The sequence below is a fragment of the Anoplopoma fimbria genome, chromosome 7 (genome assembly GCF_027596085.1).
Source record: "Anoplopoma fimbria isolate UVic2021 breed Golden Eagle Sablefish chromosome 7, Afim_UVic_2022, whole genome shotgun sequence".
NCBI classification, from domain to species: Eukaryota; Metazoa; Chordata; class Actinopteri; order Perciformes; family Anoplopomatidae; genus Anoplopoma; species Anoplopoma fimbria.
The window spans coordinates 21,042,971-21,115,059 of record NC_072455.1 but is presented as its reverse complement, the minus strand read 5'-3'; the positions used below and the strand labels follow the sequence as shown (position 1 = coordinate 21,115,059).

Sequence of the window (72,089 nt, the reverse complement as noted above, 5' to 3'; positions counted from 1 at the left end):
CTTTATATGGTCAACCAGACGTTGTGTTTTTTTCAGAGATGGTTTGTGTGTCCGTACATAAACCAACAGAACACAGCACCGTCCCTGAAATACACTTTTAAGATGTACAATATGAACTCACTGATTACATTCAATTATGTTTAAGTTTAGCAGGACTTCCGATCAAATAGGCACATAATCATGCAATAAAACTAAATCTCTATTAATGCATCAAACTTCAAAGTAAGAATTTATACAACAATATTACATCGTAACACACAAAAACAAGAAATGTTTGCTACATGAAGGCTGCTATATTTAACAGTAGGAATCAGTGAAAAACAGGCGGGTAATGCCGGGAATTTGCTTTTTTTAAAGGAGAAGGGATACAGGTGTTCAAAGTCCCACTACATGATAAGGCCTCTGCAGTTCCCATAGCACACACACACACACACACACACACACACACACACACACACACACACACACACACACACACACACACACACAGCACAAACCCCCCCAAACCCCCCATCGGCACACACAAACACAGGGGGGTCAAGGACAAGAGCAGAACTGTTTGTGCACCGGAGGACTGTTTTGATGCTGCTGATTACAGTTACATTGCAGCGTGACAGACGACAAATAAAAGCCTGTTTGCGAATATATATATTGTATATTGTTACTATTTACTACAACTTTCAGGCTGTTTTTAAAATAGTTACGTTTTAGCCATGTGTTTGTGGAAGCAGTGAGCATACGACTGGATAAATGAAGCTTTGGTTATACTGCAAAAGTTTAGTTTTTTTGAGTTTGTAAAAAGGATGTTTTGATATAGTTTTGCTGTTGTTAAACCTTGACTCCGTTTGCATTTAACATTTATCAAGACTGTTCTCCGGTTTTTGATTTCTCAGTTCGCCGGGGAGGCGTTCGAGAAATTCAAAGCTTTATTCAAGAATTCAAGGTAACACAGGGTGAGTAATTGAAAGTATTCCTTTTAAGTAGCTAAACTTCCAATAACGCTGGCGTGGTTCGGTTCAATCTTGACCTTGGAAACAGCAGTTGTCGTTTTAGTAGCCGTGTAAGAGCTTTTGATCTGATCACATGATCTTCGACATTATATTGACCTTGCCTAGTTTTTTTTTCTTCTGACCTCTCATCAATGTTGGCTTAAAAGATAATTCTTGATTGTTGCACCATTTCCATGACAACTGCACTGAAACTCAATCTGCTGATGAAGACGAGGTACGACAGAGCAGTTACTAAAATACCCTCGAGGTGAGATTCATTTGTCAGCTGATGTAGTCACCAAGGGCGAGTTCTTTTTTGCAAATTGTCACTAACTTTTTTTAAAATTTATTTCCAGGTGAAGCAGACCTTGAGGTGAACTGTTTTCATAACAGGAAAGTAAGAATTAAAATACTTTTCTTTGTAATTTTTCCTCTCTGGCACTGATTCTGGTTTTGGATATTTCTCATTCTGGTGCACATAGTTCAAAACAATGAACTGTACGGAAAGACAATTTGGTCCCTGTGACACTAAAATGTATATAAAGAGGGCGGTAAACATCATGAAGTTGTAATCTGCTTCATAAAAGTACTCCCTTCCTAATGACAGACTTGAGGCCCCTTCAACGTAAGCTTTAGAAAAAAACATCTGGCTGTGACATCACGGAATGTGCACCTCTACTGCTCCACGTTAACAACAATTGTACCCACGTCGCGTCACACTTAAAGCTAAAGCGACGTAGCTGCTCATAAACTAGTCCTATAAGGGCCTTACGTTAAAAAGAAGAATCCCTTTAAGTGTTTGCACTCAGCCAGAGCTCTTACACCGAGGTATCAGTCCAGTTTAGGTCAGCTCGTTCCAGGCGGAGGCACAGATGCCGGTGTAGGTGAAGCGCGTGCTGCCTCCGCTTGGTGTGGTATTACCATTCTGCTCGTTGGCCTTTGGCCTCGCACTTAATCTGCCCGCTTCTCCTTTGGCTTCCCCGATTCCAGGTGACCTCCCCAAGCCGCCGCCACCGCCTCTGCCGCCGCTCCCTCCGCCTTTCCTCCCCAAGCAGCTGCAGCAGGTGAAGGTGGACAGCATGCCCTGGCGGAAGCGCTTGTTCATGAAGCAGTAAATGATGGGGTTGACGCAGGCCGAGGTGTAGGACAGCAGGTGGATGTAGGAGATGGGCGCCCCGGTCAGGCGGTAGGCCGAGCGCCGGTCGAAGGCCTGCCACGCGTTGACCACGAACACGGGGGTCCAGCAGAGGAAGAAGAGGAAGACGATGACCAGGAGCATGCGGATCACGCGCTTCTTGGCCATCAGGTTGGCTGTGGAGCTGCTGCCGCACACTCGGCTCGCCACGGGCTTGCTGCTGGGGTTACTCGTGGTCGCTGTGATGCTCTTCCTTTTAGACGGCTGCAGGTAGCAACCATCACTGTCACCGGGTTTGATGCTGCCAGTGCTGAGTTGTCTTTCTGCCGGGGGGGGAGGGGGAGTGAATATGAGAAGATAAGACGGGAGTGTTGGAGTGCAGTTTTATCAGCAGTACAAAACCACTCATGACTTGGAAAGTTGAGGTTGTATCTGTCACTTAAAACATATGAATGTAAGAGTGTTCTATAAGCCAGGGATGAGTTTCCAAAAGATTAGAGGGAAATCATCATCTTTTATGTTGAGTTAAAGCGTAAGTCTGGTGATATTCTATAAAGTTTCTCAAGAAAGGACCAAATTGAACAATTAATTGATCCTACTAAAAAGTATTGTCCGTGTAGCCAATCCCAATACCGCTTATTTTCTTTGCAATAAACCTCCTTTTTTATGCTTTTCCTTTGGACGTGGGCCCGGTGGTTTATTTTGTGACAGTCTTACAAACTTGCTGCAGTAAACTCTCACTTGAGCACAATGTGTATCAATCCGCAGCTGAAAATAGTCCCAAAGATGCACCTTTTACTCCAGTTTAAGATACGTTCGCTAAAATCCACAGTGCCCAGCTGTTTTAGGGAATTCTTAAGCCTTTTAAGAAGAAACCTAGCTATATGCTTCTGATGAGTTTTTAAAGATGTATGTACAGACAGATTATATCGGTCGTAAAGTATTGAAACATGGAGTAAGATATTGTTGGTTTTGGTCTTTTCATAGTGATTATTTATTATAGGAAAATGTATAGTAATGCTAACTTTTTCCTTAAAAAGAAACTGTTGCTTTTGATGACTTGCTTTGTTTTATTTTCATACCTCGGTTAGATTTCCTGCTTGACAGCTCAAATGTGATTCCCCGGTAGAGCTCCAGGCAAATGAGTCCGTAGGCGGTCATCATGACGATCCCGGGGATTAGGAAGAGCATCAACAACAGGGACACATACCTGCAAGAGACGAATTCAGGGGAGGAAGAGCATTAACTGATAATTAAATCAACACCAGAGCCAATATATGAATCCTCTGCCTTTGAGTCTAGACTAATATCATCATGACAACATAACATTTATATTGTATTTAATGGGTAATAAGCCACACATTGTTTTATCTTTTCTTTTTTCCATTATAGCAATTTAAATGTACCTTTTAATCCGGTCTCTAAAAGCACTTTGGACTACATGTCTTGTTTTTTTAAAATGTGCTGTTTAAATGAATCGACCTGACAAATTGACTTTGTTATTTCAAATTGTTTGCTTTTGTTTTAAAGAGTCAGATCCGTGAAGATTTCCCCCAAGTGGTCGTCTCTCACCATCAGCACCAGACTGAGAAAAAAATCAATGAACGGGCCATCTGAAATTAGCAACGAGCTACTTTAGCTGCCACACAATCTGAGTGCATCTGAGTGTGAAGGCGCTCTCCTGGGACAGCAAAGGTACGACGCTCCCTCATGCACTTGTTTTTTTTTAGCTCACCAGGACTGCTGGATGACGTCGTTGGGCCACACTAGGCGGCACATGAATCCGGTGCTGTTGTTGTGGCGGGTGAAGGGCTTGAGGCCACTAGAAATGGGGTACGGCAGCATCAGGATGAAGGACGCCACCCAGGTGGCAGTGATGACTTTGGCGGCGTGGGATTTGGTTTGCCACGTCCTGGAGGTCAGCGGGTTGCAAATGGCACTGTAGCGCTCCAGGGAGATGGCCACCAGGTTGAAGGTGGAAACACTCACTGAGACACCTGCACAGATCGGAGAAGACAAAAATAGATTACCGACTCAGTGTTGAGCTCTGATTTGTTAAAAACATAAGAACTATATATATCTAATATCTGATAAAGAATGACCTGACATATATGAACATAGAAATCACATAAACAGTCTGTTTTTTAAGGAATAATTCAACATTTTGGGAGGTACGACTTAGATGAGAAGACTGATATATGACCCTTAGCTTAGCTTAGCATAAAGACTTAAAACAGGGGCAAAAAGCTAGCTTGGCTCTGTCCAAGGGAGGAAAAAAAACCTTTATCTTGATGGAAACACATGAGACTGGTATCAAGCTCTTGGCAAGAAAGCAAATTAAGTGCATTTCCCAAAATAGAACGGTTCCTTTTATTAGGTAACATTTCCCTTCACCTTGGCTTTGTTCTTTCGCCATGAGCTACGGCACATTCATTTTTAGTCACAATCAATGTAACTGCTGAGCAGCTTCATCATGTCTGTCTGTTACCAATTAGCGTTAACACACTCAGGAACAATAACAATAAGAACTATAAATACATTAAAATCATCGCTGTGTACAATCCAAGATAAGTGACACATGAACAGATAAACACACGGACAAACGAGGTAATAATCCTGGATGACGGAGCGCTGATCTCACTAGATGGAGCAACTGGAAGTAAGGAAAGAATTGAAAATTTGATTTCCTAGCGGACCTGTAATTGGATGAGAATGAAATATCGGTAAAGGTGCTCCATCTGTAATGACGGTACGTCGTTACAAAGCTCCCAGTGAAGGCTCTTTGTGAGGGAAAAACTTCTGGAATTCATCAAAATCACGAGCAGATTAAAGCCAAGGGAGCGTTGTTTCAAATCCCTGATCTGATTTACCGTCTGCGGCCTCCGTTATTTATTGTTAGAGAAATAATGTGGAAGTCATTTAAATCGGTAATGGGCATAAAAATGACGTTGATTGAAAATGTAATTTTGTCTTTAAATGTTGGGCTTGTAAAAACAAAGGAACGTCTGACCTCTGCCACAAACAAACTCATATTAAATTATGATTTTTGCTGTTTAACTTTCAAACTAAACTAAAAGCAGGCATTTTGGTTTGAGTTATATCTAACAATATGTTCAACTATTTTCCCTGCAAAGAGCAAGAAGAGAACTAAACAGCTTCTATGGAGTCTATTACTGCTTGTAATGGGAGGACAGTTAATGCTGTTAATACATTTCTTTGTAAAAGGGTAGGCTTTTATATAAATAACTTTTACCCGCCTTATTAAAGTGTGGGGTAACTAATAATGCTTAATAAGTTCAGTGAATGGCCTTTGTCCTTCTCAACTCCTGCACTGATTTGATCTGCCTCTGTCTGACTGAAGTGGGTCAGGTTGTGCTGTTTACTTGTGCTGAGCTGTCTTTTGTTCCGCCACTGTATCTTACATCACTGCGTATCGGACCGTGTTGGATTGGCTGCTTGTACGTACACGCCTGAAGCTCGGATTCAAAGTGAGCGCGTTGGAACTTTGTTCACTTCAACAGATGTGACTGAGAAAACAGCCGTTAGTGTCAAACTCTGCACATACATCATCAAACACAGTTTTTAAGGGGGGGTTTTAAAGTTTTGTTGAAAATGGTCCCGAACTGATCGTATAGATTTAATTCATAATTTCCAGTTGGGAACTTGTATTACCCACCATGTATCATTTTGCTCAAGACTGATAATAATAGACCCTGTCTGTAGCTATTCATGAGGGTGAATGTTCTGTAGAAAAAACAGGAAACAACAGTCTATATTGCACGTAAAAAATGCAAATATTGAAGCAGGAAAAACTAAATTTGTGGCTTTAGATAAATCTGCACTTTTTGACGACATGTTTACTTCGACTAGAGCTGTTTTTAGCTTATTTTTCAACACACTAAATCACCACGAACATACCGGTAAATGAACCTTTGTGCAGGACATGGCCGAAGATGACTGTAATTATCCTCTCTCTCTGCCATACAATGTAATTACCATAAAAATATGAAACATAATATGAATGCACAATGTACCCAGAGTTCATTTTGCATCGGGGTTTGGCAGAAATGGGTTAGAATTAGAAGATAATAGAGCATCAGTGAAAAACCTTTACTCATTTCCATCAAACTTGGATGCAAAACTTAAACTGTTATGGCAAAATGTTCTTTTTTCTTATTTCTATTTGTCATTTTCTTTACTTCAGTATAAGAAAGTTTACTTTGGGGATAATAATACATTGAGGTATCAAAATGATATCATTTATCTAGATTTCAACAATATATGATTGATATGGTTAAATAAATCTAGTAAAATAAGTTGAAATCTGTATAATTTAACCGTAACGGAAGATTTAAGACCACAAAAAGACAACAAATAAGATATATCACGATTTAAAGATAAAATAATCTAATGTAATCATTTTAATCACCCATGAAGTACATGACCAGCTTGCACATGCCGGTGCCGAAGATGAAGTCCCTCATGAGGTTGGGGATGAGGGTGAAGGGGATGCAGACCAGAGAGACCATCAGGTCGCTGATGGCCAGAGACAGCAGGAAGAGGTTGGTGACGGTCCTCATGCGCCTGTTCCTCACCAGGACGGCGATGATGAGGCTGTTGCCCAGGACGCTGAGGAGGAAGATGAGGCCGTAGAGGACGATCCGGACTGTCTGGTTGATGTCTGAGAGGAGGAGGAGACACATTAATGCACAGACACATAAACTAGGGCATGTCATTCTTAAAATGTGTGCTGTTTTTACTCACACACCTCGGTTTATTTGTATTCTTAACTTTATTTACACCCTAAATCACTCTAATACATCCAGAATATCCCTGTCTATAATCGTATACACAGTGGATGGTTGGACAGTGCCTCTAACCATAATAAACTCACTAAAATGTAAATATGTTGCGTCTGTCCTCTTAGATATTTTGTCCACAGAAAGTATTGTGCCATTTAATCCAATATCTTATTTCCATAACGTGTTTAATGGCATTTCAGTTTACTTGGCATGTCAAAGCCAGTGTTCACTGACAACATATGTGTCACTTCTAACAGACTGCATTGGCTGTGTGGAGGTCCTGAGACATATGTGCTAATAAAATGCCCAAAACAGTCGCTCTTATGGCGCAAACTGGAGACAACCGGTTGCATTTGAAACAAAAACACAATATGTCATTTTCTGAACACAACTATCAACTATATATCATTTTATTGTTCCATAAAATAGATAAATGCACTGTACCTTTAGGTTCGGGTGAAGGATCCTGCTCGTTCTCGCACTCCGAAACATTCTTGATTCCAAAATTACATAAAATCTTGTTGAGGTCGGTTGAGTTAATGAGCATGTCGTGTAGTGTGAAGGTCTCCATGTCGGGTTCTCCTCAGGTACAAACAGTCATATGAGAAGAACAGCATGCGTCATGCTCTAACACAAAAAGAAAAGACTCCAAAATATGAGATTTGTTACAACAGATCTTCTCGGTCGATTTTAAAAAAGAAGAAATAAGAATAATAATAATAATGGTCTCTACAAGTTTCCCAGTCTGGTGCTGCGCTCCAGTCCTGCTCAGCATGTCCAGCTACTGAACATGTGCAGGGTTTGCATTGTGGAGTGCTCTGCCCGCCTTTAGGTCTGTGCAAGTCAGCATCAAGCCCCCTTTTTTTTTTTTTTTTTCTTTGTATAAAACAAGTCATAAATCATTGCAGTAATAGGGATGCTGCTCGGTGGTATAGGCAATATGTTGTCTGCATGGAGCATTATTCTTCATTCTTCATTAATACCTCCATTATCTTTATAGGAGAGCAATGATGGGCCATAATGTCAAGTCAAGGTGCAAAACTGAAATGAACTTAATTTCTAAATGTCAGATGTTTGGGGCCATGAGTGATTCCATATGTGTTCCTTCATAGTTTGGATGTCTTCAATATTAATCTACAATGTAGAAAAAAAATAAAATAAAGAAAAACCATTGAATGAGAAGGTGTGTCCAAACTTTTGACTGGTACTGTATTTCCACTAAATGTTTAAAAAAAGAAAGTAGGAAACATCTTCATGTCTGCATGGAGCATTATTCTTGATTCTTCATTAATACCTCCATTATGTCAAATTCCCCCTTATCGTGTATAGGAGAGCAATGATGGGCCATAATATCAAGTCGAGGTGCAAAACTGAAATGAACTTAATTTCTAAATGTCAGATGTTTGGGGCCATGAGTGATCTGTGCTGCGTTCAGGCTGTCTATGTCCACGCTTCCATGACACATTTCAAAGCATGACATTGCCTGCAGTGGCGTTTCATGTGAGCATGTCAGCAACAATATGGAAGTTCATTGTCTCGTGCTGTTATTGTTCTGATGGGTGGAGGGATGCTCTGTCATTAGTGCCCAAACAACGCCGACTCCAATATTGTGTGTTGAACAATACTGTCTTACTCCCTGCAAGAGCCAAGTAATTATTATTGATGTTATTATAAATCCCTTAAGAAAGCCTTGGGAGTGAAGCTATTCTCATGTGAGTGAAACAGCTGTTTTAAGGTTCATTATGGTTAATCAAACACAAGAGATGAGTTTAAATCAGTGTCACTTAAATAAAAAACCTTGACAAATTATTATCACAGCATATGCATGTTAATTGCCTTTGCCTTGGAAGTAAGGAAGAAAAACACTGGTGCTCTGATTCGCCTTTGACAAATGGGGGAAATTCGTGTTAGGGTCATTTACAGTAATGGCAAAAATGCACATGTGGAATTCATGGAGGCTAATGTCAGAAACCCACATGTGCCCGTATCATGTGACTCTTTAACAATGTGAAATGTGCAAAAAACATGTCACAAGTGAATCTTTACTCTTTACATAATGTAGAAATATTCCATCCTACAAGTAGGAGCCCTGCATTAAAAATCTAATTTATTAAAGTCCAGAATTATTTTCATCAAATGTACTTAAAATATCAAAAGTAAAAATACTATACTAATTATAGTAAAAGTTATTCGGCATAAAACACCCTCTGTAATTAAGTAATATGAATGTATATTATATCATTTGATTGTCAAAACGGATGCATTCAGGTGTAAGCAACATTTTATTGATGTAGTCGAGGTGGAGCTATATTTACTGCATTATAAGATGTTGGGTCATTCATTTATAACAATTACTAATGACATGTCGTTATCTGATCATATGAAAGTCACATTACTTAAGCTGTCAGATACATGTTGTGAAGTAAAAAGTGCAGTATTTCCATTTGGGATTAATAGAAGTATGAAGGAGCATAAATGGAAATATTCAAGTACACAAAGTACACAAAACTGAGATTAAGGCCTACAGTAGACCTACTTAGTGTACTTAGCCTACACACAACCACTGAAATGTATCACATATGAAGGGTTTATCAAATGTTATATTTTGTGCTGTGGTGGATTGTTATTTACTTATACTTTATTTGAGTATTTCCATTTTATGCTACTTTATACAGTACCAGTCAAAAGCTTGGACACACCTTCTCATTCAACTACTTTGAAGAATCTAAAATATAAAACATATTCTGGTTTGTTGAGCATTTGTTTGTTTACCACATAATTCCATATGTGTTCCTTCATAGTTTGGATGTCTTCAATATTAATCTACAATGTAGAAAAAATGTAAAGAAAAAACATTGAATGAGAAGGTGTGTCCAAACTTTTGACTGGTACTGTAATTACTATAATTATTTGATTAAAATTATAAAAAAAATAAAAGATCATGTAAATGTGTGACACATGAATGATGAAGGTGTTATATTCACATTATAATGTTTCCAAAAACTTTTTACTGGTACTATATATACACATATAACTATTTGATATAAAACATATATATTTGTTTGTTTACCACATATTCCATATGTGTTCCTTCATATTTGGATGTCTTCAATATTAATCTACAATGTTTGGCACTTGTGTCCAAACTTCAGTGGTTATTTCTATATTTTATATACAGTACCAGTCAAAAGTTTGGCCTTCTCATTCAGTGGTTTTTCTTTATTTTATTTTTATTTTTTTTCTACATTGTAGATTATTGAAGACATCCAAACTATGAAGGAACACATATGGAATTATGTGGCAAACAAACAAATGCTCAACAAACCAGAATATGTTTTATATTTTACATTCTTCAAAGTAGTTGAATGAGAAGGTGTGTCCAAACTTTTGACTGGTACTGTATTTCCACTAAATGTTTTAAAAAAAGAAAGTAGGAAACATCTTCATCTCGGAACCAAAGTATCTGGTTCTTGTTTCCCCCGGACGCGCACCGACCGACCGACCGACCTGAGTTGCTAAGTAACCTCTGCAGTGGGAGGCTGCTGCCTGGCTGGATGCTGCTGATGTCCCACACTTCAAACTGTCCCGTTTCGGACGCAACACTTCGTTGAGGAGGATGGACGACGGCTCCGACTTGTCCCTGACCATCGCTCAGATCGTCCAGCGGCTGAAGGGAAGCCACCTCCACTCCCAGATAGAGAGGCAAGCCAAAGTGAGTGAGGAGGCTAGTTAGCATGTGGCTAACGAGCAGTCAGGAGCGTCAGGAGTGGCAGCTGGATGTTGTGCTTCTAGTGATGTAAAAACACAACGCACAAGCTTCATAACTCATAGCACAAACAAATGTGTTTTTATCTTTCCCCAAATGTCATGTAGGAGTGTTTACATCAACCTGAGATCAAGCTGGAGTCCCTCAAAGAGGACGTACGCAGTTTTCTCAAAACATCAGGTGGGCACATTACCCTTCAGTCTTTCCCTGTACCACACACACTGTCACTGAGCTTTCTGCTTATTCTAATACAAATATATGTATATATCTGTCTGCATGGTGATAATAGTATTTAAATGTTTTACAGGCTGGGAAAGACAGCTCCAGAATGCAGTGTACAGAGAACTGCATGTGTAAGTTACATTAATTTTAAGGGTTATTTGTCGTTATTGTTACATATCTGACAGCCATGTACACACTCACACACACACTTGGCAGGAGTCAATTGATAAATGGGGTTTGCAAATGAGCTGTATCCCATTAGGGGCACAAAACAAGGGAAAGCTCATACTACTAAAGCCTGGAGAAGGTTTAATTTGTCTCTCATTGGAGTGGGTAGCCTGTTGGATATGGAGCAAATGGACCAAACGTTGATCAAGCCAATGAAAAAGCGCCCCTGCTTATGTTTTTCATAACGTTGCACTGATAGAAGAAGAGTGGCCTAAAGTTTCCCTCAGTTCTTCAGAGACTTAACTTCATTATTCCGTGGTCTAAAGCAACACACACATATGAAAGAGCTACCGGGGCCTCTGTGTGATAGACAGAAGTTTCTAAAGTTGAATGTGAAGAACTACATCTCCCGATACACCACCAAACTATGAACAGTTTTTACTTGTGAGGTGAGGTTTATTATGAGGTGGGAGTTCAAATGATCTGTGTGTATTTACATGTATTGTCACAAACATCACACTGGGGAGGTGAAGCATTGTCATTGTCATGTCCTATCTATTTGCATATTCTGTACGTTGTTCACACAGGTGGGCTCAGCCACAGAGAGGGGGATATATGCAAGAATTAGGATAAAGCTTATGAACGTTTTGCTCACTGCGTAAACATGGTTTGTGTACCATGTCTGAGTTTTGGGAATTATAAATAATTTGGATACAAAGTCGCCTTGCGCTGATGCTTGTACAAATATTTGTACCTCACATTGTTGGCAGCAGGTCAGCGTCTTCCAGATTTATGTCCTTTTCGCCCTCATTAGTAATCTTTATTAGAATCAAATAGCTAAATAGCTGGAAAACACTTTGAATCTTGAATAAACAACTTTGAAAGGTGTTCATCAACTGTGCTCTCTTACCTTTGAGGGTTACATACCCTTCTTGCTCTCTTGAGTCCCAGACTGAAACATAGGACTCTTAATGCCCTGCTTTTAAAAGGATGACATAAAACTTTGACTAATGCCTCCTTCTTTTGGCCATTAGTCAGCCCTATGTGCTCTTATAGGTGTTTAGATTGGTTTGAACGTTGTTTAACGCACTGCGTCCTTGAGTCATTCAATATGCCCTGAGCACGCTTAGTGGGGAAACGACATGAGTACGTCGCAGCATCTGTTTGAGATGCGTTGTGACTCATCTGGGCTCAACATGCTGGGCGCTAATGGTGACTGACTGCCTGTTTTTTAAAGAAGAATCTCAAAATGTTATTTCTTTTGTTTTGTTTGACAGCTTCCTTCTGTCGAGGTCTTTTAAGCAGTCCTTTATAAAAATTGATGTCGTTTGTGTTCATAGTGGCTTCAATCCCTCAAAAACACAGATCAACCCATCTTTTATTGTACTCTGACGCCACTTGCCCCCTTCTCTTGTGTTTGCTTATTCTAGCCAGCTGCCCCCGAGTCATCCCTCAGCTCCTCCAGAGCATCTCAAAGAGCCACTGGCCTACATGCGCAAGGCACAGGTCAGTCTGTCTCTTCTTATCAACGTCACTCCTCACCTCTCTTTCTTCCTCACTTTCTCTCTTCTCCTACCTCTGATGATGTCTTTTTTGCCTGCAGATTTCAGAGACATAGGCCCTGTTTTTTTGAATCGCCAAGATATTTGCAACATGATATCTGAAGCCAAATGTTTCTGAGTGTGTGTGTGTGTGTGTGTGTGTGTGCTCTCTTACGCAGGCCAGCTGGGAAAAGCGTGTCCTCAAAAGCCTGAACAGCATGAGTACTGAGCTCGGAGTGCCTCTGGCTCGCATGGTAACTAAAATTTAGTCGATCCCTGGCAAAGGCCTTCATAATTGCAAAAGTAATTTTAATCCTGTATCATTTTTACCCCAAGCTGACTGAGCTCTGAACTGTGGCTTAACTGAGCTTGACAATAGCCTGCTCCGAAAAAGGGTTAGCATTGCTTCTGTAGCTGTAGACTGATTATAAACAGGCAGTGCTTTTTGGAACCATCTGGTTTGGGAATCATTTTTATAATTTGTTGTTGTTCCGTGCAGTCATGATTATATTTATGACGACATTTCCAATGTGACATATTCAGGATCGGTTCTGTTTTGGCAGTATGGCATATGTTTGTTGAAATATTCCCTTTCCTCCCACTCCGCAGAGGCCCGCAGCGGAGCAGAAGGAGCTCACCAACAAATGGAACGAGATGGGCACAGATGAACCAGGTCTCAAGACATTACCCAGGGCTTTGGCCCTGAGCAATCTGCCTTTTATGAAAGATTAGTGTTGATGTGTCTGGTCGCTGGTGCATCAGTCAGACGCCGGTGAACTTTGCATCAGCTGAACACATCTCTGAATCAGATCTAACACTTCCATGTTTGCTTATAAACCAGTATTCATCCAGGGACGGATTTTCATAGGGACCGGGCTACACTCTGAAACATCTAAAGCCAGCGCTATATATTAGCCACAAGATGCTCCAGTGTAGTCGTTGATCGTTTTAGGCATAGCTCAAGTATTTAGTATTTATTATCAATAAGTCTGAGAAGACACGTCTCATACCTCCCTATGCAAACCTCTCAATGAACCAACCATTTGCACTCCAAGCCATTACATTCACAAAGAACACGTTAACCGTGTGTCCTAACAACGCTATCACAGCTCACTGCCATATAATAACATTTAGGATGTGCCGTCCTGCGGCTATAAACACTTTGGACTGTGAGTGTAGAAGCTGTCCAGACCCCTCGGACGGAGCTGAGATAACGAGCTGCACCCCTCCTTCCGTCCAAACCTTAATGTGCCCTCGTTCTGGGGATGACACGCAGCACTTAGATTTACTGACAGTGTATGGAAGTCCCACTTAAAGCTGGCTGAATGTACCTCAACTGCCCTGTACTGTTCTTTGTACTTTCTTTGGACTGAACCTGTTCTGGAATAGCATATGTAAACATTGTGTACATGTATCAGCTGGAAGTACCACTTACACAATGTCCTTTGTACTGTAAGTTGTACTCTCAAAATGTAGAGATTCTTCAATGTCTTTGTGTCTCTACAGATTTAACTCGCTTTAGGCCTGTATATGCCCCCAAAGACTTTCTGGAGGTAAGCAGATTTTTTTTGCAGGAAAACTGGAATTTTAAGAAAGAAAAATACATTTTCTATATGCTGCATTATTTGCTTTCTACACAGGTGTTAATCAGCCTGCGGAATCCAAATCATGATAGCAGCGAGGACGTCAGCGTCAGGAGCCACTGGGGTCTCATCCATGTTCCTCTCAACGTCAGGGACATCCCTCAGCTGGTAGGAACCCATTTGGATGTCTGGTTCATTGTGATTTCTCGTCCGTTTATCTAGCTGCAGGTGTTTTGTCCATTAGTGACCTGCTGAGTTCAACACATATTACAGTATATCCTATTAAGCTGCCCCAGGAAATGCACGATGCATATGAAATTTGTGGATGTGATTTGTTTTGTCTGTGTTAAAATGTCAGAGACGGGCCTACTCAGAGCTGAACCTGACCTCTGGACAGTTGGGGATTGATGACCATGCACACATCCATCCAGGTGAGTCTGGATTACTACACAAATTCATGCACCATCGTAGTTAAAGGACTATTTTTACATTTTGAGAAATATATATTTTTTCTTTAATCAGAAGATGGATACCACTCTAATGTCAGTACGCTAAATATGCAGCCGTAGCTAACAACTGGTTAGCTTAGGGTAGCATAAAGAATGTAAACAGGGCGAAACAGCCAGCCTTGCTCTGTCCAAAGGTAAACTCAGTAAATAACACATTATATATGTTTAGTTCGATCAATACACAAACCTAAGTTAAAAAAACAACACGTCTGTGCTAGGCTAGGCTAAGCAGCAGCTTGCAGCAGCTTCATATTAAGTTGACAGACACAAGAGGGTTAATGATTTTTATTATTTAAACTTTTCCTTTAATAGGTCAGCCAGTTCAATGGTTTCTGCATCCTGTCACTGTGACACTAGGCACGCAGGACATTGTGTTATAGCTGAATCATTTCCAGTTCTGATACTGGTTTGGACATTGGGCAGCCTAAATGGCTATTTACAGTATTTAACCTTTTAGAGGTATTTTTGTCCTATCAAGTATATAATAGTATAGGATTAGTAATAAAGAGAGGCAAGACGTCCATTCAGCAGCTTTTTTAATTTCATACCTAAACACATTTTCGTTCTCGCAGTAATTAATCAGAAATAACTAAAATAAATGTGTTTACCTCATGAACACTGGGCTTTAATGGTGTGTTTACCACACCGGCCTCTCCTGTGCCACATGGCTGTCTGGGTTTTCTCAAACAATATCTCTGTTAAGTCCAGATATTGACATTGTTACAGTCTGGTGTTTAGACTTTAAATAGAATCGTATCCACCGTCTCTGTGTTTGTAAATCAAAGCGATAACATTAGTTTGAAAAACGGAGTCCCCACCAGGAGATTATTAATCTGTTTTGTTCTCTCTCTCTCTTATTCATGTGCAGACTTGTTTGAAAACGACTATGTTCAAATCGGGAAAAAAGGTCAGTGTTTGGGTTTTGGATTTAAATAGTTTCTTAATGTATTGATGTAAATGGCTTTCTGTTATCCTAACTCTTTAGTTGAGGTATTTAAATGCATAAATGCGCAACATTTTCTACACAAATTGATCTGAACTAAGTACAAATACAAGACCTGCAAGCAGGTATACCGGGGTCCAAGAACCCGAATCTGAACCAAAACCACCAACCCGCACCAGGAGTAATAATACATTCTTGTTATTCATTAGTGTTTATTAGTACTCCAGTCAGCATTTACCCCCTTCAGAAAAATATTTAGTAGGGGAACCTTAAACTACAGTTCTAGCCTTGAGTCTGCCTCGTGTTCAGTCATTTTGTGTTTTATATTTGAACTTGCTTCTGACCGTTAATGTTTTTTGAATTAAAGAGTTTTCTAGATTAGTAACAAAAATTATATTTATATCAGCTCTGAATCACTTTCTTAACAGAATAAAACCTAAAAGCGCAGACTTAAGCACACTTGTAGACCGATAGAGTGTAAGAGAACGCCTATGATCCACAATAAAGAACAAGGCTCCAGCACACTGTCCTCTTCACTTGCATAAGCTCTCCTTTTGTTTAAAAAAATTGACCTGATGTTCTTTTGGCTGAAACATTGTTGATAGATCTCTAAATGCAAGTGCAAAGGACTAAAGAGAAGAATAAAAGCTGAAAGAGAGAGATGATTACTTTTTATAAGCACTGCTCTGAAGATGATGTGAAGTCCCATCATCTTCATAGCTTCATAGCATCATCCCCAACGTCAGCTCCTGCCATCAATGAATCTTCCTCTTTGCCGTCTCAGGTGCAGTAATCGGCACAATAGACACTATAAATTTGATCTCATTGCTATGCTATGGACCCAGTGTAAACACCGACCTTATTATGGACACTAATCAGACATCAATCGACGAGAGTCTGAAAAACAAAAGCTGTATTTTATATACACAGCCACAGGGCCCCGGTCCACTATTTCACCCTGGGTTGACTGTGTGTCGGGGCCCAAGCTTCGAGTCGTGTTCCAGACCAAGTGTTAAGTGCACTCAAATAGAAAATTTAGGAGCCGAGGAGTGTGTTCGTTTATGTTATGACTGGCCAGCACCTTAAGTCAAGGGCTGTGTGTTTTTAGCTACTGTCACAACAGAGATTTAGGGGTAGAATGGAGATGTGGGAGAGGTTGTTTCCAGCACGTGCCTGAGTGTTTTTTGGAAAGTAATGTAATTATCACCATTATGGGAATGTCTGTGTTATGATTCTTTATGTTTATACATTGTCGGAGGGATAGAATTTTGTATAGAAATTGTAACCACTGTGTACCTTTTGAAGAAGCCCATGGTACCAAACATGTGGATATGAAAGCTACAGCTTGCCCTCTCTTATATAAATCAGTGACACGGCATATTTGTAGTACTTTTCATAACTTATCTTATTGTTTTTTGGATGCATCAAAGTCCCTGTTGAAAGATGTTTTATTTCTGTGCTAATGGAAGTCATACTTTCCAAGTTTTCTTGTTGTTGTGGGGCCATTCAAGATGTGCAGGTGTTCATTTTCCCAGCTGCTGTTTGTACATATTATATAAATTTGCCAGCAAATCACGAGGCTTTCTATGAATTATGTTGGTCAGATGCAATCTTGGTTGGCAGGTCACCTTTATTTTATTAAATTAAAATGAATTTAATTAAGCTCAATATAATTATTTTGATGTAATTTAATTTAATTTAAGGGTTGATTCAATTAAAGTACATTTGATTTATTATTGTGGATTATTGATTGGAATAAATTATTGATTTAAATTAATAAAATATAATACAATACGTAATATATTTCATTTGAGTTGATTTAATTACTTTTAACTCATTTATTTAAAATCTATTAAATATAATTCATTTATAAATTCATTCATAATTAATACATTTATTTTAGGATAATTTGACTTAATTTGATTAGAATGTATTTTTTGACGCAATTTAATTTATTTATTTTAATTTGACTTAATTTGATTTGATTAAATTATAATTATTCATTTTTTTACTAAAATTTTCAGCCTTAAAACTGGCCATGGAGGAAATATAAACTGTCTGTCCATGCCTTTCACTCTCCTGTACTCTCTCTTTTCCAACTAGTGGTTATGGAGCAGGACAGTGCAGCAGCGCAGCAGTACAGCAGACAGGGCTGTTCTACTGGGCTCCGTGCAGACCTGTGGGCCCTCATCCTTAACTCTACTAACCAGCCACAGGTACTTTATGCATATACACACACAAACACACGGCTAAGTTGGACCCTAACAAACACTGACGGCTGTTAACCGTCAGTGTTTGTTATAAAGCCGACGAGCACACACAGCTGCAGAGATTCCCAAACTGCTTGTTTACTACAAGTTGAAGTTTTCACAGTTAATGGTCAGGTTCTTTTTTTGGACCTCTTTTGTATTTGTTTCAGTTTGTATCCTGGGATTTACAGTGTACCGAGAAAACCAAAATGGACACTGATCCTGCAACATAATCTGTCCTGTTTATCCTTACTGTATCTTAGCTGTGTCTTGTCCCGTCTGTACAAATTCAAAGATAATCAAATGCAAGCAATTTCGCACAGTTAGCCCAAACAGAGCAGCGGCCTGCCTGTGTGGCAAAGTGGAGTGTAAACGCTGGAGTCCATAGTCTCCTGTTGAGGCCAAGTTGATAAAACAATGCTTCTGATGGGGAGATTGATTTCTGAGAAAAAGTAACACAGACCCGACTGAGGTCTGGAGAGTGTCAACGGGGCTCTGGACGGCACGAGGGCAAACACATTAAACAGTCACAGTTGGACGGACAGTGCGATGTCTCATTGCGTAACCTGGATCCTTAAATTGCTTAAGTTCTACCGTCTACTGCTTTCCAAACACCAAAAGATCTTATGCAAGGTTCTTTCTGCATGATATATAATCAGTTTCAAGTATTTTGGCAGAACTTATTTGAGGTGTCTTCCATTGACGCTGTCCATATTACCACAATAGATTAAATGTTCTACCTCAGCTGTCAAAATGACCATCTCTGTTCTTGTTCTCCTCACATCCGCAGCGCTGATGTGACCTGTCTCAAACCGGAGACGCGTTTGAGTTTAACGATGTGGTTGGAAACAAGATAGCCATCCATTAAGCTCGGTTTAATCCTTCTGTCATCGCCGTCAGAATACATAAACTTGATTTACATACCATAGAGAACTGGAATTTGATTTTGTCCAGATTATCCCAGTATAAGATTAACACCAATTTTGTAAACAAACAAGTTCATTTATCAAAAAGACCGCACATATTGGGCTCTGGATGGGATTTTTTATGAAGGTTTATTGCACACATAAAGCATGTTGGATCTCTGCTGTTTCAGGATGTGATGCATTATGAACAGCTAACGGCTGGAGTCATACAGCATGACCTGCTGGTGGACAACCTCATCTATAAGGTAACCTCCTCTACACTGTCACTGTTCATGTTTATGAAGCAGCATAGTTACAGTAAATTAAAAACATACAATGAAATCTTTGGTTTTCGAGTGAAATGAACAAAACATTGGTGCTGCTTGACATGAACTTTGATAGCATGGTTATTTCCTGCAAATATTTTCTGATGCACACATTTATTATACTAAAATATTATTTCTAAACGCCCTGCCCTCCAGGATGTGAAGCTCACCGCCAGTAACGACGACTACTACTTTGTGTTTGAAGATTTCCTCTATCAGGTAGTGTCTACTCTCACAGTTCAGCTCTCCGTTTCTCATTATTTACCATATCAGTACTCTTGCCCCTGAAGACTTTGTTTCAATTATCAGGTGTTCTATAACATCAAATATCCATAATGAGATTAACAACATCATCTTTTGCTTTCTGAGCCTAAGTTAGTCAAACCAGTGAACAGAGCACGAACAAAAAGCAAATACAGGAATCTATCAAGTTAAAACACTAAACTGTTCTAAAATTGGTACATAACTGTTTGTTTATGCAGGGCTCTACAGTTTTATTCAGCAGGTTGCCATTGGCAACTATTTTGAGGAAACAACCACCAGTTCTTTACCCTTAGGTGCCATCAGTGGCAATCACTTTTTAACGCAAACAGCCAGAGGTGCCCACAAAATAAATATGTTTTTTCTATATGCTGCTTCATGATATTTAAAAAATTCTGTTACAGTCAGAACCTGAACCAGACATAGCACATGATAATGCTTCATGTATGTTTACTTGCGTGTGCAGCCCTGTGGAGTTGTTATGTTACTGTAAATAAACTTTTATTTTTCTTTGTCACATTTTTTATTTTTAAGCTGACGTATATCTGCATAGTATCTCTATTACTCAAAATGTAAGGTGACTAAATCTGTTTTCACTTTTTATACACAACTTTTCAAAGTTTATTTATGTAGGATATATATAAAACTTTTTTGTACTTTCCTCCTTTGGGGACAAATTTTCATTTGTATACGGGTAATAGCTTTTTATCACCTCTCTTTAAGAAGTCAGCATTTCAACATGGTTACACGGTCTCCCACAAATATTAAATATAATCACTAGCTATTAAAAATTCAACTTTTTCTTCCACTAGATGAATCATCACCCATGAATTATGTGACAGTTGAGTGTTTTACAGCGTTACTCTTTACCTACAGTTACGCATTCATCCCTGACAAGGATACAACCTGTTATTATTATCTGCTCCTGTTGTCACCGCTCTGTTTGCCTTTGATGCTGATAGACGAATATCAGCATATACTCGGCAACCAGTTTATTCAGCAGCTGTTAACATGTCATGCTCCTTGGTGGCCGACCAATGAGTACACAAACATAGCAAGAACAAAGCTCTGGTATCACTGTCAATGTTGACTGATGGTAAACTCACTAGGCAGTGAAAGAATCCACTCATTGTGGGGTGAGTGTGGATTCAAACAGGTCATACTAGAGGAAAGTGTAAGTGTACAAGAACACTAAAGAAGTGCAATTTTTAAAAAATATTTGAAGAGAAGTCACTTTTTTTGTTCATTTATGGTTATTAAAAACAAACATCTTTCAATGCAGCAAATAGATTTGGAATATGTCTCTTCATGATTTAGGTACCCTTTCAAAATAAAGTTTGCACTAAATAAAATGCTCCTCTGGGTTTTCAGAATAGATAAAGTCCATAAACTGAGCTATTTCCATACATATTTTCTATGGCATTTACTAACTTTCTTATGATATATCTTACATTTATTAAACTTTATCCTGCCTCTGAGTATACAATCTATCACAAACAGCCAAAAATGCTTCAAGTCTGGCAGTGGAACACCCTGTTTGTATCCAGCAAGTACACTTAACGACATGAGGCAGCCTAGACACATGCTATTGGCCTCTCCTATTAATAAACTCTTATAAATGGCTGCCGTCTCATTTTTGCCCCAAAGAGACTATTTCCCCCAAATGTAATTCATCTGAAGTGGCCGGTAGAAATTAAATCGTCTCTCAAAAAAGACAAGAAAATTGGACTGTAATGGAAAGAGCTCCCCTCCATACGGTCATTTTGTGAGGCAAGCATCCACTCGAGCCTCTGTTACTGTTTGCGTCAGTTCATCCTGAAATGCTGGCACCAGGTGCAGGGCTATGACACATTCTAATACCCTTATTCCATCATAAACACTGATGTAATTATTGCATATTTCAATGAGTTTGCTCACCAGATTCTACACATGTAAAAAATGGTTGTTAAGGAGAATTAGACTTCTTGTCGGTTTGTAAATGGATATTCATATTTTAAACCCCGCCTATTCCTGACTAATCAGAAGCAATTAAGAATCACAAGACCTTATTTTGACACATTAACCGAGCGTTTATCAAGACATGCCACACTTATGTTTAATGTAGCCTTTTGTTTTAATAAAAACATAATGAACTCTTATTTGACAACAATTTTTAATTTTAACAGGTACATGTTTTTAATCCCATGTCTAATCTAGCCTATGTATTGGTTTAATTTAAATTATTTTTTGAATACATTTATGCCAAAAATAACTCGTGTATATGGCATAAATGGAAAATGCATCACTCTCAGTGGACTTTTAAAGGCTTACTACGCAATCATCAAGTTGCTGCCACCGATGTTTTCCGCAGTAGCACGTCTAATAAGGATGCCCCCTGTCTTTGCAATCAATGCATAAATGATCAATTATCATTGTGATAAATTATTTAGATAAATTAGTCAAACACTCTTTGCTCTGCAGGACCTCTCAGCTGAGTTTGCGCTCATTCATATAGAGCCTGCAGGGGCGGGACTGATACAGACGGATATTTCTCTTTCATCACGCTCGCATTGTTTTGAGGTGCAGGCTATTAGTCATAAAATGTAGCTTAGCAAATAGCATGTTGTTAATCAAAACTATTCATACAATCCAACATGTATAGTAAAGTAGCCAGCTGGATTTAAATGATTAGTCGGATGTTTAACAGTCAGCCGGCGCTTATGGAAAGCTCTGCAGGTGCGCTGCTTTAATAGAATTAAAAGCAAGACTGCTCGAGGCCATCACAGGCTCCTCCCCCAAAAACAGTGTATTACCTTCTGACTCCTTTATTCCCCGTTGTTAGGCAAGGATGATATTACATATTGTACCTTTAATCCACGTGTGTGGGTGTGAATCCTGTTTAACACCACACCTGTGTGTTGCCAGGTGCTGCTGTGTTTCTCTCGAGACACCGCCGTCTTGGAGCACTTCAAATACAACAGTGCCACTCCTCCCAGATCCTTCATCCAGGGTGAGATGATGTGGCCTTCACCAAGGTTACACACACTAAGACACACTCACCAACTCATCACATGAACTCACAAGAATGCAGCTATACGCAGATGACCTTACCCAACACGTCTTTACCCAGATACCTGTGCATGACATTGGTAGTAATCAGGAGCCCCGTACTCTGTGCTGTAGGTCTTTGGTTATTGATTGATCTGTGTGTCTGTTTAACAGGGAAGGGAGAAGATGAGGATTGTGCTGTTGTTTATCCTCCCAACGGTGAGCCTGCACACATTTACATCATATCGTTTTATATAGAAAACAACAAAAATAATTTTTCCGACAATATGTTGATGGTGTTTTGCGCATCTGTGAATAGTTATGTATGAGGACTTAATTTATATGCTGTTTATCAACATTGATAATACATTTTTGAGACATTGCACATGTTTAAAGTGACATTAATGAACAACTGTTAAATGTCTACTTTGTGGAAGGACCCCATCTGAGGGGGCTTATCCAAAATACATGAATGAATAAATATGCATTAGCTGCAACTGTATTAGCTGCATTGACTGAAAAATCTCATTTTCACAGGTGTCATCCCTTTTCATGGGTTTTCAATGTATGGTGAGTATATTTTGCCCCTGTTAGTACTTGCACTAAACTTACAGGAGGAATACTGCAACAGCAATATATAACTGTGTGTATGTGTATTTGTTTATAATGCATGTCTGCGTTGTCCTGCAGTGGCACCTTTGTGTTTCCTGTACAACGAGCCATCCAAGCTGTACAGTGTATTCAGGGAAATGTACATCCGCTACTTCTTCAGATTACACTCCATCTCCTCCTCGCCCTCGGTAAACTCCCTGATTTTCTTTCGATATAGCCACTGCCAAATATCCAGATCAAAATATTCAGTTTGTCTGTAATGTCTGTACATACTTAACTTGCTCACATGTGCTCCTTCAGGGGATTGTGTCTCTGTGCCTGCAGTTTGAGCGACTACTTCAGACTCACCTGCCTCAGCTCTTCTACCACCTCCGACAAATTGGGGCACAGCCGTGAGTAGCCTGCACACTGCCTCATCCTCTTATCTCTGTGGTCCTGTGTCACTCAAAACGTTGAATGACAGTGATGATAATGAAGAAGAGTGATTCATCCACAGACATTAACTATTAATCCACTCAAAACAATGATACACGTGACTGAGAACCAAAAGAGCAATGGTACAGTATATGTTTTGCTATTCTGTATTCTTTCATTGTAATTTCTTAAAGCTCGGGAATTACTTTTGACTGAAATGTTGACCATGGAGTTAAATGCAAACCTGCTCAGTGCATCATCATCATCATCATCATCATCATCATCAAACAACAAAAGTTGTCCATTAAAATGTGTTTTATTGTTCACATTGTCGATACACTATATTTGTCTTTCTCCATCCAGATTCTTAAACTCATACTTATTTTATATTTTTGTATTTAGCTGCTGTTTATATAGCGTATGAGTCACCAACACCCTGCATACACACTCACACACACACACACACACACACACACACACACACACACACACACACACACACACACACACACACACACACACACACACACACACACACCTTATTTCTGTTATGTGCTGCTGCTGCCATCTTGTGGTGAATATCTGTCACCACAATTTCCTAATAAAGATATACTTATTCTATTCTTGGAGCCTTAAGATGTGATGGTTTTGCCCCCAGGTTGCGCATAGCCTTTAAGTGGATGGTGCGGGCCTTTTCTGGGTATCTGTCTACTGACCAACTGCTTCTTCTCTGGGACCGAATCCTGGGGTACGATTCTCTGGAGGTAGTTGCAGGTAAGAGATGTTGCACTCATCCTCGCACTACAAACTCTTCAGTCGGAGCCTTGATATTTGTATCGACAGATCCATTGTTTCTCTTATCTTTCTCTATTTTAACCATCTCCCTTTGTTTTCCCCGTTCCTCTATTCCCCATATGCCTCATCTCTTCTGTTACCTCTCCATAACATTTGCTCTCTCATAACCTCCCCCTTCTACACAAACCTCATCCAGTCCTAGCAGCCGCTGTGTTTGCCTTCCGCGCTGAGAACCTGATGGAAGTGACGTCCCTAGGCTCAGCTGAGGTATGTCCGTCTCACATTAGACTTGTGTGTGTGTGTGTGTGTGTGTGTGTTGACACTTAAGTCCTCTCCCTGTCCCTCCCACATACTCCTGGAAGCGCTGTAAATAGCCGTTAATCACCGGCCAGTACCAGTAACCCGGTCTTCTGCATGCACATGTCTGAAAAATGCTTGACTGGACACTTAAGAATCCTCCCCCTTTTACCCCTTCCACTTCCACTGAGAAGAAAACAAACTCGTTAGTTCACAAAGACTATTGGACCAGTCATTACAGATGTCATCTTTCTGGGCAGAACCACATTAATACGTTTAGATCCTGTCATGCAAATTTGGCACACACACGCACAATTGGTAGCTAAATGAGTACTTCCTCTATTAGCTTGTGCACGGTCACTTGTGTTGCATTATTATAGTAACCAGTAATGTTATTCTTGCGCATGCTTGCACTGTATACGGCGCCCGCTCCCATACTGTGGTCCCGATATCATATGACTGAAACCAAGAGTAAACCATACGATGACTCGCTCCACTCGCTCCCCCGTGTCGTGTGTCCCCCCCCGAGGGTGAGGGGGTTAAACTACAATATGACGCATTGGGCGACAGGCTGATGTGCTGCTCTAAGATGCTGGCTGGCACTATTTGCTTGCTCATTTACCACCTGCCCCAGCGGAGAGAAGATATCATAACATACTGCTCTTTATCTTATATTTAGAACAGGTCCAGCGTTGAAATATTAAACTCCCTCTCTAAACATGATAGGGTCCCTAAATTTAATCTCCCAGTGATCCCAAAAGGACAGGGGAGGTGGGGAGCGGTGTACTCTTAAGCAAGGATTGTCGCTTCCCAAGGATCCTGCACTATCAATATGCATGTTGTTCTTTTTTTTAAATGTAGAAACATGTCTCTTGAAAAGGGTGAGGGCTTTAGTTTAGCGGGATCAGGTGAAATTGCTCCGGTCAAGAGGGTTGTGAATGTACATGCTAAATCATATTTGTGCTTTTTGTTTGACATGCACACTGCAGGCTGTCCTCGCTGACCTTTCAACCCTGAAGGTCATGCCACTCATCCAGATCTTTTTATTTGCCACCGCCATCTGAGGAGCATGGAAACTACAGGATAGGAGTTGCGGTACGTACATGCCTCCCGGAGCATAAAGAGACACTCCCAGAATGCCACTTTGCAATGCTGTAACCACACCGACACAGTGTTGGCAATCATCCATCAAGACACACCAGGCTACAGTGTGGGGATGTCTCGCATCTCACATATCTTGCACTAGTTCAAACAAAAAGCCAAACCCCTCTTTAGCATGGATGTACCATAAATAGTGAATACCCGCTATCACGTTATTAGATATTATACAGTATGTAAGTATAGCCTGCTAACCAGTAAGGTTAAGCTAGCCTCCTTAAGCCATATGCTCTGCAGGAAAGACGATATGCTCAGCAGTGCTTGGATCAGCTGAGAAGCTCATTCGGAGACGGGTTGCATGAAGAAGTAATTGTATTGCGATAGCAGCGTGCGAAAGAGAACAACAGTGACATCTCTGAGCTTGGCTAATGAAGTGTTAATTAGCTCTTGCAATTTACTCTGCTCTGTAGCTCCTGCTTGTAATAACACTAGTAGATAATGCTGTTACTGATGAATGAGGAGATTGGAAGCATTAGCGTGCGCCAGTGTGTTGAGAGAAATAGTCAAATGACACAAACTGGATTAGCATGTCACTTATATATAATAGAAGCTGCTGTGTGTACACATAATGTATTGTATTCATGAAGAAATTGCATATTACTGCTTATGGGGCATTTAGCACCTGTAGTGCCAGTATTTATTTAATTTCATCATGAACATTTATTTAAAATTATGCAATTAATTACAGAATATATTCAGCTTTTTTTGTATAGTACAAACAGTGTATTTCACCTTTAATTTAAATGCAAGAAAATCATTTTTTAAAATAATATTAACAGTATTATTTTATTAAGCCATTGCCAATGTCTTTCATTCAACCCATTTATTGTCCTGAAATAACACTTTTTTTTAATAATGAAATAAAATTGTTTGAATCGCTTTCTCTTTGTTATTGAATAAAACCTTTTAAAAGCTTAGACCTTGAAATGTTTGGCAGCTTTTGAGTCAGCCTTCCTTAAGTATTTTAGTACCTTTTTTTCCCCCTGCTCCTTAATTATATATTTGTCTCGGTTTGTGTGACAGGGTAAATATTTGGACAGGGCATACTGAGTTTTGGAATTTCTAGAAAAAAGGTTGAAAAGGTAAGTGACAGGTAGAAGCATTGAGGAACTTGACCTGCCGCTCCTCCACCTCCCTCCTCCTCCTACATGTATCATCTGCTGTATTCCTCCCTCGTTGTTGGCCGCCTTCCTCCCTGCTCCCCCCCCCTGTGGACTCGTATCGAATTATGCTGTTCTTCTCTTTCAGCTCTCCCTCTCTCTCTCTCTCTCTCTCTCTCTTGCTCCTACATCTCCCACCTGTTTACTAGGACACCCATGGGTGACTCTTTTATCCTGCACCTCCTTTGGCCTCCAGAAGTCTGTCCCTCCTGAGATAACTACTACCTGCTGTGCGGTTCACTCATATAGAGGTCACTCCTGGTGGCCGATGTGTTGCTTTGCAGGGAGATGTGACTTCTGTCTAATATTCTCTGGGCTTGAAAGGGTTTCTTGTTGAAGGCTGTATCAAGTACAGCGAGCCTACTAAGTGTTTAAATGACTATGAGGGTAGCTTTCCAACCATATCAAATTGGACACAGCCCTGTGTAATATCCCTTTTTGGGCCGTGTTTAGACGGATTACAATTATATACAAATAAAGATTTATTTGATCAAAAGAAGAAAAAATAACGAGAGTATTCCAAGAATTCTATTTCAGCAGAAATATGTGGAATCGCTTCACCCCTCAGTGCGCAGTAAACATGCAGAGTTCAAGTTAATTTATTTTCGTTCTTTGGCATGTGTCAGTCAAAGTCAGGTAATTCAGTATGCAACAACATAACTCGGAGGCTAAACCAGAGACGAGAATGTTTCGAAGACGTATAGAAGGCTGACACCGCCGACCACCAACCCTCAGTAGGTGCAAAGCAAAAGTTAATTATGAAAACAGTAGGAAATGTTATTATTATGTCATTATAATGAGGGATCCCAGACCGGGAACAGTTGAATGTTTCTTGCAGAGAAGCACATGAGCCAAGAATGGCTTGCAGACCTGAATGTAAATAAGTGAGCTATACATTCATGGGAGGTTTTGGAATCCAGAACGTCTCTCCCCTGAAATTAACAATCCTTTGACAAAAACTTAACATTCTGGTTTCCTTTTTTTAAATATTTCTTGGGATGTATTTTTTTTTTTATCATACTGCTGTTTCTAATCCTTTTTCTTTTTCCAAAAACAAAGATGTTTACATATCTCTCCATCTCAGTCACTAACGTTGTAGTGCATGCCATGTGTTGGACCCAATTCGAATTAGACTTATTTAGTTTACTTTAGTTGGTTTATTTGATTTTTGATGTGGACATGACAGCAGCATCATAAATTTAAAATACGTACATGTACCCACAAGGACCAGAAGCACTGTGTTTAATATTTGTAGCAAAACACTTATTTACAACACCTGTCCACAGGAGGCTTTTCCTCTTATCTACACAGCTCATTTTTTAAATTATTCTTCAAAATACATCTTAAATATAGCTGCTTTCTCAGATAACAAAGCCACAAATGTAAAAGATAGATGGATGTGATTTACAGTACCAGTCACACCTTCTCATTCAACTTCTTTGAAGAATCTAAAATATAAAACATATTCTGGTTTGTTGAGCATTTGTTTGTTTACCACATAATTCCATATGTGTTCCTTCATAGTTTGGATGTCTTCAATATTCATCTACAATGTAGAAAAAAATTAAAATAAAGAAAAACCATTGAATGAGAAGGTGTGTCCAAACTTTTGACTGGTACTGTATGTCTCATTCTGACAACTTAATGATAGCTTGGTAGTGGAGTAAATAGTGTAGAAATGAATAATAATAAATATTATTATTATTATTTATATTGTTATGATGAATATTATAGATTATAGTGGTGCTGGTAATGGTTGTATGGGGTAGCTACATTTCCCAAAAAACCCAGCATTGCCCTTTCAAAATGACCAAAAAAAAGGGCTATCCGAACCAGCCAATCAGATTCTGCCATGTTGGGACACTCTAGCCAATCAGAGCGCAGAGCCGGGAAGAACAACTTGCGTGGCCCGGAGTAGGGAAGTGAAGAACAATGAAGCCGGTATCATCCTCCGCGTCATCATGACAGGATTCTTTTTTTTTTTTTTTTTTTTTTTTTTAAAAGAAAAAAAAAAGAAAACCAAGTTTGTGAAGAGGAGAGAATCTTGGAGAATCCCTCTAAAGCTCTGCAAAAAAAAAATAAAAATAAAATAAAAAAACAGCAGCAGTGAGATGCATGGAGCAAAATTAAGGTTGCAATCTCTAATAATAATAATAATAATAATAATAAAATAAAATGTCCTGCACGCAGCAGTAGTTGTGGCAGAACCTCCCTCCTCCTCCTCTATGCTTTTTTTTTTTTAATTAATTTTTTTAAAGAAAACCAAGTTTGTGAAGAGGAGAGAATCTTGGAGAAAAAGCTCTGCAAAAAAAAAAAAAAAAAAATAAAAAAATAAAAAAACAGCAGCAGTGAGATGCATGGAGCAAAATTAAGGTTGCAATCTCTAATAATAATAATAATAATAATAATAATAATAGTAGTTGTGGCAGAACCTCCCCCCTCCTCCCTCCTCCTCTATGCTTTTTTTTTTTTTATTAATTTTTTAAAGAAAACCAAGTTTGTGAAGAGGAGAGAATCTTGGAGAATCCCTGCAAAAATAAATAAATAAATAAATAAAAAACAGCAGCAGTGAGATGCATGGAGCAAAATTAAGGTTGCAATCTCTAATAATAATAATAATAATAATAATAATAATAGTAGTTGTGGCAGAACCTTCCCTCCTCCTCTATGCTTTTTTTTTTTTAAAAATTAATTTTAAAAGAGGAGAGAATCTTGGAGAATCCCTCTAAAGCTCTGCAAAAAATAATAATAATAAAATAAATAAAATAAAAAACAGCAGCAGTGCATGAAAATGAATCTCTAATAATAATAATAATAGTAGTTGTGGCAGAACCTCCCCTCCCTCCCTCCTCCTCTATGCTTTTTTTTTTTTTAATTAATTTTTTAAAGAAAACCAAGTTTGAGAATCCCTCTAAAGCTCTGCAAAAAAATAAATAAAAAATAAATAAAATAAAAAAACAGCAGCAGTGAGATGCATGGAGCAAAATTAAGGTTGCAATCTCTAATAATAATAATAATAATAATAATAGTTGTGGCAGAACCTCCCCTCCCACCTCCCTCCTCCTCTATGCTTTTTTTTTTTTTAAATTAATTTTAAAAGAGGAGAGAATCTTGGAGAATCCCTCTAAAGCTCTGCAAAAAAAAAAAAAAATAAAAAAAATAAAAAACAGCAGCAGTGCATGAAAATGAGGGTTGCAATCTCTAATAATAATAATAATAATAATAATAATAATAATAATAATAATAATAGAACCTCCCCTCCCTCCCTCCCTCCTCCTCTATGCTTTATTTTATTTTAAAGAAAACCAAGTTTGTGAAGAGGAGAGAATCTTGGAGAATCCTGCAAAAATAAATAAATAAATAAAAAAAAAACAGCAGCAGTGATGCATGAAAATGAGGGTTGCAATCTCTAAAATAATAATAATAATAATAATAATAATAGTAGTTGTGGCAGAACCTCCCCCCTCCCTCCTCCTCTATGCTTTTCTTTTTTTTTTTAAATTAATTTTTTAAAAGAAAACCAAGTTTGTGAAGAGGAGAATAAAATAATAAAATAAATAAAAAAAAAAAACAGCAGCAGTGCATGAAAATGAGGGTTGCAATCTCTAATAATAATAATAATAATAATAATAATAATAATAATAGTAGTTGTGGCTCCCCTCCCTCCCTCCCTCCTCCTCTATGCTTGATTTTATTTTAAAGAAAACCAAGTTTGTGAAGAGGAGAGAATCTTGGAGAATCCCTGCAAAAAAAATAAAAAATAAAAAAATAAAAAATAAATAATAAATAAATAAATAAATAAATAAATAAATAAATAAAATAAAAAACAGCAGCAGTGAGATGCATGGAGCAAAATGAGGTTGCAATCTCTAATAATAATAATAATAATAATAATACTAATAATAATAATAATAGTAGTAGTAGTCCCTCCCTCCTCCATGCTGATGTCAGACCAGTCTGCAGCCGACTTCCGCCCCTCTCTGCTCGGCCTCTGCTCTGCGTTACCGGCGAGCAGCTGATGTGACAGGAGGATACACTGTAGCACATGACTCAAAAACTTCCTCCCAAAAAAGTAGGCGGATGTCGTGTGCGGCCGATGTAGGTCGGAGAAGGATTAGGAGAAACACGGAGGAGGAAGAAGAAGAAGAAGAGGAAGAAGAGGAAGGAAAGACGCGTGTTTTCTGATGCGATGTGAAGAGGCGGACCTTCCAATATGCTGGTGTTTGTATACTGTACGTGGAAGTACAGAGACTCTTTCTATTCCATCTCACCGGCCTCGTAAGGATTTAATACAGATCTTCATATATATATATATATATGTGTATATATATATTTTTTTTTTTCTAGCTCTCTGATATCCAACGCTAGAATAAAACACCATTGTGTGTTTTGTTTTGGACAGGGATTCCTTCAGACAGGCTGGCATGTGTCTGTGTGCACTACGTCTTTTCTAATAGCTGATATCTATATATATTTATTATAGATATATATTTCTTTGATAGGGTTAGGTATGGGGGACTGGCTTGTGGCAGCTCGCAGCAGTCACCCATGTGGAACAGCCAGTCAACTCATTACAGGATATTAGTCTTAGTTTGGCTCATCGTTGACCCACGATGAACTGTTATTTTGTATATATTTTACACTCTTTTTTTTTTTAGTTATTAGGTTTCTCTACTGCGGGGATTTTTTTTCATTTAAGTTGGTGCATTTCCAGGTGTCTCCTTTTTTTTTTTTTTTTTTGTCTCCTGTTTAAAAAGACTTGTTTTATTTATTTATTTATGCATCGACAGGCTGTATTGCTGTGTTCTCCAGCCTGATACCTGACATTTTATTTTTTTTTAAATCAAGGATTGCCCCAGTCATCCCCACTACCCCAGTCCCCACGGATACAAGCTTTTTTTTTTTATCACCTCATTTATTGTTTTTGGTGTTTTTTTTTTTTTTTTTTTTTTTTTTTGTTCCATCATGAGTTTCATCCACAAGGTCTTGAATGTTTTGCTCCGTGGACTCGTCATCTCTGCGGTACTGGGCTCGGAGTGCACTTACTCCAATGATCTACCCGGACACGAGTCTGATGCTGCGAATGTAGCCACCACAGGTAAGAGCAGTCCATGTCATCATATAGACTGTCTCCATGTATGTGTGTTACCCCACAATCTCACCCAGTGCTCCCAGTGGCTTTCTCTGGGAAAGCCATGGAATGTCCTGCGCAGGGGCTTAATGGAAAGTGATGCATTTTCGTCACCTTTTCTGTTCCCTCCTCCTCCTCTTCTTCCTCCTCCCTCTCCTCCTCCTCCTCTGTACATTGCTTAAGGAATGCATGACATGACAGGAATGCAGGATGCATCCTCACTAATGGTGCCCTTCACTTGCTGTAACCAAGGATGCTGCAGAGGACAAACGCACATCCATGAATGATGCAAAAATGATACATATCCTCTGTGGACATTAGCAGGTGTTTTGGTGCTCATTGCCAGACGGCCACAGGTGATTCTCTCTCCCCCCCCTATTAAAATATTCTATTGGCATTATCTAATAAGACAAGGATTTCCATATATTTGCATCTGTTTGAATATTGATTCGTTTTATACATGCCAGTTGCCTTAAACTGTTATTTAACTATTAGATAATTAAATAAAGGCCCACACATGTTGAGAAAAAGGAGTTGAAAGCGCAATTTCTTTTATTTTATATGTTCGCTTATTTAACGGTGATTATACAGGTAAATATCAGTGGATGTTTTTCAACATATTTATTATATAAAAGGCGTCTAGTTGAAGCTTAATTGGAGGACATTAGGTCAACTGGGTTAAAATAATAATGAAGCCCTTCAGGATACAGACATTGGAACAGATAAAACAGACTGTCTCCATGTGTAAATGCACATATGCACACATTGACCTTGGTGACATATGCGTTTATGTGTGTGCGTACCTGTACAGTATGTGACCAGTGGATCCATTCAGAGCCTATTCACATTTCTTTCTTCTTGTTTAATCCATAGTTTTACTCGTATATTGATAACTTTAGAGTTCTGCTAGCATGTATTCACTGCGAGGTCACTTTAATCCTCCTGACTGAATCAGATAAAAGGCTTGTTGTAAATGTGGATAAGTTCCTTTCATTTTCCTTATAGTTCTGCTTTCAGTCCCCATGTAAACCACTCAGAGACGACCTCAGTCCTTCTCACATATACAGCGTTATTGCTGGTGACCATAGACTAAGGTCAAACAATACTCAAGGTATCTGCGATAACTGGTGGATATGCAACTGGAGTGGACAGTCATATAAATATTTTCTAAATGACATCCTTTCTAAACTATTTTGACAACCCGGCAGAGATTTGTTTATAGTCATTGAACTTGTTTATATCCACTAGACCGTTTGTTAGGAATCTTCTCTCTGTGTTGATGGAGCTCAAAACACAAAGGAGGATTCAAAGGAATAGCTCGACATTTGGGGATACTGGTGCTTATACACTTTGTTATTTTGTACGAATTTAACAATCTAGATATAATCTTACAAGTTATATGCTATGTGTTCATTAATGAGAATAAGACACGCTGGTAGGATCATTTTATTATGGACAAAGGCAGTCAGGTTAGCTGTTTCCAGTCTTTATGCTAAGCTATTAGCCAACTGGCTACAGGTTCGTAGGAGACTGGTTTTCGATCTTCTGATTTAATTCTCGACGAGAGAGCGAATATGTACATTTCCACGAAATATTGTTTCTTTTCTGGAAGATTTCCAGCCGTAAGTTGTCACGGAGATGAGACTGTTGTGTGATGATCTTCCCCTCCATACACGACAAACTGTCATCACATGATTGAAATTCCATGCTTAGGTCATGGGATGTCAAATAAACCATCTCCATGACAACTGATCAAACCGCACCCGCTGATGACAGCGAGCGAAAAGCGTGAAACATCTACCTGCAGATATCCTAAACTGTATCCGAAACAGCATTCGCTTTCTCATGACTTCCCATGTTAAAAATGTTAATTTCAAGCTTATTTTTTGACTCATTTGCACTCTGGGCTGTTTGCAGTAAATGCGAACAGATCTCTGTGTTGACACTGACAGAAGACGTAAAGGTGCGGCAACTTAAAACGCACACAAAGCCTTGTAATTGGAGGCTTATAGACTCATCTATTTGTGTTCATATAACACATCAACCCCTGCCCGACTGTTAACGCTGCAGGAGAAAGTAATAGACCTTGTTCCAGACAGCTGTTAAGCATTCATGACTGTCTGTTTTACACGTGTAAAGCAGCTCCTGGAAATAAACCAGGGATATACAATATATATTGATTATTAAGGGGGGGGAAGCACACTTGCCCTTTTAACACGACAGCAGCCTGACAGTGTAGAAATGGGCCATGGGACGATGTCTCCCCGTGAACAATGAAGTGCAGTGGATGCAGCGACAGTGGTGATTTAATACAGTGTCAGTTAACATGACTGCAGTGTTACCCATTTCCCAGCCGGCTGCGTGGAAAGGTCAGCTGCCCTTTCACTGGTCTTGGCGTCAGGCGAGAGAAAATCCATCTCTTTGTGTGTGTGTGTGTGTGTGTGTCTGTGTGTGTCTGTGTGTGTGTGTGTGTGTGTGTGTGTGTGTGTGTGTGTGTGTGTGTGTGTGTGTGTGTGTGTGTGTGTGTGTGTGTGTGTGTGTGTGTCTGTGTGTGTCTGTGTGTGTGTAGAGTGTGATAGAGTAATACCTGCCTAATGGATCTTGAATTGTGTTTGCGTTGCTACTCTAATGCTACTTAATCTTGGTTTTAAGGTGTGATATATTTCTAATAAATCTACTTTAAAACAGGTTCGTTTGAAAGTTTGAAAGCAGGACTGTAACCTTTGAGAGACACATTGTTCCTGTTACAAATTAAAAGTTTAATTCATTGTTTAATTCATAGGCATTGGGGATTTGTTGCAACAGCCTTAGTTGGTCTGGTATGACCAGTAGCTTATGGTAGCTAATGTGAGCTAACTTTAGCTAACTGTTGCTGCATAACAGACGTGACTGAGTCGGTTTGCATTATCTGTTCTCAACGTGTGCTGATGTTACTGTATCTTAGCATTTTAGCTAAGTGCAGCAAGAAGCATTTTCCCTTATATAGTGTGTTGATAGTTATATAATTCATAACATCTATGACTAATATCACTCACTCAAGGATGTTTGCACATTCAGAAAGTGGGTCACACTGCTGAGTGATGCTCCTGTTTGGAAGTTATTCATTTTTCCTGCAGGTAAATTGGCCCACGCTCAGTTGGTGCCTGTGATTGTCTCGCACATTAGTTAGTTATTGTGTCATTTATTTTGTGGCCCAGGTAATTGAGGTTATGAGGAGAGGCTGCTGTCATTGAAGCAGTTTAGGGTTCAAAGCTGCCATTTTGCATGCTGTGAGTGGTGAGGGGTGAGGTGAGACCGGGGGGGCAGCAGCAGCTCCCTTTTATGATTTAGGATCTTCAAAAGACCAGGCCAGAATTTTAGAGAAGCTGGGATTGTGTTTCAGATATAAAGCAGAGGATGGAGATGGAGGAGGATTACATAAGTGTGCAATTGGTCATATTTGAGCACATTTGTCAGAGTTCCCTACAAGGTCTGGAAAGTGTAGAAATGTGAATATGAAACGTTCAATATAAATATAGCCAATATGGCTTCATCCTTTTGAAGAGTGTCATGTTGCATTAGTTGTTTTTTTAACAGATAATTGTACCAGTAGATAGTTGCTGTCAACATATTTAGCCTGTGCCAACATCTTTGTCATTTAAAAACAGAAGAGTAACAGATCCACTGGATGATTTTAAAAGGTCAGGAATTTTGGAAGAAAGACAATCAGGTGCTGATGTGGTAATTGATGTTAGTGTTTCACATGATTTGAATGTCACAGGGGAAGAGTTGTTTTTGTTCTCATTTCGCACTCCGTTTGCGTTAATGTGGTCTTTGTCTTAACCAACATAAACCTGTTCCTCATTTTAAGCCTTTTCAACCGTGTAGGGTTTCTGCTTTATTGTATGTACTTGCATGCACTGCAGTTTCTCTTTTCTTTTTTTTTTACATGGGCCAAAATTCAGCGTAGATGTAAACAATAGGAATCATAAATCATCTCTGTACACCTCGAGAAAGAAAATGGTGTGGAGCAAAAACATTGGGGGAAAAAAAGCAAAAAGAGAAGGAGGCATTTGTAAAGGGGATGGCTGAGTGGCCGTGTGAACGTGGTCTTCCCCCGTTTTAATGGCGTATTTAGCTTGTTTGGCGTTTCAACAAACAAAGCCCTTCCCTCTGACTGCGAGGAACATCCAGTTCTCAAGTAATGTCCTCCGCTGGATGATAGTTGTCTCAGATACAGGGCCCACATTTAGCAAAAGCTTTACATAATTTACAGATGGAGAAAACTGGCTGCTGTAGGTTAAATTACACAGATTAAAAAGCAGTAAGGCAAACATGATTGGATCTCTCTCACACTCTTGGACAGATTGTCCAAGTTTGGGGACAATTTGCTGGATATTTTGCTTTGTTTATATAGAAGATGAGAGGTGACATTGGCTATCTCAGAGCAAAGTGACTGCATTAATTAAAGGGATTTGTTTGGAAAAAGAAAGTTCAACATTTGCCTATCTCGCCAGTGCTTGCTTAAGGACTGCGGGGAGCACATGAATTTGCATTTTTGCGATACTTCCGTTGCTGCTGGCCGGCCCATGTTCTATCAAAGTAACACACTCGCTCGAGGAAAGCCAGGCTTTCCTACTTTCTGCGCGGTGTCAGAGCTTCAGAGCGAGTTTTGGGTTCACTCTGGGGGCTAACTGTGACAGAGTGTCAGAGTGAACGTGGAGCGAGTTATAATGTCCTGGTTCTGTGCAGCTCTACAGCCATTTCCTTTCCCTGACTTGAACAGACTGTTCTGAGGAGCTCCTCATGAGCAAAAAAAAAAAAGAGGTCAGACTTTACCAGAAGTTTTGTTACTAGCCCTGAGCTAAATGCATTTTAGCTAAATTGGCCGTCGGCATGCAGACAAGACATAAGTGCAGAAGCTAAAAAGCCACATATTAGTAGACTGAGCTAAAAGCAGAGTGAGTATTGGAACTGCTGTCATTGATTGGCCACAAACACAAATCCAAATGAAAGAAATTGTTGCTCTGCTGCTCAGAAGTGGATAATATGTCTCTGTTGTGTTTACAGCTTGTCTTGCTGCACCCAAGCGACCATGAAATCCATCTTTCAGAAGAGAGCATGGGTCAAGTTAAAATTAACTAGAAAAGTGTACTCAGGAGAGTGCAGATCTCTGCCAGGTTTCTCTTTCTCTCTCCTCCCAAACAAAGAAGAGTGGCATCTCTCTCAATTCTCCCTCCTGGCTCCCTTACAGTCAAGATGGCGGCGAAGAGCACAAATAGGAGATTTATTCATCTTGTATCGTGTCTAACTTTAGTTGATCATAAGATATCTGGTGCGGAATTAATCTTCAGATGCTCTGGTTTAAGATAAGAACAAACTATAGTTGTTGTGAATCACCGCAACCACGAAAGGTCCCATGACTGAAAAAATATCAGGCTGATGTGTCCAGTGCAAGACGGGCAGATATACTCACACCCACACTCGCACACACACACAACCGAGCGCATGATCCCCTCCAATCTTGCGCCGGGCGGTGATAATTACCTCAAATGAAAGGCCGGCGTCGCATCGCCGCACCGACGCCACTCAGATGCCCCGTTGACTTCCCCCCCAGAAGTGGACAGCTGCCGCTCCGTCTCAATTGGGGGGCTTTAGGGTTGTGATCCAACCTAATGAGTCCCGTCACCAAACGGAACAGACCGCGGGTGTATTTATAAAGCCACCTGGGAAGTTTTCCATGTGCATTCTTTCCATCACGCTCCCTTTATGCGGCGGTGGCTGCTGCTGCTGACATTGACGCGCCAACGAGGTTCCTTGTCATTACCGAGATCTGTCACCCGACTTTCAGCTGGACTCCCTTAGGAGATAACGGGGCTTTGTTTAATGGTTTACCCGTCTCTGCCCGCGGTCACCAGCCAATGCAGAGAGCAGAGATCAGATTTAAACACTAACAAGCACTGAGCCGATCAATGAGCTGATTCACTGGCATGGAGGCTTTGTTAAGTCGCTAATCCCCATTGAGTTGCTATTGTTCTTTTTCAAATGTCTTTTTCCAAATATCTTCCACACCTAACTCTAAATGTCTGTCGATGATTATGAGGACAGTCGCACCTTTTTTTTTTTTTTCCTCTCACTGTCAAATCGCGTAAATATCTCCTTCTTTGACATTCTTATACTTCTAATGCACACACCGGTATGTTTCGATATAATTAATTTCAAAGGCAGACACCGCTAGCAGCCGGTAAGCTGATTCACTCATGCAGAAAAAAAGCGTCCTCAGTGCGAGATGTAGGTCACGGTGCTCAGCTGTACAGTGTTTCCCGCTGTGAACCACCTGCCCTCAACCAGTCCAGAGGAGACTATTGTTGTCCCGTTCGGACACACTTAAAGGTGTTGATCCCCCAGCTGGCAACACATGTGCTCTTGGCTGGTTGAGCCCTTTGTAATGAATGCACACAAGCTGGCAACACTACATGCCAGAAAACATAAATGGTATGTGTGGTATATGTTCCTTTTTTTTTCTCACTGACCTCTGTTCTGAGTTTAATGTTGTCAGGTACAAACAATGGTCGTGCTGAAGCGGTTAGTAGGCTGACAAAATACATTTTCAACTATTTTGATAATCGTTCAAGTGATTTTTGATGGAAAAATCACAGTTTTGCTGTGAGAAAAAAAAACGAGTCTTATAACTAAATACCTAAATGCATTTATCTGGTCTCATTTATACGATATTTAACATTTGTATACGTTTTTCAATAATAAACTTTTAAAAAGTGACTGCCCCAAATAGAATTTTGGGAAAAACACGGTTATAGACTTTGTGCCCACTGCCATCAGACTGTATAACAACAGCGGAGACCACGGTCTGTCAACATGCTGACCAGCCCCCCCCCATGTGGATATACTGTACATTTTTATTTTTATTCTTATTTCTTATTTTTATTTTTATTCTATTTTTATTTTATTGTATAATATGTGTATTTATTATCTGTTTCTATGTAGTTGAGCTGCTGCAACACCCGGATTTCCCCCATGGGGATCAATAAAGGAATATAATCATAATAATAATAATAAATGGATTTATTGCAACAATCACTGTTAGTTGCATCCTTAAAACATAAAAAGAAAGCCACTGTTTCAGAATAAAAGGCGGATAGGGGTCACAGCTAATCACATAATACTCGTCACCTTAACACAGGAAGAAGACCAATGCCGTGCCCTTCACAGACGCCTAAAATTGCCACTGTGGCTTTCTCGCTTTGCATGTTATCACTGAAGCATTATTTTTCTCAAGACTGAAAGTAAAATCTTACATTTTACTTCTTGTGAGCTTAGATAGATTTAACCTACAAAGGTTTAATCCAATCTCCTTGTTTTTCAGTGTGAGATTACCTGTAGAACAAGTTTCACTATTTAGCAATGAGAAAGGTGAACAGATTCTCTATTCTATTCTGGCAAATTGGATCTATATATGTTTGAGTGGGATTTAAAGTTAGATATTGGACGAGAGGAGCCGTCGCCCTCTGATTTCAGGGACTTTCCCTTGGCAGAGCGCACGTGATGAGGTGGCCTGGGCAAGAGGGGCAAAGAGCGGTGTGGATTTCTTAGGTATGCTGTCGCCTCTCAAGTCCGTGTCCACCTACTCTCGTGTTCTGACCTGTGCTCATAACAAGCTCAGAGACCAAACATAAAAAGGAGACACCTAAGCAAATGTGATTCAGTGAAGAAAACATAAGGAACCATACCTATGTGCTTTACTTCTTGTCTTCTACATGGTCCAAAAAATCAGTTATGCAGGTTTCAAGCTGTATTGTATAGTAACCTGGGTTGTTTTTTCATTGATCAAACAAACGGCAGTCGTATTGTTTTGCCCCCTTGTCTTGGTTGGGGGTGCGGTGGTGAGTTGAATGCTAATCCGTCTTAATGCTGCAAACAGTAGCATGTCCGGACCAACAGCTGGGTTCTCAGGAGCTGCTACTTGGCCTCCCTCTTGATCTGATCCAAAATGGGCCCAGTTTGTATTACACATCAAAGGACCTGATGGCAACAGAATTACTTTCATTTTCACAACTTTCTAATCCTGCTTCTCAAAGGTCAAAGGTCAGCAAATGGTTGAGGAACTTGTTGAACATGATTTGTTTCTGCAGGGTTTCACATCACAGACCGTAGCTTTCAGTAGCATGTTTTGATAGAAGTTGGTAACCTTTTAGAAGTACCTTACTGCCACTGTTAATCCTCTGCGTAGGTATTGCATCACTTGCGTGAACTCAGCTGCTTTTCTTTCTTCTCCAGATCCGGCTTTTTTTTTTTTTTTTTTTGGATCAACTCCATGAATCGACTTAGCTATTGTCTGAAGTGTGGCACTTATTCTTAGCTTCCGTGCTGGCGTCCATATTTAGGAGCACCGAGTTTAAAAAAAGACATCAGAATCCTGTCACGCAGGAAGGTATAAGACCGACACAGGAAGCTGGCAGAGAGCCAAAGCTGCTGTCTACTACAAATCGCCAGACCGAGACATTCCCATGCCAACGCAGTAACAGAAGTGTCCAAAACCAATTTGTCATTTAGTGCCCTGCCAAACCTGTTGGCTTCAAAGTTAGCAGTGAAAGTTTGAGCAGGCTGTTCTCAACGCTCCTTTCCTTCACATTAATGACATTTTAAATCTTTCTCTTTCAATGTCCGTGCAGAGGTTTTAACTGTGCATTTTTTAAATTTACAATTTGCACACATCTTGAACAATGTACTTTAATGTAAAGTCCAACAAGATGCAAATATTACACTAAGCAAGAGCAGTGTGCAGTATTTTGTTTCTTTTACTGCACCTCTCCTGCTCATTTTAAAGGTGCATTTGTTTTCCTTTCATAACTGTCATGCCACTAATGAGATCAGGTTTCATTTACGACAATGTACTTGTAATATGATCGTTCATACTGTAAGCTTGGAACTGCTACTTAGGTACCAAGTAGAGCTTTCATTCTCCTCCTGAACCAGGCCGAGCTGTAATTTCTCAAAATTCCCCCGGTCTTGAATTGGGTCGGGTTCACGGCAATTTCCAGAAATGTTATACAACCTCTAATTTAGGGCAGTACGTATTTAAAGCCTCATTAATTTGAGTGCTTCACTGCTTTTTTTCTGTTCGTTCTGTTAAAACCCATTAGGCTATATATTTCTGCACATTTGCGATAAAAATTATCAGTTTTTTTTATATATTCATTCTGCAGCGGCGCACTGCAATCATTAATATCCTCTTGTGTCGCATTTCACCAAGTGTGGGGCTCACAGGATAGCTTCATTTTACATATGTTGACTGTTTGCAGAGCAGCTCTCCACACAGATGAAGTGAAGATAGCGTTGTCAGTACTGGTTACAAACAGGCTTGGTAGTGAAAAGAAGCCTATAATACCATTTGTAGAATGAGTTTCCAGTTTTGGATGTGTAGGATTGTTTCAACGTTTTTAAGTGCACAGCACACGCCACCAGAGGTCAACATGGTCGTTGGTACCAAATGTATTCGGCGTAACGTTAGAGAGAGCGAGAATTTATATTAAATACCATCTTCGAAAATGTATGTGATTCAATTTCTGCACCCTGAAATTTCCAGTACAGTAGGTTAAACTTTTTATAGTTCAGTTCTAATTCAGATCTAAATTTAAAGTGTACAGTATTTAAAAAAAAATAGAATATTTAAATTGCAAACATTATAGCTAATCTGAAATTTCAAGGCAGAAAAGTTTGATAACATTCGGGTTACCAAGGACCAACATTTCAAGCGTCTACCCTGCCTTCAATGCAAGAAGGAGAGGTGTCTGAGAAGTTAAAGATAAAAAAATGTACTTTGAATTTTGTTGCAATCACTCCAATTTTAAAAAAAATAAAAAATCTGAATTTGTTTCACTTGACTTCTAGGTTCAATATTTTTTTCTCCAATTTTATTAATTTATAAATTCTAATTTAAGCCCTAAAATTTCAAAAGCCATGGAAATGTTGAAAGAGGGGGATTCAGACAACATACATTTAAATTGAGGCGCTTTTCAAATAAAATAGTTTTAATGGCACCAATTCAACGGCTGTAATTTGCTTTCATACACATCTGTGTTCCATTTGTGTTCCATTTTTCTTTCCCATCTTTAATTTGTTAAACCAATTTGTGATAAGGTCAGGAAACAGAGTGTACCGTACCAAACCAAACCAAACCAAACCAAACCCTTAAAGGGATGTTTCTCAGAAGTGCAGTGGGAAAGTCTTAACCCTCAGCTGTCTTGTCCCGAGGCAATGACACAGATGAGGAGCACTTAATCCTAGTCGAGGAGATCGAGGCTGCAGACAAAAATGATTCATTTTTCCTTCTAATCACTGATGTTTGTGAGTTGCGTAAGATCATTGGATCCCGTTACTACGCGGCCAATGCATGTTAAGTCATCATCACGCTTTCCATTGTTCATTGTTAACTTTTAAAAGATCCAGCATGTGATCTCAGCCTTTTTGCTCCCTGTCTCGCTTTCCATAGACATTTCATCTATTAACCTTGTATCCAGAGGAGCATGTCGGAGGCCGAGCGAGCTAATTAAACCAGCGCTCGGCCCCTCTTCTTGTCTTTCCATCCTCTCTGCTCCTGCTTTTCTTCCCCCGGCCGGCCGCATATATCACACATCTCGTGTTCGCTGCTGTTATTGAAACATTCCTTGGACGCCCGGGCCCAAAGAGCGTCTCCTTTTCTGGAAGTTTTTAGATCAGACTTGGTGGGCCTCCACACGTTTTGCTCTGGTTGTCCACCCCCTCTCCCCCCTTGTTTAAGCTGTGGCCTAAGCAGAGGATTACTGATGCCCGTTAAGGTGGTTTGGTGGGTAAGGGATAGCCTGTTTCAGTGAAAATGACTGGATTCAAGGATAGCAAGCTTCCTATCCCCGATTAAATACACGATAAGGGAGTAGAAGGCTTTTATTTGTTCAGGGCAGATGCAGTGCAAACGAAACAGGAACCCACTTGTAAAAAGGATTTCCCAAACTCTACACTGTACATTTACCGTACTAAATATTAGGCAAGACTTTGGAGGGCCTTGGAGGCCTAAATTAATGAGTCAGACATTTTGAGTCACACCCTGAAAATCCACACAAGATGCCTTCTTTACACCGCTGTTGCCAGAGCTGATCCAGCTGCACCTCCACCTGTGTTGTTTGCATAATCAATTGCTTCTAACACTCAAGGATAATACAGTCCAGGGTGGATCAGGTTTAGTTGAGACATGTTGAACGTCTCGAGCTTAGTCTGCATCTGGTTTTGCAAGACTTTGTTTTGTCTGGAATGGGGACTCTGTCTCTGTGTAGGTGGCTCTTAAGAAATATGAATGATGGGTGGATGTCTTTTTAAAAAAAGGTTTGACTCCCACTCTGGGACATGGGCTAATTATGCGTTCGTGTATCGCAACGCTTCTTGTGTTTGCCAGTTGATGATTTTGCTGTTACACATTCTTCTGACATGCCCTATGGCACCCTGGGGAGTTAGACAGCCAACCTGTCAGCATAGCAGTAGCTCAAATATAACAAAAAATATCAAGACTGAGAAAATAACTTCTGATTTCAGGATAGAGACGTTTGCTGTCAGATTCTTTCCCTCCCGCTGGCCAACTTCATTTAAGCAACCCTCCTAGCTATTTTATCTTGTGTCGCTCCATTGAATAACACACCGAAGTGACGGAGGGCAGTTTTTAAAAATATGCTCACGACGCGTCCATTTTAACAGCTTGTGAAAACCGAGAGTAACATTAGAAACACTTTCTGTATCTTGTTTCTCATCTTGAACTAACTTCTTCTCCTTCTCTTTCTCTTACCTAGCTCTCTGCACTAGCTGGTGGAATTTGTAGGCAGCTAATGATATTTGTGTCTTATTAATGGCTGCTGATGAGCTGAAATGGTAGACTCTCCAGAAGCTTTATTTACTTGCTTTAATACTGACCCGTCCGCTTGATTTATGACACTGCCATATGGGCGCTGGTTACAAGCCACAAGTCTGGTACACATTGACATACCACACCTCCAATTGGTGCATTGAATGCAATGCAGTTAGGATTTTCTTTTGCTTTATTTACAAGACACTCAGAAGTTTGACTTTTAAGTAATTCTAAAATGGGGTCAGACATGTCAGTTGCCCCTGGAGCAAAAGTTGTAACTAGCTTATGGCTGCTGTTAGCATCAATAAAAAGCAGGAATTCTTAAGAATGTACTTTAACATCTCACTTATCCAAATGGTAAGTGCATACATCATGAATGTGTGAAAGCTGAGAGGAGTTTGGCACGGTGACAGCGGATCTAATGAATTACTGACATGGCTGACACGGTGTGGTAATATATTGTTTGACATCCAAGCAGCAGGTCGCCTCAAATTGTGGCCGCAGTTGTTACGTCAGGCAGAGGAGTCATGACGTGAATAATCAGACTAGAGGGAAAAAAGGTTCAAGGCTGAGTGGCTGCAATGCTGAAGTGTCCCTGAGCAACACAACAGGCCCCAGTTCTGTAGTCGACTTTAAACTTGCAGTCTACAACAAGAGAAAAGACATATTTTCTTCAGATATCAATAGTATAACACTCACTTGGCAAAAGGTTCTTATTGTCCTCGCTTTGAGGGGATTTTTGAGCGACTATTAAATGAAACGTTACGCAGAAATTTCGGACAAACAAATAAAATAGCTGAGAGTAAATATAGTGCACTGTACTGGACGCAGTCTTCCTCGACTGTGGTTGGAGCGTTGAGTAGAAAGGGACGGGACTAAGCGATCCTTCACAGATCTTGCCGTCTAAGTGAAGCCTTGAGATTGCATAAATGCTGTAGCTAATACTCTTAATATGCTTGTATATGGTCGTTTGGTAAAAGAAACAGTGTATGCATGGGATATAGAGCAGTTTTGAGCAACTTATCAATCACAGAAGCATCTGATGTGTTATCATCTGTATCACATTGATTTAAAAGCCAACCCCCTTAACTAAACCTGACCTGATTAGGCCTCCACCACAGAGTCAAATCCTGTTTGACCCCAGCCGGCTACTATAGCACATTATCTGAGGGTATCTGAGATGTGGTCACGGTTAGGAGGCTGAAATACGAAGAGGCAAAGCTCCTCTGTGTGTAAGTGAGCTCACCCTCATCCGTTTTCAGTATGTAGAGTATTTGCTGACATGTTCTCCAGTCTGCTTCCAAATTACTTCATCCTGGTCTGCCAGTTCAGTCTGCTGCCACCTCTACTGCCATCACAGACACATGAGTGTGTATGAGTAGGTGCTGCATGTGTGGGCAAGGTGTATGTCTGGGGTGTCTTTGACATGACATCTGTGTCTGTACTCAGGAGAGAGAGAGAGAGAGAGAGAGAGAGAGAGAGACAGACAATGTGTGTGTCTGTGTGAGAGCAGGAAATAGCCGAGGAGACGGAGACATCTTGGGCAGTTTGCGGGTAAGAAGAGGTCAATTCAGCCCACTTGGCTCCCCCAAGAGTTGCATGTCAAGTCCATCAAATCCTGCTATCTTAATTCCACGTCTCCTCTGCCCGGATACTCTTACACTTATTCTGGCTACTCACCCAAGATCAGGTTTGAAGTGAGGTGGAGGGAGAGGGTATCACCTCCTTCTCCTCCCAGGTTTGAGATCTCACCCTATGGGTTACTGGTGGCTGAAATAAGCCTCTAAACGCTCTACTGCTGGAGCTCTGAGCCCAGTTATCGGCTTCTACTATGAAATTAAGCATCTTCAGGGCACTGATAATCTCCTTATTATCTTAATTTCTACCTTCAGTCTTGTCCTTTTTATTTTAATTATCAAGAAATCTGTATTTTGTTTGGAACGATTTATAGCTGCGGATTAACACACATTTGTTTCAGTACTTTACAGAGTATTTACAGAAGTATGATGGTGTATGTGGGATTTACTCCAAATAAACTACGTTGTGAATGTTTGTTGTATTGCAGGAACATGTCACCAAGTGCAATGGTGACACTCATTGGAGTGTTTTTAACTGAGGTCTATAGCACAGAGAAATACTTAAGTTAATAGAAAGTACAGCTCTGTCATACCATTGATCTGAGTTGAATTAGAGCACACTTTGAGAATCAGAATGAAGCAAATCAAAATGTACTCCCATACTGTCACTTCTATCGTATCACCACATCAAACCTGCACGAGAAGACGTGTCTGACACTTTGTGGAGACGTCGTTCTCTAACATTTTGAACACACCGCACACTGCAGTGGGGGTTAGCGAGCTAGGTCTGCTGGATTCATTCAAAAAAACATCATGTCCATGTGTCTCAAGGGATCAGGTTCAAGGAACTCCCCAAAAAGTCCCCCTTAAACACATCAGACGCACCCTCCTTGTTGTCTGCTTCTCCTGTCACATATTTAACAGCTTTTCTGAGAAAAATAAAGACAGTCCCTTCCTAACGACATGCATATTTTGTGCAAAATTATGTTTTTGAAGTGTTGGGATTCACTTTAAAGGCTGCAGCTGACAGCTAAACGCTTTTGTTATCAGATTCTTTTGAACAAAACCTGGCGCCCTCTGTGACAGCTTGCACGCATTTGTGAGTTATGGCAATGTGAATTACTGTACGACTGCTTTTTGTGCTTGTGTTTGCCTGCTGTGTGTGCGCGTGTACTTAACATCTGCTTGTGTGTGTGTGTGTGTGTGTGTTTGTTTGTTTGAGCAAGGGAGACCTCTGCCATTGTTGAGTTTTCACATCCTGACAACTGGGAGCCTGATGGGTTAAAAATAACCCAGTGCTTTCCAATTTTGTTATCTTTTGGGACTGCTTCTCCCAGCTGTTGTGATTTTGCGTGCGTCCCCCTGGAACGCTCGGGGTCACCGATGGCCACTTCCTGTCGCATGCTTCCTGATTGTAGTGCTCCTAACTGTCCCTAAACATACTCAAAAATAGGACTCCTTGGAAGGGAAAGGCTTGTGCTGTCATATTTTTTGCATCACACACTAGGTGGCCCAGCCTAAATACTGTCAGTGAATGACAGCATTTTTTTTTCTTCTTTTATCTAAGAATTATCTTTTACCTCTTTGAGCTTCAGAAGATAAGTTGGTTCATGAAGAGTTCTGCACAAATGCAGAACAGATTTAGGCCACCAGTATAGAAAGAAATGACACAAAAAACAAGATCAACATCATAGAAATTTGTTTGTAAAAGTATGCTGTTCGGAATTCTTTACATTCTGCAAAACAAAGAAAGTTAAAGTAGGATTCACAATAGGATGTGCAGCCTTCTGTGTTTGTTTGTTTGTGTGTATGTAAAACACAAGACAAGTATTTGAGTTCCGTGCAAACAGCCAAATAGATATGCATGCTATGCAAACTGCATATCCAAGCTAAGCAAATGCATTATCTAACTCGCTCACGAGTATCAGATGATTTTTGAGCAGAGACAGACGGACACTGCTGAAATAAGGCTGATTTGACAAAGAGCCTTCTAGTTTTCATAATCTTTTTATATCACTGATAGATACACATTTTCATCTGGCATGGTTAGCTCAAAGAGGGATGTTGAAAATGAGCTGTAAGTAGTTTTTTCTTTTTGTTCTTCAGTGTGTCACTATTTTTGTAGTGCACATCGTTTGGGGGAATTACGGTACAATGCTTATACCTTATACCAGTTGGAAGTCAAACAGGCAGGTTGGTGCACACAGTGGTGTCATACCAGGAAGTGGTATAACCCCAAGTAATTGCTGCAAATATTTAATTTGTTTCCACCACATCATCATGTTAACAACTCTGGGTTTTAAAGCCGCTGTGGTTCCACCCACTACAAACAACCTACTGTATCCGTTTACACAAAAACAAATGATCACCGTGTTATCCAACCTCTGGCACTGTATCCTCGTGAGGCCTGGTCCAGGTGCAGCCCTTTGCCAACGCTGGTTTCTCCTTTTGACATGGACATCCTCCCCAGTGTCCTCTCACCTCTCATCCAAACTTAGCCCGGGCACACGTCCAATCAGATGTCTCCTTTTGCTTTATCTGCCAAGTGGCAACTCTATAACTAACGTGTCAAGTCTTGTTTCAGTAAACAGATCCCACATCAAAAACACGCAGAAAAAACCCACACGGTCACTAAACTGTACATGCCTATAGACTTTTTTTCTAGTATTTGATAGTAGATAATGTATTTTTAAATGTGCTTTTCAAATATGAAAGGAATGGTTTGCTATACATATAGTTTTTTTAATATACATTTAGTAGGCAAAAAGTAGGAGGTAATTAACCTAGCCTAGCATACAGACTGGACCTGGTAAACAGCCTGGCTCTGTCTAAACGTAACAACAATAGAAAATCAATAACTATTATTATTTCCCCTACTGATTTTGTATGGGTTAAACAGCCAAAATATAATGTATTAATTATTGAGCTTGAGAAGTGCTGGTGGCCATTTTTTCAACATATGGACAGATCCAGGCTAGCTATTTACCTCTGTTTCCAGTCTTTGTGCTAAGCTAAGCTAACCAGCTGCTGGCTCCAGCTTCATTTTTACAGTACAGTAGATGCGAGAGTGGCATCAGTCTTCTCATTTTACTCTTGGCAAGAAAATGTGTCCTCAAAATGTCAAACTTATATATTATTTGTACATTTACCACATTTTTTGTATTATTTTGAGCTTCAGAAAATGCATATTTGAAACTACAACACGATTGGATTATCAGTTGTCCCTTGTTCACATTTTTGGCATGTTCTGGTGGTTTTTCTATCGTCCTTTTAGCTCCATTGATAGAGAAACATCAGTCCTTGCCAGAGCCTGATACATGTGTTTGGGTGTTGTTGTTGTGTCTCCCTCGGCTGCGGTGTGGCTTTGTGTTTGTTCTGAAACTGTTGCCAAATAGGGAGCATCATTATTTGTCGGGCTTGGACAAGGCCTTTGCACTAAATGGAGTGACATTCAACGGGCAGTTACGGGTTTAAAAAATAGTTTCTGTCATTTTGTATGCAGTTTATGGAGTGATATATTTAAGATTGTGACTTAAAACTTTATAAAATGTGGTTTTGAGTTTGTGTATCTGTGTATATGTGTGTGTGTTTGTGTCTGAGTCACTGTTTGTGTGGCCGTCAAATCTGTCTGTGTGTGTGTGTGTGTGTGTGTGTGTGTGTGTGTGTGTGTGTGTGTGTGTGTGTGTGTGTGTGTGTGTGTGTGTGTGTGTGTGTGTGTGTGTGTGTGTGTGTGTGTGTGTGTGTGTGTGTGTTTTGTGGCTCCATTGAGACAGTTTGGCACCAGTCCAGCTCAAACTGCCCATAGCTTGGAAGGCTGCAAGTAATGGGCTCATTTTCCCAGTGGGACGGGAGGGTGAATGAATAAAAACAAGGGGGGCAGATGACTGGGGACGCTGCAGGAATGACAACAGCACATGAGAGTGCAGAAGGACCACTGAGCGGACTGCTGCTGCGAAAGGATGCTTTAAAAGTTGTTGTCAGCACAAAATATGAGATATTAGTAATAACAGCCACAACTGGAATCACTTTAATCAGACGCACCGAAGCACTGTATTTACAAATGGGACTCAGTTTCCTAAATTTCAAGATCAAGTGCAGGCAGACGATGAACTTGTTTAACTTCCATGATCTGGAGCTACAGTGTCTGAGGGGTATCGATGCCAGCAGCAGTTCTTCAAAACTCTTTGGTTCAAAATCACACAAGGAAGTGCCATGCATTTTAATAAATGCCTGGGGAAAACCGGGCTGGTACAAACTCCCTGTAAAGGGTGCACAGAGGAGGAAAACAAGTTCTCCACTCCTGGGAAATCAAAGCATCTTAATATTCTCTAAGATGTTTTCTTTTCACTGTTGCCGGTTTGAAACCTGTCAGCAAATCCCTCTTAAAGTTGTAGCTCAAAGTGACTCTGCCATTCTCACATTTGTGGGCCTGGCTCCATAAAACATTTGGCCTTTTAACTTTTTTTTTAAAAATGACTTAAATGATTAGTCGATTGTTAAAATTTCGTACAGCTAATGGATTAATTGACTAATTGTTGAAGCTCTGTGTGCCAAAAAAGATTTTAACAAATCAGCTTACTTTTAAGAAAAAAAAAAATAGGTGATTTCATGTCATCATATTTATGCCACAAAACATGGACTATCTTTCAAACACAACCTCATTGTACTACAATGGATGCGTCATTATGTTTTGCTCTCTGTGACTTGGTATGTTAACTATATTTTTTGCAGCGTGCGTCATATGTGTGCCAAGTGTGCAGCTTATCACATAGCAGCAATTCCTTGGAAATCATGGTATTTTCCATTAACGGTGCTAAAGATCCTTTTTAAGTGGGCTGGTAAAAACCCTGCTAATGCACCTGTATATAGATTAGATACTGCTGTCAGTAAACCTGACACAAAAACGAGTAAATTAACTTATCTGTTTGCACCTGACACATTATTATTATTATTAGATATAGAAATAAATGTCCTCTGGTTGTTTTTTTAGCCTTTACCTGACCCTTCACCTCTGACCTGAACTTCTCATCCCCTGCAGACCCCTGTCTCACAGTGATGCCGCCATGCATGGGCGAGGCCGACCGCTTCAGTCTGGAGGCTCTGCGGCACATCCACAAACAGCTGGACGACGACAATGACGGGGGAATAGAGGTCAACGAGAGTGTGGAGGTGAGCTTTGTCAATTTACATTTAGGATTTGGGCTATTAAGAATTCTTTTTTTTTCTTTTTTGGGCTCTTTATCTTTGAAGACGAGGGGTAATAAAATCTTTATGACTGTTGAGTTTGAAAACTGTTACTGAATTTGATTGTCTTTCATGCTGTGGTTCTCATATTGCAGATATTCGACCACAATCACAGGCTTTTCGATGTGACCAGTAATTTGTAGATTATTGGGTTAACCAAACCAAAGTGTTTGTAATTTACAGTGAGTAACAACTTGTGGCAGTGAGTCAAGCTTTGTAGCTGTCCTAAAGAGACAAATTGGTGTCAGCATAACCTAACAAAACAAATACGTCACCAGGAACACATTTTAACAGATATTATGCCACCATTTGATGCATATTAGCATATATGTTTGGTATTTATAATTTTTTGGAATTGAATTTCTATGCTGGCATTCACAAATATATACACACACATGTTCACATGACCACCCAGCCATTTAAAATGCATAAAGAATATATTATTTGAGATTTCTTGCCTGAATGTTGTGCTAAAGTCTGCTAGTGATGCAGTTGAAGTATGCTGATAGTGACACTGGTGGCGTGGGTGTGTGGGAGAGACAAGGGACCGGTTTCTGTGAGCGACTAGAGAGGTAGATCTGCAAATTGAGAGCCCTCTGACCTACTGTGGCCTTTGTGTCTCTTGGTAATCAACAACCTCCTATGTTCAAAAGAACCCACTCCAGCCATGGTCACATTCTGTGTGTGTGTGTGTGTGTGTGTGTGTGTGTGTGTGTGTGTGTGTGTGTGTGTGTGTGTGTGTGTGTGTGTGTGTGTGTGTGTGTGTGTGTGTGTGTGTGTGTGTGTGTGTGTGTGTGTGTGTGTGTGTGTGTGTGTGTGTGTGTGTGTGTGTGTGTGTGTGTTGGCAGGAGTCATTTTTAACTGCCTGAGAAGTGCTGGTGTGAGAAACAGTAATACCCTACTGCCCTTCGGTACCCCTGAGGGCTGCGGTGTTGGAACTGGCCCCCAGCCCACATTAAGCCGATGCACGTCTGTGCATGTATATCACTGATGCCCGTATCTTCTCTGGACGTACAGGAGTGTGGTACACAGAGTTTTGTCTTTATAAGGGCAATGAGCAGTGTCTGTTTCTTTCCAGCAGTTGTTTTTGGCCGCCGCTCATTACTGAGGATTTCCAAGCTTCTTCTTTGAGCTGTGCGGAGCCGGGTTTCATAACATGATGGACGCTCCTTTAACCAAATTAGTGGATGTCTATCAGTCAGGTTTATTAAAGACGGACATTGTCGTGTGACAGGGAGTGTGTTACTGAAACAAGTGGATGTTCACCGTCGGATAATAAGAGAAAATGGTTGTTTGTTTTAGTCTCACACTCTGGCAGATACTGTACTGTATTCAGGGCTGTCTGGGTTGTGATAAAATCTGTTGCATGAAGATAATCGAAGCAACTGTGAAGCTATTTTGAATATATCTAATTTAGCAAAGAATTTCTTCAGATTGACTAGTGAAAGTAGCTCAGATTCACAGTTTTTATGCAACTTTGAATAAAATGTCTCCTAATAAATACCAACTGGCATTATGCCTAATGCTTTCCCGCAACCAATAAAACTTTAAATTTATTCAAAAATGTCAACTAAACAAAAGTAATAAGTAGCAATGTTATTAGTCATAAAGTGCTTTTTTTTTTACATTGGCTCTTTCTTGCCCTGAACCCAAAGGATGGTCATTTGTTGGAGATATTTTTGGGGGGATGTCATCTTTAACAGTAGGATCATGTCAAGTTCACTGTTTATAGAAAGGATTTGGGTTTGATCCCCCCCCCCTCGCCCCTTTACCACCTGGTTGAAACCTTACACTCAGCCAACAAAGATCTTCCTGGCACTTCTTGCTTTTCCTTCTCTTATTCTGCCCCCCTCACTCCTTTATCACAACATTTGAGAGGATGACTAAGATGAGAGGATGCTCGTATTTGTAACGTTATAGCCGTGGTCAGGATATCCAGTTTTTCATGACATGCATTTCAGAGATGCTTATGCTGGTGGTAAAGATGCCATGAGGTCAGTAGTGATATATGGTGACAATGACACCAGCATGTTCAGCAGCAAAGAAAATGATTTATGAATATTTGGCGCAAAATATATATGATACATAAGCTCCATTAAAGGCCAATTTGATGGACGGAGAAAAGGAAAGGCTTCTCTTTTTGTGTTTTTGAAAGCATTTCTGTTTTAAATCCTTTAAATAAAGAGATTCATTAATTCATGCATTGATCCGATATTGATATAAGGTAGCAGACCGATTAATTAAACACTGGTAGCAGATCGGTACTCTGTATTGGCCAATACCCAAAAGGTCAGATAGCTGTATTGGGGCTGAAAAAGTCAGATTGGTGCATTCATAGACAGTACACATTGGGTTAAGAAAGTTAAAACACATTACAAAGGCTGTAAGAGCAGACAGAAAATATATCAACAATCTTTTGAATTTATTAACAATTTAAGACAATTTTTTGGGATATATTCCCTGTTCCTGCTTGTTATATATTCTCAGCTGCAAATATCGATACTGTTGTTGTAAAAGGAACTGAGGTACTTGTTGGCCTCAGCACTTCCTTGTTTCTCTCCTCGTCTCACCAATGAGTCAATATGTTTAAGCACACCTAATGCTTTTTTTCCAAAGTAAACTATTTTCACTTTTACAATTTTTAATCCTGAAAATTGAAAACAATTAATAGAATATTCCAGAAAATATATATTGTCTTCATAAAAAAAGACGTCTCCACGTCTTAACTGGATTTTTGCCTGAGCAAAGTCTATTTCAGCCAACATGAGTAGTTTTTCTATGCAATTTAATTTCAAAATCCAACTGACTGTAACCAAATAAAAAGAGGCCTTATCAGTGAGTTACCTGGTAGCGCCTTAAAATTCCTCTGTAACTTAACAACTATCAGTGTTGTTAAGTTACAGGGAAATTAACCCTCACAGCCATATTAATACCTACCAATGTTTCACAGTTTATATCACCACACACAGATAGCACATACACACAGATGATTTACAGGTCGCTGAGTCAATGACGCAAGGTGCATTGGTTCCCACAGCATCTGTAGAACGTAACCATGGCATTTTTCATTTTGAAGTACACTTATCAACATTGACTGCTTCACCATCGGGTGCTACTGTTAGTTTTAATGGGCCGCCCACCACCCACACAGAAAGAGAACCTATTAGGTGTGCTTAAACATATTGACTCATTGGTGAGACGAGGAGAGAAACAAGGAAGTGCTGAGGCCAACAAGTACCTCAGTTCCTTTTACAACAACAGTATTCACTGACATGTCACAAAGTTATCAAAGTCACAAGAGGGGTTTTTTGTGTGACTGATGCAGATATCACTCACAAAAAATGACTTTGGCTGCTTTTGAAGTCGGTATTTGCAGCTGAGAATCGTGGCAGAACACAAATAGCTCTCTAGTGAAGTAAAAAAATGTTTTTGTCCTAATCAGTTGGCATGATGAAGGTTAAAGATTGATTAGTAGTACGTGGCTTTACCAGAATTGCAATTCACTTTCAAGATTATATGATATTTGAAGTGGTGTGAAATGAAGTGTATTTATAATCTGGACCCAGAAATCTCCCAGGAAGTGATTTTCTACCTGTGAAGTCTCAGATCAAAACTGTCAAATCTCTTCTCCCCTGTCTGTCTACATCAACCTAAATAAACTGAAACCAGAATCCGGGACCTCTTTACGACGTGTATTTATAGAATCAAAAGTAATCACTTTTTTTTTTTTTTTTTTTTTTTTTTACACTCCCAAGCATATCTGTACTTGTCTACCGTGGAAGAATTTAATTTGGAATCAAATCCTGTTAAACATAATCCTGCCTTCTGATTACTCTGAGTCTGGGCGTCGCCAGGGGTTTCGGGTGACGTCGGGGGGTCTGTTGCCGAGCACAGTCGCTAGGGACGGCAGGTGCACGTCCTTCTCCTCGGGGTGCTGGGATGCGTGCTGCCCATCTGCCAAGGAGACGCTCAGCTGGATCGTGTTGCATCACTTTGAAATTGCAAGAACCCAACCCACGTCACAGCCTTTGTGTGTGTGTGTGTGTGTGTGTGTGCGTGCGTGCGTGCGTATACTTTATGTATGAGTTCTTGACAGGCCATGCATTACAAAAAATTTGGCTTGCATGTGAGTTCCGCATCCGTTGTAAGCCTACTGTATACATGACTTACTTGTGTCTAGGCGGGTATAAAGAGAAGAAACTTGAGGAGGCTCATGGAGAGTCTAGTTCATATCTATAGAAAGGAGGTTCAAGAAGGTGTTTGTTGACTCGTCTGGGAATGTTCTAGCAGGAACATTGGAGTTCAGTCAACAGTCAAATTTATTCATGAAGTACTGCTTTGAATGGAGATGTTTACAGGGTTGGTTCAAGAATATAAATTCTGTGAAAACTGGAAACGAAATACCATTAATCTGCATTGCAGCATAGGGCAAAACAATTATATAGACATTTGACAACTGTCGTAGATTTTGAGAAACCGCTTACACAGTGATAGCTATTAAATCAATAAGCTGTGGTGCTTTATCGTAATATTAGCATTAGCTAGAAATACACATTCTGCTTATTTCATACATAGTCGGTGTCCACATGCTATTACAGAGAACTTCATCTGTCACAATGTACACCAATACTGCAATATAAAACTACAAATGCTGTTAAAGATGATTTTATTTATATCCACACCCAAAATCAAAACCTGGAGAAACATATCAAAAACTAGTTGCTTGGATAGATTGTCATAATTCAGACCCTTTAACGGGAAACAAGCACAGCCCTCACAAAGTCTTTGAAACAAGTAGTTTAAAACTTCTAACAACGGAGCCCATTGTTATGCAAAGAGACCCACTTTAATCTCGGGAAAAGTAACAGACCTCGCTGAAAACTCAGGAAAAAGCACGAGGAAGATCTTATCGTACGAGATGATGGTTTCACATTTGAGTCTTGCCAGTTGTCATGTGTGATAAATCAGTTGTGCTGCGAGTAGTTCATGCATTTCATAAATCACATCCAAGCCCAGCATACTTTTTGTCCCAAATTTATAACAGATTGATAACAATTAATCAATCTAATTACCAACTCGTTGCAATTTTAGATTTGATTAATGTTTATGTGTGCTGTTGAGCAAAAAAATAATAATTTTGGGCTTGTGATGGATGGAAGAACTTTCAGTAAACTAGATGAGTAGATGGGGACAGATGGACTGATGCAGCAGATATCAGGGGTAAATATAGTCATTGTCGACACCATGACAGTACATGACGCCCACTTTGAAAGCCCTTATGGGGATTAGTGGAGTTAAAATTAGGGTTTGTGTATTCTATGATACCTCCTCATTTTACTACAACAACCTAAATAATGTGGCAAGTGGCTTAAAGGAAATCACCAGGGGATCGCTTGTAAAGTATCATACCTGCCGCTGCCTATATATATGTCATATCCATTAAATATAACATATTAGTACATATTAAACACGTCTTCTTTTCATTTTCAATCACTGAAAGTTATGTTGTGTATTGCATTCAGCTGCATGCTGCTTTATTTCCCTCCACAATCGATTATATCAATTTCCATATTCAAAAATCTGTTTTTTGTTTTTACTATTTGATTATATATTGAAATTTTGAATATTCGTTGACAGCCCTAATCGACTGTTGGAGAGAGCAGAGGCTCGTTGGAAGAGTGACAAACTCTGCCAGCTCCCCGCAATCAGGAATCTGATGGGTACAAATATGTCTTTGTTTGCTGCTGTGTGTCTGACCGTGTGTCATAGCCTGTCTGTGCTAGGCCTCTGTCGAGAAAATGTGCAGGGATTGTTGTCTTTTCAGGGACTGACTGTTGTTCTTAAGCAGAGTTGAGGCTCTCTACCCCATCGTCATGTTTACAAGACTCTTGTCTCTACCATTCAAAGTTTTTTTTGAAAGTTTAATAACTTTTTAAAACACAATCTAAGACCACTTTATCCATTTTACCCATTTTACTGTATGAATTTACTCTGCTTTGACATTTCAGTAGGATACATACCATTTATGTAACAGTTATCACACTATCTAAAGCACAGAGTCTGCAAGGATTCCACACAAAGACCTGTTTTTATATGCGCTGCTCACCACATATTCCACAAAGCTGTCTTTGACCATATGCAAAGCTGCTCCTCCAGTCTGGCCACAAATAGATTTTTTTTAATGAGATGCCATCACTTATACCAATTATAATACTTAATACTCTCTTTACTGTTTTTAACAAGTGTAATTTGAGATTAAAAGAAAAATGAACGTTTAAATAATGAACATATAAACATTTAAAACATTTAAAACCATCAAGATCATTTTTCATTCATCAGGCCTCTTCCGTTCTTGTTCATGTGCTCTGGCAAATGTCATTGAAGTTTGCATCGTTGCCAGCAGGACTTAATTTCTTATAAATACAGTGAGCATTAAAGGCTTTGCAAGACATTTGTTCGGACTCGTATTGCACACATTGTGGTCCCTTCTGTGACTCAGCAGGAACTTGGTTCCTTTAGTTGGTTCCTGGCTCTACGTCAGTGAGAAAAACTAATTTGCATTTGTATTGAGTAAGAAGAGGGCGAATGAAAAAAAAAGAAAAACACTGTGCAAGGTTTTGTCCACTACTGATGTGGTGAAAGAGCTTTTCAGACCCACATAGGGACTCTAAAAAACCTTTTAAAATATCTCAACAACTATGGATGGATGGATTTGATTGCCATGACTTTACCTCTTGTGCCGACAGCAGATTGGCATGTGTGGTATTGGGTGAGCTGTTGCTGCAATAACTGAATGGATTGCCATGAAATTTAGCAATCACATCCACCTCCTCCTCATGATGAATCATCATATCCTTGGTGATCTCTTAACCTTTCATGTGTCATAAAGACAGAAATTAAAATTCATTGTGTCACACACTTTGTTTATAGGGAGATTTCACCCCCAAATCAAAAACGATGCACGCTTTTCCTCTTACCTGTAGTGCTATGGTTTCTACATGACACTATTAACAAGGTCTGTGAATTATTTTCAGTAATGGGGGTCATGATTTTCTGGTTTAGAAACATTGCTGTATTTTGTAATGAATTGAATAAAGGCAGACACCTCTAAGGCCGGTCTTGATTAACAAATAGCACTACTGGTAAGATGAAAAATATGTATTTTGGGGTGAATTGTTCCTTTAATGACAAAATACCTGTTAGTGCTATTTGATAGATTTTGTCATGCTAAACTAAACTACTTAACATCAGCATTTTGGCTTTTTCAAGCAGCGCTGTGCCTTAGTACTGCCTCACAGAGCTAACAGCATGGCTGTAGACTCTTAGTCGTATTTTCTTGAAAGCAGGGACGGACATGTCATTCAGACAGTTATTAAGCTAAATCATCAACGTTGAGCCAATGCTGAATCTTGAGTTTTAGTTATTCAACTTTTTTTCTCACAAAGCAATTGTCTCCTAGACAAAGAAACAATTTAATAATGGGATTCATGGACCGGGGTGTTTTATAAATTGCCAAGTTGCCCCCAGAATATTGTTTCATGACTGACTGTCAATGGTCACATGCAGATTGAATGTGTGTTCAATATCCTGGGTCGCACATCCGGTTTGTGTGTTAAGGTTGAATTGGACTGCTGATAAAAGCATTTTAGATCACCAGTTGGCACACCCTTATGCCACAGGCTGGAGGTTTAGCCAAATGAAGGAAGAGATCTTGTGACATGGACATGTCAAGCCCTTTAAGATGTTCAGAAAATCCATTGATGTGAGAAAACCAGAGTTTGTGTGCACAAAGCCTTGGGGGCCCAATTTCTTCATGGCTCTGACAACTTAAGTATCATCCCTTCCATTCTCTAGAACATGTGACTAGAATATACGTATGAGTGAATCTCACAGAGGACATTTTCAAACAATTTCTTGGTCACAGTTGGAGTTTTTTTTCAGTGACAGGAAAAATGCATTCAGTGCCAGAAACATTTGTTGCCTCTCAACACCAGACTGCCATTATGTATTCAATGTCAAACTCACAGAAATCCCTTCAGACCCTTTGTGCACACAATTTAGATGTGTGAAAGTACTGGTGGATTTTGAAAGTTAATGCACATATGTTATGTCATGATAAATGCAGCTGTCCAAGATGTGTCTTCAGATGTTTTTTAAGACTATTTCAAAGGCATTTGATGCAGTCAAGCATCGATGGCAACGTCTGTCTTAACGCTGGCACACAACATTTTTCAAGCTGTGTTGGAGTCTGCGTGTGCTGATCTATCAAGTCAGATGTGAAACTCATTGATCTGTGACTATAGTGATTCATAATGATTAGAAATGTCAAAACACCCTCAGCTGCAACTCCAACATTCAGTTCTGCATGATTCAAACTTCTGTAGTCTCTCTTCGCCGCTGATGATTAACAGCTCTGAGTTCGTAGCACCTTTTTGTTCGCTGCTTACATAAACAGGCAGTACATGTTAGCACTACAGATCACACATTCAGCTCCCAACTCGTTAGACCTTGGTTGAAAACTCAATAAATTTGAATTCCTCTGTGAATTTACACTTTTGCTTAGCCATCTTAACTAGTGATTCTACCAGCTAAGCTTCTCTTAATGTCCCCTAAGAACGATTATGTCTTAATTATAACTTTTTTACCCCTCCTAAAGCAGTTGAATCTACATCTAAAGTGTATTCTTGTCCAGTCTTTATTATTCTGCGTGGGAAACACCAACTGGATGCTAACTTTGCAATACACATAATATAGCTTAAGATGTTACCAATCAGCAGGATAGCATATGATACTTCAGTGCAATAATAGCAAATGCTAATTAGTTATCTAAAGCATGAAGGGGGTGTGAATTAGACAGGAGGTGTTAGGTTTTGAGTTCATGCCAAGGCCACACACACACACACACGTCCTTCTCCGTGTTGTTGCTAATGCTGCCGCTGACAACTCCTTGGTGGGTTTGCTATGTTTTATCTGCAGGGGCATTTGGTTCAGAGCTACCAAAGCAGGACAGCCGGAAACTGAAAGTGCACACACACACACACACACACACACACACACACACACACACACACACACACACACACACACACACACACACACACACACACACACACAGGTGGAAGTGGTGCCTCCGCCATGGCATGGGTCTCTTTCTCTTTTCAAAGTCCCTAAAAGGAAGAAAGGAGAGCAGAATAAAGTGTGTGTGTGTGTGTGTGTGTGTGTGTGTGTGTGTGTGTGTGTGTGTGTGTGTGTGTGTGTGTGTGTGTGTGTGTGTGTGTGTGTGTGTGTGTGTGTGTGTGTGTGTGTGTGTGTGTGTGTGTGTGTGTGTGTGTGTGTGTGTGTGTGCTTGCGTGTGATCCAAAGCCAGACTTTTAGGCAAAGCCAACTTTTTACAGCTCTCTGTCAAAACCACACATGGACATACACAGACAAGCACAGCCGTCTGTCTCTCCCCCAGAGTTCTTTGTAAAAAAACACTCATTTTACAGCTAGGGTCGGCAATTTATTTTAAAGCATTTTTTATATTTGTCTAAATTATCTTTACATCCCTACAGCAATCAATAAAACAAAAGCTCCGATACATTATTTTATATAAATCCTGTATCTGTGGCATGGCCTACTTACCTATCTACCTACCTACCAGCTTACCTGCATCCCCAAAACAACTATGTGATGATTCTCAAAAGCCTGGAAAACTCAATTCTGTCTTTTTATTTTATCCTAGTTTATAATAGAAGACATGAAGCAGCAGCAAACCAACAAACACAGCAACCTGCACCGTGAAGACCAGCACATCACTGTGGAGGAGCTGTGGAAGAGCTGGAAGACCTCTGAAGGTAAAGCAGGAGAAGTGTCTCTGTCCCAAGGTCACTGACACAGATACTACTACATGTACTGTAGTAGGAAAATACACCACGAGTTGAGACATTGGATGATAAAATCCCAAAATACTCATGACTGTTGCTGCAATTGAGATAACAGGGGCAAGAATATAGCCAAAGGTGTGAATCAAGAGGAAGATATACGCTAGTTTCTCCACTAACTATCATCTTAATGGACCTCATTACACTACTTTGTTGAAAATTCTATTTTGATTGGTCAAATACAGAATTCTACTGTTGTTTTTGTCTTTATATCAGACAGCTGCTATGAGTAACAGACCTTTGCTTTGGACACAGTCTTGATCACTGCACAGAGCTAGAGAAATATTTTGTTTGTGTGGAAGAAATAAAATCATATTTAAATCAATAAAGTAACATTTAACACAATATTTTGAGACAAATTATTGATCTCTTTAGTAAGTAGCCATGTAGTAAGCGGGACAATGTACAGAGGGTGGGTCGTAATTGTGAAATGAACCCCTTCAGGATGTTTCAAGACCCCCCCTCTGCTTATCGTACTGTGGCAATTTTCCCGGTAAGTAGGGAACAACCACAATAGGACTGAAAACCCAGGGCTAAACCAGAAGTTACCACGGTAACCCTGAAATATTTCTTTTTAATACAGGGCCCAGGTGCCACTGATTGGTTAGGAAGAGTCAGATGACTGGAAGACTGAAACAAAGACGAAAAGTCAGATACGCATCTTCAATGAATTGTGTTGCAGAAGTTGTTTATCTTATGACTTATATATCTTTGGAGTGATCAGATCATCAGCTAAGTGCTTAACAGTAAAGTCATGATTTCATCTTTTCCCTTTTTCATCCTCTCCTCCTCCAGTCCACAACTGGACCGTGGACGATTCGGTGCACTGGCTGAAGGAGTCTGTGGAGCTGCCGCAGTATGAGAGGAACTTCCGGGACTTCCGAGTTACCGGGAACACTTTACCTCGGTTGGTATCGCTCACGGGAGCAGTTAAATGCATCCCTCTATTAGAAATACTGATAATTAGATGAAAAACATTATTATTATTGTCCTGCACTTTCACGGCAGATGTTATAAGTACTTAATGTAATTTTTTTGCATCTAATTACGATATAATATTTTGCCATTGGTGAGCAGTGAACTGTGTTTATGAACAGCAACACTATTAACATCTCTGTTTCAATACTCAAAGGCACCTTTAGTTTTCATTACTTTGTTTAATGCTGCCCACTGCTGGTCATAAAAGGCAACACGGGGAAAAAAGACTTGATTCTTTGCCTCAGTGTCCTTGTTCCTCTTTTTATTAGAAAAAGGTTTCTCACACACTTGTTTTTACATGATTTTAAATGCAACCATTAATCTGTAAATGCTTTTTTTTAAAATTCAGAATGACTTTCCCTTGCCACTTTGTCTTATAATGTCATAATTTAGTCTTTTAAAGCACTCAACATATATCCAAAATTCCTAGTAAAAATGAAATTGTTAACAAAGTAGTCTCAGTGATGACATCACAGAAGAAACTCTGCGGTTGGTAGGACCCTTATGGAATGTGACCCGCTGCAAACTGCATGTACAGCATGAGTAGACGGAGGGGTGGGCGGTGGGGTTATCTAGGGGTTTCATGTTACGCCTCTGGGCTGATGGGCGCTGACTCATGAAGTGATGTCACAGCCCAGGGTTACAGTTTCCACAGGCTGCCATGTTGTCTGAGTCTTTAAGATGGTGGTGGTGTTGAGACAACGCCCCATAACTCATTATGAAACTTTGGTGACAGCAGTAAAGAATTTATTTTTCATAACTCATTGAGTCACTGATCTTTTTATTGAGCTGACAACATAATAATAATTGCTCACATATTTACTTTATGCTCCTGGATGAATATACTCCTGGAGTGCCAAAAGCGCCTTCTCTTCAACTACTAGTCCAAGTTCAGCCGTAGAGAACACCTTTTCTTTTCTCCATTACTAATAGGATGTGGGTAATGTGTCAATCAAGCCTGGCATAACGTCTTTTTTAGCTGCACCGTATATAAATCAAATCACTCTGAATCTTTGTAAATTGGAACAATTTGGACCCTAACAGTAATTTACAGTAAACTTAATAAATACTCCCCAAAAACACTGGTATACTGGTATATTGCTCCTTTATTTTATTCACACTGTAACCATCCATATTTTGTATCATTATATAAGCTTAAACTAGATGACCTAACTCTAAACTTCAATGGTTACCCTACACTAAAGTTACATTTGGTATGTGAAGACACATTTTAAATGCTAATGAGTTAGAGAAATATACTTCCAACGAATGAAGTGCACACTGGTAACTGAAATAGTTGAAATATGACTTGGCATTCAGTATTTAATGCAGGTTTTTCTTTTTCTCCATATTTCAGAATAGCGGCAAATGAACCGTCGTTTATGTCGATGCAGTTGAAGATATTAGACCAGCGGCATAAACAAAAATTAAACCTAAAGGCACTAGATGCAGTGCTTTTTGGCCCTCCTCTCCGTAAGTATGCAATGTATTTTAAAACCAAAAGCATATCAACTACACCATCGCTACTCATGAATATCAATTTGGTATTCCCATATTCTCAATTTTTGCAGTCAGAACAATTCAATTAAATATGCAGTTTTTGCTTAAACCACCCATTTTCTTCTATTCCTCCCTCCCTCTGCAGGGCAACAACATAACTGGATGAAAGACTTTATCCTGATGGTTTCCATAGTGATTGGTGTCGGGGGCTGCTGGTTTGCCTATGTGCAAAACAAGTCGAGCAAGGTGCACATCTCTCAGATGATGAGGGATCTGGAGAGCCTGCAAAATGCAGAGCAAAGCCTCTTAGACCTGCAGAGCCGGTAAGAGAAGGAAATGCTTCCAATGTACACGTATGTTATTAAGGCTGTACCGGCTGCACGTGTTCAGGCATGCTGGTAATAAAGAAACAAAGCAGCATTCCTGTGAGTTAATCATTACTTAGTGAAACATTGCGTACATTAGTCCACCTTTTCTTCTCTCTCGCTCTATCTTTCTCTCAAACACACACACACACGCTGCTATAATGCATAAAGTCGGTGATTTGCGAATCTGAGTCATGTATATTTTTAAGGGTTTGGCAGGGCAGGTTAGCTCTCATAACAGGTTGGGTGGGTGCTGATATTTTTTAAACCCTGACACTGTTTCTGACTCTTGTGATCCGTCTATTCTCCAATAACTCCAGAGCGTTGTATAGTCAAAAAGTCAAAATTCATTCAAAAAATGTAAACGTAATAATTTCCTGAATCCATGTTTTTATTTTCTTTTATTAGTCGATTAAAATTTGTATTCTAATTAAATATATGTATTTAATTATTCAAATTAATGCAATTAATTGCATATATCAATATTTGCTTTGGAAAGGTCCCAAATACAGATATTTGAACTCAAAAACATTAACGTGTCACATGAGTAAAGCCAAGAAGTGCTTGCTCTTCTGCTTGCGACACACAAAGAAAGGCACACACCTGTATTAACGGTGTGGTCTTGCAGCAATCTAACAGCACCATCAATTACAGTTATATACCCACTATCACTCAAAAACCTTTTTCACATCATATTAAGATGACGACATCATAAAATATGACGCCAGACAAACAAGCTTTATTCGAATAAATCAAAAGGATCTTTGAAAGAAAAATCAATTACATTCAGTAGAGCCCTATATATAATGATGCTTTTTTTTAGCTTCTCCACCCTATGTAGGAATATCTCGTGTTAACATTTTACTCAATCTACATTTTGTCTTTTTCCTCTTATCTCTCAGGCTGGAAAAGGCTCAGGAGGAGAACCGGACGGTGGCGGTGGAGAAGCAGAACCTCGAGCAGAAGATGAGGGATGAGATCAACGGGGCCAAAACAGAGGCTCACAGGCTTCGAGAGCTCCGAGAGGGCGCTGAGTGTGAGCTCAGCCGGCTCAAATACGCTGAGGAGGAGCTAGTACAGGTGGGTCTCCCCAGACTGCCTGTTACCCCCGAAGTGGAAAAGAGATTTATCATTATTAAAATGTTCACATGCCCAGTATTTACATATTCAACTCAAATGGCTAATGTATTCACTGTATATGAATGTAAATGTATTCATTACTTCTGCTTCAACACCTTAAAATGAAAAGATTAATTTCAATTTCTTCTTATTAAATTCCACAAAACACCTCTTTTGCATAACCACAAGATTTCCCCATTTCCCGTCATATAGAAAATACAGCACCAACATATCTAAGAGTTCCTCTTTCTAATGAATTCTCTGCTTTTCATTAATTTTAAAGTCACCCTCACATTTGATCAGTGACTTTTGAAATATTTGACAGTGAATTTAATCTGGATCTATCATGTTCCTTCCTTGTAGGTGCGTAAGGCCCTGAAGCGAGCAGAGAAGGAGATGCATTCAGAGCGGTCGGTGCCTGAAGCTCTCCAGAAGTGGCTCCAGCTCACACACGAGGTGGAGGTTCAATACTACAACATCAAGAAACAGAGTGCTGAGTTTCAGCTGTGCGTCGCCAAAGAAGAGGTAACTTCATCTGCTGATCTATTTATTGATCACACAGTTAGATTATAAACATTTAGCATTGATGCACTTTCAATAAGGTAGGGTTTTGAGATTTTACAATATTTTAATTGCATGTATTTGAATTGTGGAATACATGAATTTGTTACTTTGAACATTTTAATTAAATCATGTGAAATTGTGAAAGCTACTTTAGGATTTACTGTCTACGACACATATCCACAGGTGCTGCATGAGACTTTTATGTCCTGGGTGTTGACTGGCAGGAGACAGCCAAATCAAAAGCTGCCAAAATTAGACCCTAGCAATTTTTTAGATATCGCCTGTCATAAACTAAAGTACACGGAGCCCCATGCTCATCTCTTTATGTCTCCACATGGTACATGAGCAGTAAATCATGTGAACTGCTGATATCAAGTGCTGTGCTACTGAAACAGTAACCCGTAACAACCTTTTATAATTGAATAACTTCTTGACTTCAAGAAAGAAACGAAGTGACTATTTTAACTGAAATGATCTAAGATTAACTGTCTTGTGTTTTTTTTTTAATCCTAGGCAGAGAAAATAAAGAAAAAAAGAAGTTCTGTGTTTGGAACCCTTCATGTAGCCCACAGTTCATCACTGGATGAGGTGGACCACAAGATACTAGAAGCAAAGTAAGAAACTCATAAAAATACACTCTCTCACACATACTGATTGTGGTATAACAATAAATGTGACTACAGGCAAATTCATTGTCCTTTGATTGAATGAGTAGTTATTAATATGAGATATTACAAAAAGGGTCCTGTCATATTGAATACCAGGCCATGCTATGATGGCATTATGTAAGTCCAGCAGCTGTAGTGTTGTTTGCAGTGTGCATTACTTAGCCCATATACATTTATATGCATATATGTGTGGTCACAATCTGCTGATAGATTAAATGACACTTTTGATGCCATTTAACGTCATTATCTCTTTGGAATTTGCTTTTTTTGTTCAGGGCTTAATTCTTTAGTAGTCACTGCATTGTAAAAAAACCCAAGCGGAAACAATATCTGACTCTATTATGTCTAAGTTTTGCACACGTTTAACCACATAATGCTATTACATTTATACTACACACAAAAAGTTTTATTCCAGATATACTTAATATATTCAGAAGTCTTGTATAATCAGGGCTCTACCCTCTGCGAAAAATAATTCCTTTGTGTTTAAAAGCCAATAAGGAAAGAAAGCACATTAAAGAGAGAACAAAGTCACATCTTCTGCGTGACCACTTTAATAGGCACAAGTCCAATATCGTAATATAACCAGCAGCCTTCAGTGCCAAAACTGTCTAGATCCTGACGAATCAAAGCAAAGACTGCTTCTTACCTGGTCTGACACAAGAAAATTGAACCAGTATCAGAAACAGCATCACTCTCATGTTTGGCGGGTACAGTAAGTTCACACTACCCCCTCCTCACTAAATTGTGTTTTTTAGGAAAGCCTTGTCAGAGGTAACAGCGTGCCTGAGGGAGCGGCTGCACCGCTGGCAGCAGATTGAGAAGCTTTGCAACTTCCCCGTAGTCAATAACTCGGGTCTGCCGAGCCTGACGGCCAGCCTCTACTCAGACCACAGCTGGGTGGTGATGCCCCGGGTTTCGGTGCCCCCTTACCCCATCGCAGGAGGAGTGGATGACCTGGACGAGGACACGCCTCCCATCATTCCACAGTTCACAAGTGAGTACGACGGCAGAGGATTTAGCTAAATAAATGAATGCACACAAATGTAATTAAATAAAGTACATTTCCTAATTTCTTTGACTTTTCCCCAGCGGCCACGTTGATCCGGCCCTCGCTGACCCGCAGCAGCAGCCTGTGTCGTTCCCGCCGGAGCCTGCTGAGCTCTCCGCAGTCCTCGCTGATGTCTCCAGACCCCGACCTGCTGTCCATGGCCAGCTCGTCCCTCTCCTATCGCGCCGAGGCAGACGACGAACATATCATGTTCAGCTCGGATAGGAGGGGGTATGTAGCGGTGGCCGGAACGCCGCGGAATGGTTTTACAGTTTGGACTCACAGGTGTTTTATTCAGACATTCACACAGATGCTTCAAGCTTGGGGTTAAACTGCCATTTGTTACTGGCTGCCATCTAGTATGTGGAGGATGCATTAATTATCTCTACTGGGACCTCCACATGATATACCAAAATGAGTTAATGTCTAACATAATTAATTAGCAAGATCTTGCTAATGCAAGAATTAAAGGGCATCTTCTGTCTACTTTAATTCCTGCAGTTAGCCCCCAATTCCCCTTACTAATTTATTAGTAAATACTAAACCCCAATAAAACTCAAAAAGTGCTATTCATGTCAAATGCATAAAGAATAATGGCCAGTAACTAACAAAGATAGACTTTGTAAGACATAAAGAAACCAGCAAGATTTTTAATCTTTCAAATGTTTCACTTAGAGGACTGAAAGCACTTTACCGGAAAAGTTTTATAAAAAAGCACTTTTAAATGTATTCCCAAACTATCTAGTGTAGTAAGTGCTCCTATGCTGGAATATAACTAACTGTCTCCACGTTTTTTTGTTAAATAATTTGTGGTTACTTGTTTAAGTATACTTTTATTTAACATTGTGATCCCATGTGAGCATAATGTATATTGAAATAATAAAAGTGTTAAAAGATTCAGACACTAGGACCCTCTGAGAAAGGGCTACAAAATTGCAGCTTCTCTTTCTGTTTATACTCTGTAAGTTTTACCCTAAATTTTTTTTAATTTAATCATATTAACAAACCAGTTAAAATTAAATGAGCCAGTGGAATTCATAAGATCATTAAATTTTCCTCTAGTGAGGTCCATGCTAAACTCCATGCCATACATTTTAAAAACTTTAAAATGGCCGACAGTTTTTTAAATTTAATTTGGAAACCATTGATTGCTCTAATTTGTACGCTCATCCGTGTTGTGACCTTGCTGCATCTGCTCTCTCCAGGGAACCGGCTCAGGAGGGCAGCTCCGACACAGACTCTATCAACTCTTCCTTGGGCCGCAAGCAGCTGCAGCACAACCCCTGCACACAGGGCTCGGACACCCCGTACCGCAGGATCTCCCGTGAGGAGATGCTGCTGTTTACCCAGAGTGCCGAGGTTCCTGCGTCCACCCTCGCCACCTCCACCAGCAGCAGCAGCGGCGGCAGTCTCAGGGACTCCACACCCCCTCCTTTCCCTCCCACCCCGGCCACCACCCCCTCCAGCCCGCCCTCCACCTCACCTTCCCCAGCCATGGAGCATCACTCGTTTGCACACAAAGGCTCGCCCGACCTCACCCGCACTATACCCGAGTCCCAAAGTGTGACATTCTCACAGGGGCACGTCACCTCTCCGACAGGCAAGGGCATGTACAACGGCATCCTGGAGAAGTCCTACAGCTTCGGCCAGCTGCCCGCGAGCATGCTACCCAACGTGGGGCGTAACCCGTCTCTTACCTCCCTGGACTCGGAGGGTCGGAGTGTGGGAAGGGAACACAAGCTCCAGAGCACCTCCTCCCAGGACTCCAGCGACAATGGGGAGAAATTGAAGCGCTCCTCCTCTAAAATCAAAAGCTTATTTAAGAAGAAAAAATAAAACTTGCAGAGTGAGGTAGTGTTTGAGAGAGAGAAATAAAATATAAAAGAGTTGTTATAGCCCTAATACTAAAAAATGGACATCACTGTAAAGCGAAAACATTTCATTTCCTCTCGTATTCTCTTCTTTTTGTCATCAAAGATGGAATGTAGCTCAGTCTGGGTGCCTTTAAACTCCTCAGATTGGTAGCCTTATTTTTCAATAATGCCTTTTTATTTAGTTCACTCATAGCCTCACAGGGAAACCTGCAAGGGTCAAGGAAAGGTCAAAGGTCATGGTAGTTGTCATCCAGACAGCCAAAAAGCATGACCTGTCAGTCGCCTTCTATTCGTTTTGGTTTAAACCAAAAAGTTACAATATGTAAGGGTCTGAAGGTGCAGTCCATAAACGTGCATTGTTTAGTACAGAATGATGTTTACTGTTCCTTCAGTAGTGACAGCATTACATGCATATCACCACGAAAAAACAGGTCACAAGAATTCTTAAAAACATTTTCCTTCTATAGTGTCCTAATTACTCCTCGCCGTTCAAATAATGGATTGCATCTTATGAAGTGTTCGAGTCCTAAACTCATGTACTTGATAAATTTCCTTTCAGAAAAAAAAAAAAAAAAAAAAAAAGTCCTGCTCAAACTTTGTTGCACTACTGCTTTCCTGATATTTTGGGAAAGAGCCGCTGCTGGCGGACTACATATTGAATAAAGATTTAGAGATGAGAGGAACACATAGGCAGAGGCAGTGGAGATGCAGCACATAATGCCAGAGCCAAAATTATCTGATGCGTCTTCAATGCTGCTACTTATGGATCTCTCAATATATATAAATATATATATATATACTTTGTTTTCACGTGATTATGGTCTTATAGATGTTTTTAAAAAGATTTATATTGGTGGGGATTCCTACTGTATGAACTGATCTTTACTGGAGAAAGTTTATTGAATATGCAGATTTAACCCTCACCAGTCATTTTTCGTAAAATCTATCTGTCCCTTACTACTTGATTAACTGTGTCCTGTAGCCAAACCAACATACCATGCTCATTCTTTGTCTTAAATACCCTGTTCCCTTGTAAAATTTGGTGTCACTGCCAGATTTTGGTCAAATTGTCTGTGCAAATAATGTCTTTTTGTGGTCGGAGGCCCATATTCATACCACATTTAAGGATACACGAGTGCCAGGAAGTCTAAAACAGTCTCTAATGTAATTTGAGGATGTGGCCTCTATCATCTTTGTTTTCAGGTTTTCTTAACTAGACAAATACTTAGGATTATATGTCAATAAAGGAACTATTTCATCAAGATCTAAAAGATACACCAACACTTGCCCCCCCCCCCCCCCCCAACCCCCAACCATACACACTAAGCTCGAAGCAGACCCATGCAATACGGTCCTGATCCTGTTCCTCAACTCTGGGCCCGCACCGAGCGCACTGATGTCAAGAGCTCCTGCTTCACACTGTGATTTCTGCCTTCACCCTGGACCTGGCTGTCACTGCTGCAGCTTAAAAACGGACGTGGGTCATGTGACTCCCGTGACAGAGGCGGCACGATGAAATGTCATGGGGTGATGCCGTGTACGAGGTGTGTCTGGGTGACAGGATGACATGAGGATCCAGGGGCCTGTGTTTTTAGAATATTAATAAGGTTGTGGCAATACAGCACACAATGAAGGAATTGGAAGGCAGAACTGCAAGACGAGGATATATGAATGTTTACGAGACATTAGGGTTTTTTTGAGAACATTTTCTGTGTGAATATTTGTATACTGTAGAAGAATTAATAAAAAAAATGGAGGCATCATAGATGTTGTAGAGTCATGTTTACAAGTTGGTTCAATTGTTCTATATATTTGGTAAAAAGCAGTTTTTAAGAGGTTATTCAGTTTATGATTTGATTTTTGAACTGCTCTGCATATTTTAAGAATCTATAAACTTGAGCTGTGAATTGTTTCCTACCGAAAACCGCCCTGACCCTCAATTTCTAACCCACATCGGCCTCACAGCAGAGCGCAGGAGAGTGGGGGAAAAAATATCATTCTGACACCCCATTTGTCTTGGGAGTGGGGAAACCGTGATACACAGAAGACGAGCATGCATGATTGCTTTATCAATATAGAAGAGAACGTGATGAAACTTGAGTTGATGGTTCATCAATTTGGCACGTTTGGAGGGGAGCTGGGATGTCTGCCTGTGATAAATGTGTTGTTTGGGCACTCCTGTACACAGCAACAAATCCAGGCCTTTCATACCGTTCCACCTTATTGCCCCCACCTCATAAAAGCAGTTACTTTGATGGCCACATGGTGTCAGCAGCGCATCAAGTGAATGCAACCATGTCAGCCACTCCCTGACAGCAAAACCTGTCTTTTTTTAAATGTAATATAACATTTGCTGGTGTCAATTTTACAACCAAGTGAAAAGTTATAAAAAGAAAATAATAAAAGAATCCACACACGCACAGATATTTTGCTGTGCTGTTGGCGATTCCTGATGGTTTTTGGATTTGTCATGACTACTGCAAAAGAATAATGAATTATCTGTAGAATGTGGAATATCATAGACTATAAAGAACTCCAACTGTCTGAAATAGAAAAGGCTCTCATTGCTAGAAACATTTCTCCTTCAAATGGTTTACTAGTGTCCTAAGTCTGACTGGAGTGCAACTTAAAAACAATAACTTAACATCGACATATTTGAACAAAACATTGTTAAAACAATGGAAACCCCACCTGGATGCAAAATATAGCTAGAATTGTTAAGGTTCAGGTAAAAAGAAAGAAGTCCACAAAAACACTAACACCTAGCAATATATTGATATTACCAAAGTCATGTGAGCAACTGACGTGGACAATGGTATCTGGTGTCGGGATAAGTGATTTGCTAACTCTACCAGCTAAACCTTAGCTGTTTGTGCGTAGTGCAAAACCTTTTTCCTTTGTATTCTTTACAGCTCCAAACTGGATTACCACGATACTGGAATTCGAAAGTACCTAACTCCATGTTATATGTTAACTTTACCCTTTGCCTGACAACACAACGACATCATATTTAATATGGTCATTTAATTAGTTTAAGGTTACATAACCTCCTCCCAGACAGGTGGCCTTCTCACACACACGCAGTGTTTACAAGTGCAAGTTCATCAATTTAGTGAAAGCAATATGAATATAAATATATTTATGAATATAAATGAACAGGTATATGACATTTAATTTAACAAAAGTGACAAAATTTCAATCTTTTCTCTGTTTTATTAATGATGTGCATTACTTTTAATTATAAAATAATGCTGTAATGGGACTTTTTTATTAGTTTTTCAAACATAAAACTAGACTTTTTTTCGACGTAGAGTACTATACTATGGCTTTTTTCGACATACTATACTATGACTTTTTGTTTTTT

The 72,089-nt window shown here is 39.8% G+C and overlaps 3 protein-coding genes across 3 annotated transcripts; 2 read left to right on the top strand and 1 right to left on the bottom strand.

Annotated features, from left to right (window-relative positions):
* Positions 1-1,830: 1,830 nt before the first annotated feature.
* Positions 1,831-7,497, bottom strand: cckar (cholecystokinin A receptor). Its single transcript, XM_054601770.1, has 5 exons — positions 7,371-7,497; positions 6,554-6,805; positions 3,860-4,121; positions 3,207-3,334; positions 1,831-2,447 (listed from the first exon to the last, which is right to left on the bottom strand). The coding sequence occupies exons 1-5, from the start codon at positions 7,495-7,497 to the stop codon at positions 1,831-1,833; spliced, it is 1,386 nt and encodes a 461-aa protein (XP_054457745.1).
* A 2,921-nt stretch (positions 7,498-10,418) lies between these two features.
* Positions 10,419-26,530, top strand: tbc1d19 (TBC1 domain family, member 19). The gene is made up of 21 exons (XM_054601476.1): positions 10,419-10,638; positions 10,800-10,872; positions 11,000-11,045; positions 12,513-12,588; positions 12,803-12,877; positions 13,233-13,296; positions 14,130-14,176; positions 14,264-14,374; positions 14,565-14,637; positions 15,584-15,622; positions 17,762-17,874; positions 19,004-19,078; positions 19,295-19,357; positions 22,304-22,388; positions 22,601-22,645; positions 22,964-22,996; positions 23,117-23,226; positions 23,339-23,430; positions 24,111-24,226; positions 24,444-24,514; positions 25,534-26,530. Exons 1-21 carry the CDS (start codon positions 10,543-10,545, stop codon positions 25,606-25,608), a joined length of 1,578 nt encoding a protein of 525 aa, XP_054457451.1. The 5' UTR covers positions 10,419-10,542; the 3' UTR covers positions 25,609-26,530.
* A 5,297-nt stretch (positions 26,531-31,827) lies between these two features.
* stim2b (stromal interaction molecule 2b) lies at positions 31,828-69,294 on the top strand. The gene is made up of 12 exons (XM_054601059.1): positions 31,828-31,960; positions 50,478-50,608; positions 60,408-60,519; positions 61,402-61,513; positions 62,942-63,057; positions 63,230-63,407; positions 64,352-64,529; positions 64,932-65,093; positions 65,646-65,746; positions 66,559-66,797; positions 66,893-67,136; positions 68,057-69,294. Exons 1-12 carry the CDS (start codon positions 31,828-31,830, stop codon positions 68,685-68,687), a joined length of 2,337 nt encoding a protein of 778 aa, XP_054457034.1. The 3' UTR covers positions 68,688-69,294.
* Positions 69,295-72,089: the final 2,795 nt, after the last annotated feature.

Coding starts and splice junctions, on each gene's coding strand:
- cckar (XM_054601770.1), bottom strand. CDS start 7,497: ATGGAGACCTTCACACTACACGACATGCTCATTAACTCAACCGACCTC. Junction 4,122..6,553: donor GCTGGTCATGTACTTCATGG/GTGATTAAAATG, acceptor CGATCTGTGCAG/GTGTCTCAGTGAGTGTTTCC. Junction 2,448..3,206: donor AAGCAGGAAATCTAACCGAG/GTATGAAAATAA, acceptor CCCCCCCGGCAG/AAAGACAACTCAGCACTGGC.
- tbc1d19 (XM_054601476.1), top strand. CDS start 10,543: ATGGACGACGGCTCCGACTTGTCCCTGACCATCGCTCAGATCGTCCAG. Junction 19,358..22,303: donor TTGAAGATTTCCTCTATCAG/GTAGTGTCTACT, acceptor GTGTGTTGCCAG/GTGCTGCTGTGTTTCTCTCG. Junction 22,389..22,600: donor TCCCAGATCCTTCATCCAGG/GTGAGATGATGT, acceptor TCTGTTTAACAG/GGAAGGGAGAAGATGAGGAT.
- stim2b (XM_054601059.1), top strand. CDS start 31,828: ATGAGTTTCATCCACAAGGTCTTGAATGTTTTGCTCCGTGGACTCGTC. Junction 60,520..61,401: donor GAGCTGGAAGACCTCTGAAG/GTAAAGCAGGAG, acceptor CTCCTCCTCCAG/TCCACAACTGGACCGTGGAC. Junction 61,514..62,941: donor ACCGGGAACACTTTACCTCG/GTTGGTATCGCT, acceptor TCCATATTTCAG/AATAGCGGCAAATGAACCGT.